Source organism: Ruditapes philippinarum, unplaced genomic scaffold (genome assembly GCF_026571515.1).
Source record: "Ruditapes philippinarum isolate M1 unplaced genomic scaffold, ASM2657151v2 ctg1040_1_1_1_1, whole genome shotgun sequence".
Classification (NCBI taxonomy): domain Eukaryota; kingdom Metazoa; phylum Mollusca; class Bivalvia; order Venerida; family Veneridae; genus Ruditapes; species Ruditapes philippinarum.
Window position 1 is genome coordinate 290115 of NW_026854359.1, and position 72089 is coordinate 362203.

Below are 72089 nucleotides of genomic sequence, written 5' to 3' on the forward strand. Positions count from 1 at the left end.
CTTATGCCAAACACATAAAATCCATTATTTCTGTTCTAACATTTGACCGAATAAATCAAAGCACATTTACAAAAAGGGAAACCTAATATCATACTTTAATTCATCATACTTTAATTCATCACTTACTTTATAACCATCCTTTTAATATGCCCGTTAAGAAGAGAAACCACGTCAGCAACATTGAATCCCTTTTCTTCACTTTGTTATATCCCCATGCAATGCCTTAGACGAAACTTGTCGAGTAAGGAATTATCTGTGTATTTGTCATACTGAAATGAGCAACAAAATAAACAAATTAATATATTTCACAAATACTTGTACACGTCACTAATGCCAGTGGCACCAATTTGGTGTTTTTGTCAAACTTTATCTAAACTAAGAACTTTTACACACGGATTTTCATTGATCAATAATCGTTGACAACAAGGTTAGGGTTTGTGTTCATCAAGAAATAACTATAAAGCTTTTTATTCTGTATTTCTACGGTGTTCCGTTCGGGCCAGTGCGGTTTTGCGCTGTCGTCCTAAGGGCGAAATCGCGAAAACACGATACCTTGACGCGAAAACAAGATACGATAAAGTGAAAACACGATAAGAGATCGCAAACACACGATGCAAAAAATATCGCGTTATCGCTCTATTAATATCGTGTTTCCGCTTTTTCGTACTCGATATCCCATCGTGTTTTCACGTTTTCGCCTTCGCAGTCAGTAGGGCAAAAACGAGAAAACGCGATATCAATGGCACAAAGCGATATTTTTGGCATTGTGCTCTCGCGATCTCATATCGTGTTTTGCGTTTTCGTATTACTGACTAGAAATAGAGTAAGTACAAGTTTAAGCTGACAAGTGACATGAGATTATTCTTATAATAATAAATTTGGCAGTTATATGTATGTGCAGAAAACATATTCATTATGTGAATAATTATCATAAGGTTAACATTAGGTCAGTCTGGTGTAGCTTATTATCCGTGTGAAGTTGTGGTATAATGCATTTTGGAGGTAGCAGATGTGGTTAATTTGTCCAACATCACTCATTATTGAGTGTTCTGTATCGTTTACTTTCATTGCATGCAACGGCAGATCCTTATCCTTAAACCCAAGGGAAAAGCTTCTTTTACGAATTAAAGGCTACCTCTCACTTCGTGGCCAGTTGAGTTTTACGTGATCACACTCTATTCGTCATCCGTGGTCCTCGTCTCCGTCCGTAAACGTTTTAAAAATCTTCTCTGAAACGACAAGGTCCAGAGCCTTGAGATTCTGTACGAAGCATCATTTAGAGGACCTTTAAATGTTTTCTTCAAAAGTAATGATGACCCCCGGGTTCAAAATGGCCCTGCCCTTGGGGCTTATCAGTATATAGGAATGATACTGAAAAAACTTCAAAAATCTTCCTCTGAAACCACAAGGCCTAGAGCCTTATGCTTTGGTATTTAACATTACCTTGAACACTTCTACCAAGTTTGTTCAAATCATGACCCCCGATCGCGAAGGCGAAACACGAAAACACGATTTGATTTCGAGGGCGAAAACGCGAAACCACGGTATTAATAGCTTGAACTAGGTCTCCAAATCAAAGGTCAAAGTCATACTTAGAGGTCATTGAAAAACCCTATCTGGAGCAAATCCTCTACATGCATAAAGGGATTTGAATATAACTTGACACAAATGTTCATCATCTTCTTTATGCATATCTGCATATCTTTCAAAAGCTTTTGTGACGGGCGTATTTTGCGTCAATGTTGCCCTTGTTACTTTTGTTTACAATTACACTCTATTTTTACATTTTTTCATGTATAAGTTATCTGCCTCCTTAATGACCTCAAAATGTCAAAAAAGAAAATCAAATTCAAAATTTTAGATAAAACGCTAACTTACACTAGTTGTACAACTTTTGCTCCCACTTTCAGATCAACCTTATGTCCTTTAGATACAGATAGTATTGCATTAATGAAGACTTTCTTGCTCCAACTGGTCCAGCTAGTACGATAGTAGGTTTCAATTCTGGTTGTATTTGTTCTATTTGTGCACGCAGTGACAATTCAAACTGAAATACATAAAATCATTACCCTTAATATCATAAAATTACAATTGCCAATACATTTTATTGTATTGCAAAAAATATGTAACATTCAATAAACAAGTTAAATGTTAAGATTTGTTAAGCTTTTAATAAATACATGTAGCTTAAGCTTTTAATAAATACAAAATCAATGATATTCATAACGTCGTTTTTCAGATTGATCCTGGCTTCCGCTTGACGTGGAATTTTGAATTTTTTCAGGAAAATTGCGTTCGATATTTTGAATGATACCAAAGTATCCGACCTGCAGTGTTCCTATTTTAAATTGGTACAGGAATTCAAGAAGCGCCAAAGAAATGAATGACACTCTCAAAATTTACCGCAACTTGTAATATTTCACCGTAGTATGAACAATCAAAACATCTATTTGTGTGTTTAAATTGCGGGAATGTAAAACTGTCATTGAATGTCTTTGTGTTACAGACATTCAAGAAATCTCAATTATTTTTGACTACCCCTCGTACTGTATACCCTTTTATATATCATAAATCTAAGCAATGAAAAACAACATATGTTTAATGATAAAAATGATAATTAAAAAGTGTGTTTCCGGAAAATGTCTAATGTCATGTATATAGGCTTTACTTTAAATGTGTTTAGTATTTATTTCCTGAAAAGCTCAGTAGGGAGAGCGCAGGACTGATAATCTCGATGTCATGGGTTCGATTCCTACTCATGCCACTAACATATTTAATAATTTTGTTTATTTGATGTTTATATAATTTTTCATGTTTCAAAAAAGTTCTTTACATGTTTATTCTGGAATATTCTTTCTCTAAGTAGTTTATTATTCTAGATTGTCCATATATATATGGCGAATAATTGTACTTCGAGTGTGTGTGTGTGTGTGTTAATTTGTGATATTGTGTGATATTGATATATTGATTGTGTGCTATTGTACTGCTAACATAGTAATACGAGTATATAAGTTTGGATTCTGTAATTCTGTGTGGGAAGTATTTTGGACATGTTGTATTTATTCTGCTGTGACATTGGATATTGATTAAATTTATGTTATGGACAATATTTGAATTTCAAACTGTGAATTAAACTTTAAGACATTTGTTAGATTTTAATCGTGGACAATTGTGAATTAAACTTTACTTTAATGTTTTGTTGCATTATTATAAATAACTGTTTTTCTTTAATTAAAAACTGTAAAATTTGTTGCTGCGTTATCATCTCTGTTGCGTTTAGCTCGTAACACTATGCTGTTTATTGAATCTTTTCAGAGAAAACAAGAATCGTACATCTTCATTCCATGCCGGTGTTGTTCTCCATGGGTTACTTGTGAAAGGACAAGGAGGTGGGGAAGGCGGTTGAAGTGGTAGAGGCGTTGAACCTAGCAAATGAAATCATATATTACTATACCCAAAGAGAATTTCAAATCAATTGTTTTGTTAGAAAGGTTATTTAAAACTTAACCCTATTCATTTTAGCTCGATTGCGAAATAAGTTCTTTAAACTTATATTAATCATTTTCGAGTCCACTAACCGGAACCTACCATTACTAGTGTCATATAAAACCAAGTTGGCCTCGACGCCCCGCCCTTCTCTGAGTATTTACGAATTTCTGTTACGGACAGGTATAAAATCCGGCGCCTCTCATCTATTTCTAAATAAAACTGAAGGAAAACACGCAAAATTCTTCCTTACATATTTTTGTTGCATTTGTAACCAAAAGTTTATCACTAGCTACATCACTTGAAAATGGCTGATTTTACCATTTAGTTAGTACAAAATGATTAAGATAACTTAGACACTAACTTTATATTTTAACCTCGTGTTTTCCTGAGAAACATCGGCGATTGGAATTTTTTATGAGCCAACTTCAAGCGAGTAATTTTATTCAAAACCTAAACACCAGCAAATATTTGTATTGGTATCATTGAAAAAATGTATTAGCACACAAAATCTATGAGAGTATTTGACTAAAATAGAATTTTAAAGTGGCCACCGAGATTTCCTTTTCGAAATCCGTAACACATATGTGCAATCTCTAATAAGGTATTTTCAGTACAAATAAATACATGTTTAATACACTTGAAGCTTATGATTTTAACTTTCATTCTATATTCATTTTTTTGTCATTTTGAAAATTGATCAATTTATAAAACATCTAAAGGAAGTGAGGAAAAAAAACAACGATAACAAAAATTTTAATACGTAATTATTTTTTATTTTTAAGGCATCACTAGAAAGTTCATGAAGTATTATTTCATTTTACAACAAAATTATTAAGATTGATAAAGTCATAAAAAGTAAATAGGACGCCGTGATTTTCTTACTGAATTTTAGAGTGTGGTTTTCAGAAAGTAAAATGGAAAACTTTGAAACGAAAAGTTTAATAATTAACCTTAATTCTTTTTATTTTGAGGCATTTTATAATCATGGACTATAAAACTTATGAAGCACTCTTTTATTTCAATCCAAAATTAACAAAATTGATCAAGAAATTAAAAAAAACGTTTGGAGGAGACACCAGTGTTTTTTTCTAGCCGAATTTGAGAGTGTGATTTTCAGAGAAAAATGATAAAATTTGACGCAAAAATTTTAATACATCTATTTAATTCAATTTTATTTCTAATGCATTCTTAGAAAGCCAATGAAGTAATCTTTCATTTTATACCAAAATTACCTTTTTCAATTCAAAAAAGTTAGAGGGGACGCCGTGTTTCCCATCACTTTATTGAGAAATATGGTAGAGGTGTCGGATTTTATACCTGTCGGTACATTTCCGTCACAGAATTTCGTAAAAACTCAAAGTAGGGCGGGCGTCATGCATGACGTGAAATCGTTTAACTTTGTGAATCTACTTTTGTCATTTTAAACAAGCTACTGTGTAAACGTACTACTAGAAACACGTTTCCTTAAACTCTTCTTTTCTGTATTCAAGTTTTACCAATCTTGTACAGATAAATATCGCTCAGTGTGCAAACTTGCTTGTGTATTATATGCAATGGAAGATACGAGCTTGTAAATGTGTTGTTGTTTTCCATGTTTAGTCAGTTGTTAAGATCTACATGTAAACTTGCCACGAACGCCCTCCATATAGAACGAGTGACTTAATTCATCTCTGTTTAATCTGCTTTTAACAATAATTTATTATTTTGTTATGATCACTTAATTATCTGATATTTTTAAATATCTGGAAAAAGGTGATCACTCGAACGCATTAAACATCAAAATTACATGAAAATAGACTCAGTGTTGAGAGATAATGAAAAAGTGCAACAATCTTCACCCAATAGCACCGGCTAGAGCGGTTCTCAATTCTCAACACTTAAAAATGCTAGACTCAATGATCCCGAAGGACAAGAAAAAAGCAACAACACTGATTGAAGTTCGGGGCAACATTTTACGACCACCGCACAACACTTGACACCTGCTGTTGTGATGTATAAATATCTGGAAAAAGTGATTCTTCGGAAGCATTAAAAAGAGCAAAATTAGATGAAAATTGCAGTATCGGTTTTTTGAGTCACGGAAACTTCAGACCAAAGTCGATTTAATCAGCTTGGACAAACAAAACACTAACTGGACCGAATTGTTAAGAAAATGATGCTTGTATTTTTATATTATTATGGCGAAATATTTTACAAAATAAAATCTGATGATAGATTTTACAATAATAATTATTAAAAGTAAAAACGCGCCACAGATATATAAGCTGGATAGAAAATGCAGTATAGTTTGATTTCTTAAAATACCAACCACTTTTCGAAAGATTGTTTTCATGTTATAGGGCACGTACGGTGTCACAGAGGTGAAATGAGTGTGTGCGTTTTTTTTTTATCTCGGGCGCAAGTGATACTATGTCGTGGTCACGAGATAATATGTCTTGGTCACGAGATAATATGTCGTGGCCACGAGTTACTAAGTCGTGCGAACAAGATACTTTGTCGTGGCCAAGAGTAACTAAGTCGTGGCCACGAGATATTTAGGTCGTCCGCACGATATTCTATGTTGTGGCCACGAGTCACTTAGTCTGGTAGACTTTCTCCTCTACTAACATTACTATCAGCTCTGGTGTTACCACTTCCAGTCAAAACTAAAGAAAAAAAGATGTTGTACGGTACATTTTGTTAGAACTCAAATACATTAAAATTGCTTCTAATCATTAGTGCAAATTCAGTTCCCAGTGGATGCTTAGTAGGGTTAGTGCATCAAGGTCACCATAGTATATAGTAGAAACTCGCTTATCCATGATTTCAAAGGTTTATTTACACCCAATGTCTTCATACTTCATCGAATGTCTGCCGTCGACTTGATAATCTGTATTGCTTTTTTGGTCAATAGGTCAAGGTCACCTAACCCGTAGTCGTTTCCAACGATATCTTAAGTTCTTTTTTACTTCATCTCTTCAAACTTCATTTTATTATTTATCCTGATGAATAAATATTTCCTAATGCTTTTGACATCAGTATGTCAAAGGTCACCCTAGTGGAAAGTCCGTTTCATAGCACCCAGTCTTCAAATGCAAATAATATTTGTATTCATTGACTAATTTGAAGTTAAATAGGTCTAAAATAAAGGTCACTGTTCTCCTTTAACTCCCATTTCCAATGACCGCTTGGTGCGTTGGATACAAGTTTTTCTTCAAAAGCATCTTTTAGTTCATTTTCACCTACCACTCTGGTACATGCATTCAAAGTTTTCAATATCTCTTCCAGTACTTTCGGGACTTTGATTTAAGTAAAGCGAGATTTCTTTATAAATCGACAGCAGCCGTGTATAAAACAATATAAAGGTCACGATTATCCATACAAATGTGTAGTATTATAAAATTTAGGAGTGACCATTTACTTGCAGAAACTATAAACAAAGCTTAACACAGTGGTATGATATATTTGGTATTTGTATTTAAAATGCTGATATCACATATTACATGTATCACTCATTTCCGTCACTTCCGTCCCATACATGAACGTCATTACATATGATACATGTACACGGGTCCAATTAGATCAAATATTGCTTCCGTCATTCTACTAATCTTTAATCAAGCACGCTCTTTTCCTCGTATTTTAAGAGAAATTACAAGAGTGGTAACTTTATCAAAAACTTTAGACGTATTGGAAATATCTTTTGTCAAGAATAGATAATTTTAGAACATTATTACTTTAAAGAATAAACTCAAAATAAACATTCGAAATGATATCAGTAATCTACAAAAAACTGGTGGGGACATTTCAACTCCATGAATACATGAATTCCTGATTTCATCTTCGTGAAGTTTTACAATTTCAACTTCAAGAATTCATGATTTCAAATTCATAAAATCACGATTTAAACTTCACGAATTCAACTTCGTGAGTCCACAAATTTAACTTCATGAATTCACGATCTCAACTTCATGAATTCACGATTTCAACTTCAATTTGTGAATTATTGAAGTTGAAATCGAAAATTCATGAAATCGTGTATTCAATATGTTGAAAACGGGAATTCACGAAGTTAAAATTATGAATTCATGAAAATGAAATCGAGAATTCATGAAGTTGAAATGGCTCTACCGGTCTTTCGTAGATATCAAATATATCCGCCGTATGATGTTGATCTTATGAAAGTTTGTCATCACTACGTGCTTATTGTGATGCGACAAAACTATATCAATTCTCTTAAGCTTACGCACAGATCGTGGTTTTCTTTGCTGACAAGTTATTAAGGTAGTCACAATTATTTCCTAATTGAGAGTAAATTGAAGCAACAAACGGTAGAAACTAACATATAAACTAGATTAAAGTGATAGTTTTACCCGATGCTAGACTATTGCACATTTTTTTGTTTTAAATACTATCATACTGACTGTCGTTTTCATGTATTCACTTTGTATACATTTGTTGTATTAGACTTTACCGCTGGCATGCTTTCAATTATCGTCAATTTATTTCAAAATGTGCGTATAATCAGCGTATCAAATTTTGATAAACTTTTTGCAATGCTTATTGAAATTTGAATTCTGCAAATTATTCAACAAGAGCTACTAAGAATCCTGTAAATGTACTAAAATTTGGGCGCCGAAAACCGTCGCCATTGCGACATCCCACAAACACGTTGTCGTCTGTCTCTAAATAAAATGTTCCAACTATGGTCGCAGCGTAAGTGTTGTCAAAATAAACGTTGACAGGGGTTCCTATCGCCTCTTTGTTGTTTACATACAGAAAGCATTTTAAGTCTGAAAGGACTAACAAATCATCTTCAACGCTCAATGAGGATAGAAAAAAGTAAATGCCTGCAGATGGACACGTGAATTTGCCACTTGTTTCACTGTAAGCGTTGTCATAGTTCTGAATAGTTTCTTTGAAAATCATTGGATTTTTACCGGACGCACCTTTGGCAGTGAACGCAACATGACGATCTGAAATAATGATATGATAATCTTTAAAGCCTTTAGCATAGCTGAACTTTTAAATACCTCAACTATTGGTAAATAATATAACGCCAATTTGACATAGACACATAATATTCAAAAATATCAAAAACGAATGTGATACCAATATTTGACGTAAAATGTTACGAAAAATTTGCATTCAGGAAAATCATATATATTCAAAGCATACCCTTCTGATTTTATAATTTAGATCGTGTTGATAATCTAGATAATACGTCATTGACATTGTTGCAGTAGGAAGCTGATACTTTGATAACATTGTAAGTACCGGTATACATGTTCCAGCGACATATTTGTATAACCTAGGCAGATATTTTCTTGATAACGATATAATACTATGACAAATTAAATATATATCACAATTAATATATACCAATGTTTTGATTTTTGAGGTATTTTCCTTGTGAATCGTTAACTTCTGTATACAGCTTTGTAATCTCTCCTTTAAAGTGTCCTTCCATCGTATTTATGTGATCTAATTGACTTGACACTGAAATACAGATTCAATAACACAGTATTTCTCATGATCAGTAACTATGTAGACAAAACAAATAAAGTGATAACAGAAAATCCGACACTCCAAGTTCTTTTTATCAAGCATTTATCAACCAGTTTGCATCTGGTACAACGTTATTACTTTTGAAAATATTCCAACAAAATGTTTTATCCTTAAGACAGCATTGTAATCTGTATAATGGGCAAACACCTTAGGGACTGATGAGATTAGTTTTTGTTTACAGATGCGCCGAGTTAACATCAACTGTAAAAAAAAAACAAATGACAAGTATACGTTTCAGTTTATGGACTTTTCGAAATATGTTTGCGCAAAATTCATTCACTTAGATTAAGGTACTAGTAATCAGTATATCAAAATTTTGTATGAATTAAACGAAGTACTAAAGCCTATAGGAACGTTATAATACATACCCCTGTTCGACAAAGTGAAAACGAGAGCCAGGCATGTGACTGACATAGAAAATACGACGATGACCACTATAACAAGCATACATTCCTTTAATGATACTTTCCCAACTTTGGTACTTGAATCAACTTTTCCAGGTTGTAATGGCTTTAATGTATCGTATTCATCCGTTCGCGCATTCCGTTTGTCTAGGGTTTCATACAGTTCCTTTTTATCGGACGTATGCCCTCTCACGTTTTCGTGTGATTGTTTTAAATGGTAATCATCCGGTATATAACTGTATATTCTATTAGTGAGATCGGTCGTCTTCATCGTGAGAGATAAGTTAATATAAAATAAAAACAATGAAAACTGTTATGCTTGTAAAAACATTTACAGTAGCACAAAGTATTAAAACGCAGGTTTCAAGGCAGAATCTCAAAGGTTTGTGTGGCAATGTGGTGATTTTTAAATAAAAACCAGGAAGACAACTCTCCGGACGGAAACTAGTATTTCCTGACTACGTTCATTTCGGTTTAGCAAGAAACAAATTATCGCATTTGATACGTGCTTGATCATACATGATAACATTATTATTTAAACTTAAAAGTACAGCGACATTTGCAGAAAGAATGGATTTCTAAATAAAAAAGGAAGAAAAAGATTAAGAAAGAGAAGGAAAAAATCAAAACAAAACAACACAATAACTATAATAGATTTCTATAACGTATCATCGTATCTTTAGTTAATATCTTGTTCCATTAAGACTATTTTGATTTTTCTGTTTATTGTCTAAAAAGAAAACAACTTTTTGTCTTCCAAATTATGTGTAAGGTCATGTTTTTACATGGAAAAAATCTAGAAACAAAGTGATCCCTCGGAAGCATTAATCACAACAAAATTACAAGAGAACTGCAGACTCGGTTTGATTGAGTCTGTACATTCTCAAGAACTCGATTTTGGGTAATTCAAAGACGTTTCTTTATTTTCTGTTGACCTTTACCCTCATATAGACGTGTTTTGACGGCTTTTCATCCCCATTTTTGAGAGCTCATACAGTGAAAAAAGCCCTATTTAGATCCAAAACACTTGTTTTCGTTTCGGATGTGTTATAAAAAAGTGATCTCTTTTTGGGCGCCATCCCCTATCAAATAGATACATCAAGGGGTTGCCAGAGGGGGGAAGTGCCTCCTTCTGCTTTCAAAGGGGGTGGGGGGGGAGGCAGCAGACCCAATTATCTGCAAAAACATTTTGGACTTGTGAAAGGCTAAAAATGGACTTAGGTCGACCATAAGGTAACTTGTAACAAACACCGAACAGCCTTTTGACTTTAGCTCAATCCATTGAGAAGTTGCAACACTTTGAAATCAGTTTTAATAGCAAAAAAGCAGCGCAAAGCAGTAAATTTGGCAATTTTGAGATGTCCCCCTTTGCCATGGTAACAGGAAATTTAAGATTGAGCATGCTGTTACAATGGCTATGATCCAGTCAACATTCGTACCAAGTTGGATTTGTATTAAAACATTGTTTTATAGTGTCGTAGCAGTGTGAAATTGTGAAAGGAGGCTTTTCAGTGAAAACAGCTTTTTTCACAATATGCTCATGCAGTAAAATGTTAAGTAACAATTTGGTATTTCGACTCCAATACGAAATACTTATCACGACTGCATCTGTTACCAAATATAAAACTTGTAAACTTGTCTCAGTTATATGGTTAATGGGCAATTTTGTGTTAAAAATCTGTAATAGAGCACCAACAGTAATAAGCCTTTAAGAAATAAGAAAATAGCATTTACGGGCAAAATAAGACTGAAACAATTAATAGAAGTTTATTTTTGAACAAAACTATTTTTTAAATAGAAACATGCAGACTAAAATTTTATAAAGGGTATATAAGGAACTCCATTGAGATTGTGTTTGAAATGATAGTACTTATAATGCTTTTTTACAAAATGTGTGCCATTTCATGCAGCTCCGGATCAATGGTTCGCTTTCAAGATTTCAACTTTCTTATCAGAATAATCATTTTAATTATGCCAAATAACACAAAAATATAAAGTGTTTATTCGATTAATAACGCTTTAGAAATTGAATTTTCCATTTAAATTTGGACATAATTCCTTTTTTATTTTTCGAAAATTTTAGGATAAGTGTTAGTTCCATTTAGACCTCAATTCATTAACATATCATCCAAATTCCTCGAAATAAAACATTATCAAAACGATTTCACGTCTTGTTCAAGTGATAAGATTTGATCAAAATGCACCCAATTTCATTGTTTTCAGTTAAAATGGATTGGCTTGCAATGGACACATTTTCCATATTAAGTATTTCAAATATTGATAAACATATCCCATATAAATATTCTTATGAACTATTACTTGGAAAGAAAATATTGATAAAGTTATTTCACAATATTTAAAATACTTGTGGAAAATTTGCCCAGTGTATAACAATCCTCTTTAAAAAGAGTATACATGTTAGCTAGCGGTACTACATTGAAAACAATGTATTTACCATAAATTTAGTTGTTATCAGCTGTTACGTTTAATATGACACATGGAAACAACAACATATTCAATCAAAAGCATATTTAATAGGCTCACGTAGACCATATGTTGTTATTTATTAAAACATTGGGTCATCATTGATCTACACATCTACACATTCAACATATCTTCAATTAACGAAAAGCTAACTTTGTTTGTAGTTCAGAAATGTAACGATATCTATAATGACAACTCATAAAACATACAAATAAAAATTCAACTTTTTAAAATTAGATATGTATCTTATTTCATGATTTGAGTCGCGTCACGACAAAACCAACATAGTGTGTTTGCGACCAGCATGGATCCAGACCAGCCTGCGCATCCGCACAGTCTGATCAGGATCCATGCTGTTCGCTCACCAACTATATTACAAGTAGAGAGACTGTATGATTTACTATGTTATCAATGTAGTAGTTAACATAACAAAATAATGTACAATACATATTAAATGACCATTGAGAGTAAAAATGACTATGTATTATACAGATAAATGAAAGATTCTAACATTAACATTCAGCAAAGTAATTTAGTACCGTAGCAAAGAAATAAATTTGTTTAGTAATCCACTACTATATAAAGTTAAAGAAGGAAGTTCAAAAAGATACAAAAGTCATTCACGCCACGACTAATGTTTAGTCACTATCGCTATGCTCGAGGACATCCTCAATCATGTCATTTGCATACTGTGTAATTTGTCTTAAGGCGATGAGAAGTGGTATATTCCTTTTCCAACTGATTTCAATAGCATCTTCATCTTCATAATTCGTAACTGGATGAATGGAGGCTTCAGGAATGTTAAATATTTCGCCTGCATTTTTAACAGCTTCTCTTACCTTAACGCTTCGGAACATGTTTGTAATGTTATCATGAACCTCTTTGCAAAGAACGTCAGCTTTTGTCAAGATCAAAACACGTGGCACACCTATAACGTACATGACAAATGTAACTTGAAAGCACTTGAATTAATGAATTTGCTAATATCTTAAAATTTTTCATGCTTTTTATTTTAAAAATAAAAAAAACCCTCAAATGTGGTTATTGGCTATTTCACACCGGTTCGTAGAATTTTGAATGTCGGTATAGGTTGAAAAAGAATTTACTAGGTAACATGACTGTAAGATTCTTAATTTTATTTTTGTATTTAGAGAATTGCATTAGCGATTAAAGTGTAATCAAATCAAAATTGTGATAGGAAGTTTATAAATGAGATCGTTTTGTCGATATACAATCCACGGATTTGCAACACCGACGGAAATACCGAAAGACTCTTAAAATTCGAGAAAAAACAAAACGCGCCAGTAACCTTAAGTTATATAAAACAGTTACAATTGACATATCATTTAATCGTTGGTGGTTTAATTAATTCTTTATTAATATGCAAAAATGTATTAAAAATATAAACTTTATATCAACTAAAAACATCAATCATACATTTGACATAAAAATCTGAGAGTGCCGGATAAATTTGTTAATTTGTGTGTTTGATATTTTAATGAATAGTTTACTGGATTGTCAACGTTATTGTTGGTCTCATTATTTTGGACAAATTTATATTCCAAAATGAGATTTTAAAAGCAATGTAAAATAATTTGTAGGAAGAATCATAGTTGAACGGAACTTTAATATCTGAAAAACTTAACAAGAAAGTGAAAGAACTAAAAATCTAAGAAACTTCAGAAGAAAAGACGTTCCCAGAACTTATGCCAATTAATTCTAGAACCTATTCAGATTAATTCAAAACTAGATACGTAAACCATTTCAGGAAGATGCTTTATATTAATTTACTTATTTTAGAATGGCTAATGAGTTTTACAAGATCATGGAAAATTCTACTTATATTCATGTCTTCCCCGTAAATTTTACAAAAATTCAACTGATTTTAGACGGCCTTTGACCAAATAATTAGACACATTGCAGGAAAATATCAATGTGCATGTAGTCAGTAAACAGTTTTCATTTACAGTTTAGAACCGTTTATTCTTTTTCTTGGTGCATAGTGACAAAATTACGAGTCATGTTAGAATTTTGTACGAAGAAAGAAATATTTGTTCTAATGTCTTTATTTAAATGACTATGCAATAAGATAACGATAAAAACCGACTTCCACATTAACAAGTTGTGACTAATCTTATTTAGGTTATGTCACATATAAGAAAATATAAGACAGTATCAGTAATAACCATCGTATAACAACGGACGATACGTCTTTTTGGAAGATAAAAGCTCTGTTTACTTACGTAATCGCTTCACGGCATCTTGTAGTTCTCTTATTTTCCTGACATAGGCTTGAGGAATATTTATGTGCATGACATTAGCATCAACTACAAAAACGACACAATGGGTTTGATGCTCGAACTTTGGATTAGCACGCCAGTGGTTATGTTCTGGTGAAATTGGATTTCTTGGGTTAAACTGAAATTTGAAGATAATAAAGGACATTAGCAATATTGCAAATTACAATCAATAATAAAATCATGATATGAATAATAAAAAACAATTCATGCCGTTCTTGATTGTTGTACTTATCCATATAAAATTGTTTGTTTCTTTTCCCAACGCATCAAGTCCATTATTTCTTTTTAAACTTTTGACCCAATAACTCAAATCACATTTATAGAAGGGAACCTAAAAAACAGTATTCTCACTCGTGGCCACGCCACTCGTGAGAATACTGTTTTTAAAGCCCACGCAATGAAATAAAAATAATTCATCTTACAAACGAACAAACAAATATCCTCTATATAAATCATACTTTAATTAATCAATTACCGTATAACCATCCTTAACATGCCCTTTAAGAAGAGCAACCATGTCCGCGATATTAAATCCTTCCTCAGCACTTTGTTCTAACCCCATGCAATCCCTTAGACGAAATTTATCTAGTAAGGATTTATCTGTGTATTTGTCATACTGAAATGAGCAATACAAATAAAACATAGTATGTCTTTCAGACAGACATGTACACGTTACCAATGCCAGTTGTATCAATTGGCTCTTTGTGTCAACTTTTATCTAACCAAGAACCTTTATTAATTATTATTGTCACCAGTAATTGTATTCACCAGGAAGAAACGACAATGTTTTTTATTCTCTATAACACATTAAACTATTAACTATAGTCTTTAGTTTGTTGTAGCACAACAAAATAAAAAAAAAACTAAGATTCTTAACTTAAATTCTGAGTTTTTTTAATAAAAATAGACCAAATTAATGTGACAAGAAATAGGAAATGCACCTTCCGAAACATATATTCACTTATTATAAAGATCCTACATATTACATTTATACGCCAAATTATGTATTACATTTTGACGTCGTTGTCCTTGACGTCATATGACGTTGACGTCATTTCCTGTAAACAAAGTATACCTGATGAAGACTTTTGAGTCGAAACGTTGTACATTTTTCAAATAACATAATTACATTTTTAAATTGATACTGGAGTTGATTTCTATATCAAAACTTACATATTCAATTATTCGAATTGGACATACTCAAAATAATTTATTTGATTTTAATAAATTTCTACAAGAAAAGTATTTTAGAATTTTTTAAACATGAATTTCCAATTCTGCTGTTTTGAGCGTTCTTTAAGGATTTTATTTCGCTAATTTGATAAATTACGATAATACTTTATTACAACAACACTTACGGCAGTACAGGAATATTAATCATTTTCTTATAATTGTATGTATAAGATACTGTACCAACATAGTAAATTAGTCATTTGATTCATACTGTTGAACACAGATATCTTTACTTCTTTTTGTTATTGAACCCTATTATGACATTTGTGTATGTATAAAGTTATCTGCCCCTTAAATGACCTGAAATAAAAAAATATCAAATTCAAGGACAGTGTACTCGAAATTGAGATGACAATGAAAAGTCTGTATAATTATATTGATTAAAATGAAAAGCTAACTTACAGTAGTTGTACAACTTTTGCTCCCCCTTTCAGTTGCAGCACGATCAACCTTATGTCCTTTAGAAACAGATAGTATTGCATTAACAAATGAAGACTTTCCCGCTCCAACAGGTCCAACTAATATGAAAGTAGGTTTCCATTTCGGTTGTATTTTTTTTATTTGTTCACGAAGTGACGATTCACTCTGATAAAAATAAATAAATTGATACCCTTTATGTCATAAAATTTCAATTGACAATACATTTTCATTATATTTTTATTGTATTGCAATAAAATATATAACATTCACTTAATCAATAAAGTAAAGACATTTTTGTTACATAAAAAAAACCGATAATTAGAACAGCAGAAATGTCGATGCTTCTAGATAACTGAAGCATCAAGAGTTTATAATACGTTCAGTTTTTTTTGTAAAGTGGAACTCTGGCAGACTCTGTATATACGAAGATCAGTCAAAAATACCTGAGTATTGGTAATATCTGTTAAACCGATAGACATATTCAAACGAAATTTGATACACACGTACACATGTATAAACTTATGTGATGAAATACGTAACCAATATGTCGTTTTATGAACAATCATAGCTGACGGCGCATTCGTGTTGACGCGTGAATTTAAATATTTTCAGGAAAATTGCGTTCGATAATTTAATGCTACGAAAGAATTTGACCTGCAGTAAGCCTGTTTGAAATCGGTAAAGGAATCCAAGTAATTCCAAAAATGAACGACACACGCACAATTCACCGAAACTTGTTACATTTCGCCGAAGTATGAACAATCAAAAAATGCTATAATATGATAGTAACGGTATGACATATTTTTGATGAACAGTCTTTGTCCAGAATAACGCCACAAACGACCAAAACTGAATTATCTTATGCCACTTAGTTTGCACCACAACGCTACGTATTATCAGGCGAACTGTGTTTAGTGTAAGTAGGAATACTGGGGAAAACTGCATATTCTACGGAATTCAGCATCTATGATTATTATATGTTCCCTAAATTAAAAGATCCTTAAAGAGGAATTTGTTACTGTGATTAACATTAATGAGGTGGTGCGGTACATCATCACCTTGCATTGTCTTGTAACAGCCATTCTGTCTTTTCAACATAGATGGGAGTCTTCAATACGATATGGAGGGAACGTACCACAAACAAAATGTAAGTGAATGTGTATGTTTTACAATCAAGAATCTCAATTATCTTTACTATCTCTCGTTATGTATACATTTTATATACCAAAAACTAAAACTAAAGCAATGAAATATAACATATGCGAAATGATATAAACAATAAAAAGCGATAAAAAAGGTTATCCAGCATAATTTCTATGATTATAATTTAGAATTTTTGGAGAAAACAAAATTAAAATCTTACGTCTTCACTCCATGCCGGTGTTGTTCTCCATGGGTTACTTGTAAAAGGACAAGGAGGCGCAGGCGGAGGCGCAGGTGGTTCATACGATCTAACTGAACCTAAAAATAGAAATCACATATAACTTAACCACGCCAGCACGGGTATAAAGAAATTAAGGTACACAACGTCATTTCTCAGAACATGCATGTTTGTTATATAATGTATTAAAGCATTGAAATGCCCGTTCCCCATTGGTTAAGATGTATTTTCTTTCTTTAAAATATAATTGATAAATGTCTAAGTATATTCTCTTTTTGCTTACAAAAGATCCTCTGGAAATCGTCGCTGATGTCACATAATAATTCTAAAGAAGCTTTGGAGGAACGCATAAATATAACCTTAATATACTTCTGCCGTATATAGGTATTTGTAGAAGCTACTACAGCATGTAGCAATCTAGTACAATCAAACGGGTCGACTTTTGATTTTATGGTAACAGGTAAGGTAATCTCGAACACTCGACCAAATGATCGAAGTTCTAGACTGACAGTCTAATAGCTATGTTTTCGCAGCACGAAGTAGTTTATTAGGGATAAGTCCAGTCTCTTGTTATAATTTTGCTTTCTTTCTGATTCTTATCGTATATGCATTTACACGCAGTACATTCAGGTATGAACCGATTCTGACAATATCATTATATTTATGAACATTCTTTACTTCTGTCGCAAGATGTCTCGTTTTGAAGTAATATTTGTAACAGATGCTTGAGATTGAAGGAATTTCAACATGTTTATTTCTGTATTTCATCGTATCTAACATCTTCGTTCGCTTTTGCAACCCGTATTTGCAGAAAGCCCTTCTCTATGTTGGTAAAATTAACAAAAATGTAGGCATGGATGTAACGTATCTTGTGTTGTGATACATTCGTCAGACTTTAAATATAGCCTCTCTTTGCATTGACATTTTTTATTTCCCAAACGTTTGAATGATTTTAAGTCTTGACGTTATCGTCTGATTATAATTTTTGTGCATTTGATGGTGATGACATTATTCGTTAGTAATGTAACGTGATTTTCTTTTTAAGGTAGTGTGGCTGTATAACAACGCTTTTGTAGACGCTTGGGTCACGCTGGTAGTTCTCTAGATTCTAGATTCAGGGTTCCTATCTTCCTCTTGAGATATATTCTATAATCCAAAACATCTTAAAGTTAATAGTATTTTGGAATGACCTTAGAAAGTTTAATAAATATGTGGGCGTATCTTATGTGGGGACTGGAGGATGTTGGAGTTTTGTTTGTTTTGGTCTAAGGGGAACACTGACAGTTTAACGGTCACAACACGCCTAATACTATAATAAGAAGGTCTTAAATACGTTACTAGTAAGTTAAATCTTTACTTCCTTTAAGTAATCGAATTGGATGAAACTGAACAAAATGTTTTCTAAGTGAATTGACTCGATGAAATATATCACCACCATACACAAGATCATGGCATTCAAGAAGGAAATGTATGACAGTAAAATATTTATCGCACGCTATAGAAAATGGAAGTTTGCCTCCTGTTAAAATGTAATAATGTTCTATGTCTACGTTCAGAAAAAAAGATTATAATGGTCAAGGAGTGATAAGGAAAGATGCCGATATATTAAGACAAGGGTTGATATCACGAAGGTTGTAAATTACAGCTTAGATTTCCATGAAATAAGTTTACTTAGTTAGGGTTTATAAACAATGTTTGTTAACGACGAATCTACTGGTCCAGAATTTGTTAATATCTACTTTTTTATTTCCATGTATTCCTATGTGGCTTAGAATCAAACACAATAAAACTGACTAAGTTTTTAAAATATCATTAAAACGCAAAACAAGTTTCTTAATCATAATATTATCGGACGTTTGATTTTTATTTCAGAAAAACACGCAGAGTGTATTTGAAGAGAAAAAAAAAGAAAATATATACATTTTTCTGTGAAATGACAATACTAGATCAATGGCATTTGCTTCAGCAGTAAATATGGATTCATTATCAGGTAGTGTTATTACATATGTGAGATGATTTTCAACCATCCTTTCAGTAAATTTCGATTAAATCTTCATGTTCATCTATGAATTTCGAATTTCTTTTTGAAAGTTCATGAGAACTTGTTGACCTTTTTAAAATCTAAATTCTAATATATGCTACCGATTTCATTTTGTCATGCATTATTTGGGCAAATTCAATTAATATGCTCACGCGCTTTAAAAAATAAAACTATCTAAAATTGATACAATATTTAATAGCGTTAAAAGTGTTTCGTTTTCCATCTTTCCTATTTTTCGTACAAATGCATGCAATGCTTACGATCTGTCATGACAATCATTGCTTTTTCTTCAAAAATTGGTGAAACTTCTTTAATTTTATTTTATCAAGTATCACTTTTACCCCAATTGTTGATTCAAAATTCATGTTGGAGTAATACTTAATCACTTATGGAGTTGTTTGTTATACTGGTTATGAGTAAGCAATACAAGAAAATCTGTCTGAGAAAAGAAGAGAAATGTATGGCAACTATAGCACTCTACGATAGGGGTAAATGATAAAAAAGAGAATTCCTTCTACAGCTATACAAGACCTCCCAGTGGCCTCTACGATGAGGTCCTGCAAAGAATAAAAGAGTGGTCTGCCATTGCTGAGAAGTTTGAAAAGAGATGGCACTTTCTACACTGCTGTGGTGGCAAGCATGTGGCGGTTACATGTCCTTCGAATACTAGCTCTATGTACAGAAACTACAAGGGCTTCTCCTCCATTGTCAGAATGGCCGTAATCGATGATGTCGCCTATAAGTTTCTTCGGATTGATGTCGGCTCTGATGGTCCAAACAACGATGCCGGTTACAATAAGTCATAATTGAAAGAAGGCCTGGAGAGTCCGAACAACGTATTCAGTCGCACTGAAGAGAAGTCCTTACCTGTTGACGACGGTCCTGTCCCATACTTCAGAGTAGGGGACAATGCTGTTGGAATAAACAAGAGCCAGGCGTGTTTATTATGACGCCTTCCTGACCACGTTCGAACGCATTGTTATCACAATACGACGTCATGTAACCATTGCGTGGCATTTGCATGTCATGTAGGTGAACTACTTGGTAAGGTAAAAAGTACCTTCTTTGAGGTATCTTCGGGGGTAGTTGAAGTGTTTTCGTGTGTAGTTAGAATGCCATCGTAGGAATCGTGGATCGGATGCGATGGTGGCATGACATTATGTAAGAATCGTACTTGCTGCGGCTGTTGATCGGCTGTCGTCAAATTTCGGGGCCATCTTTGCGAAATTCAAAATTCCATATTCGTATGCCCATCTGGTGTCGATTTCGGGACAGTGTGACGCCTGCATGTGGGATTTTGTTTTTCCCTATTCTCCTTAGAGCTTTATGCTATTGTGTTGGCACTTTTTGTGTCCTTTCTTGTTTTTATCGTCAACGATAAGTACCATCCCTTTCTCTTAGTTTTTATCATTATTCCCCTTTCCACGTCTGGTTGCTTCCTCTCCATCATTATCCTTTTGTTGGTTTTCTTACTCAATTATCTACTTCAATATCATATCGATTGTTCATTATTTCCTATCTTAAATTATTTTTAAAAACAACCTGTCCGTGCTTTTATCTTGAACCCTCTTTTGTTTTCTTTGATGACAAGTTGGGCTACTTGCTGGTGGTTCCATGTTACACAGTTATGTCGGGAGATGGCACCTATCCTTATTGATTTGTTTTTTTAATTTCCTAAGACTATTATTGTAAAATCCAATGCTTGTACCACGGTACTATTGGGGCTGTTCATCTGACTAAAGTTAAGGTCTTCTTATGTTTACATTTAGATCTGACGTTGGATAGTAGAAGGCTTCTTGTGACCCTTCAATCTTCTTGTCAGTGTCGCTTTTGTATAAATGTGGATCATTTTATTTTATTGTTAAGTACTGAAAACCCGAAACGTGTACGCAGTTTCAACGTTAGTTAAAAGATAAAAAAATACTTGTCTTAATCAACAAGAGCTAAAGCTTAGTTTCCATACCAACCAGTGACTTCATAGCAGCGATTGACTTTTCGTAGCAAGCTGTACATGTTTGTAGCAACCAGTGACTGCCTTAGTAAACACTAACTTTCCAAATGTGAAATTTACAATTGAATTTCGCTGCAGGCACTGACTTCCAAAAGATATCATATATTTTGTATAGCAACCAGTGATTTTGTACTTTGCCTTTGCAAAAGCAACCAGTAATGTTTTTTACACATGTATATTAAAAGATCCTGTAACACATTTTTTCATGTTTTTATATAACAAATATGATGCTCAAATTAAGATTTATCAATAATGTAGGATCCAGAAAGCATTATTTATAAAGATATTACCGAATTTAATATTTCATGTAAATAAAGGGGGATAATTAGAAATTTGTTTTCTATAAATCCTAAGTCAAATTTTCCAATAAGAAGTGAATGCATGTGATTTAATGATTACAGTACAAATATTTGACGTACATATTTTATATATTCTTCGGGATTTGAAAATTGTTGTACTAGCATAATTATATACATATATAATGTCACGTATGAGTGGTATACAACCTCAATTACAAAACATACAGGATCTTTAAGATAAAAATATTTGCTTTTTTATCATTTAAGATTAAATGTTTTTGTCTGATTTCCATTCTAATATAGAAGATTACCTGTTCCTTCTCATGGAGTGTATTCATATCTAGGTGACAAATACTGGGGCAATCATGGCCCTCTTGTTACGCGATTTAAGTATCTTTGTCACGGATAACTTTGCTTTCATTTGATGAATATTTTAGATATGTATCCTAAAATATGTTATAGTTTGGATCATAATAAGATAAGATCGCTCAGCACAACATAATTGTTATTTGTGCATGTTTATGGTACTTTTGGCGTTCTTGAGGGATACTGTTTTTTCCTATTTGATCAGATTTGAATTGATTTCAAACGCTTTTGTTGATTTATCCTGAAAACTAGAGTTAGTTTCGGAAATTTCAAAGCCGCTATGGTTTCGCAGACAAACTTGTAAAAGTATCATTGTTTAAGAAATAAATGTTAAAGGCCTTATATGAATTTCTTTTATAGAATTTAATAGAATGCTCAACTTTACTTAGGCCTTTCTGTAACAGATAAGCTCAATTTTGGAGATAAATATATAAATAAAGGTGTCATTTTCGTTTGCAGTCTTGTTCATCTCGGCAATTATCTAATTAAACTGTCACAAGAAATTATATTCTTACAGAAAGTTAGATATGAACATATAAACATTTTAACACATTAAAAATAAACAAAAAAGCCCTCAAAGTCCAACACATTTTGATCTAAATCAACTTTACAACCTGCAATAATTTTACTTTTATGCTTCTTAGACCTTTTCTACTTTTCATGTATCTAGAAGTGTTGCTCGTCGTTATGTGATAATAGCCCAAAGAAGTCCATACTGGTTATTTTGGATTCGAAAGTCATCATCGCATTTAGAGAGCAGCATCACACAATTTTTTAAAATCTTTGCCTGGTCTGCGATGAAATGCGGCGTTGAGACACCGCTTCAAATCTTGGTAGTCACCCTTTTTAAAAAACGGAAAGTAAGCGTTTGTTAAACCGAAATACTCTATCAGCTCCGTGTAATAATACTATTGTGATCTAAATTATGGAAAGGGCTGAGAATTTGCAATCGCTAGTAATTAGGTTTTTAGAAAACGAGATAACACAAAGTCGGTCGAACCGGGTGATGCTCCCCGAATAGGGTTTGGACACAGACAAGTTGCTCGCCCATATGGTCTCTTTCCGGTGGCGAGGGTAAACAAACGCAAACACACACACACACGACACAGACAAGTATTTTTTTGTTGATATCCCTAAGGTTTTAATTTCAGAGTTATAGCCGGGACTAATTTCAACGTGTAAAAATGTAAAACGGGCAATAACTCCAAGATTGGCGATGCAGAATTACGGTTCTTAAGCACTGCACTTTTACTCAATGAGATATATCTACCTACAGAATACTTTGTTAATATATCTTCGAGTTTAAGAGTTATGTTCCCTGCCAAGCAAATGTGTACGGACAGACAAAGAGGCGACAATATATACCTGTTAATGATTTTTCGGATTTGGTTATACATGTATTTTTATATATACATTGAGCTTGGCCAATAGTTAACCATACACGAATAAGGAATGATTGCTGTAATATTAATTAAAATTTAATACTAATTATATTTTTTAAAATTCGGTTTCTGAATGCGGTTCTTTGAGTGCACGAGGTACATCTTTTATTTCAATGCCATATAAAGATAAAAGGGACTTGAAATATTTTTTTCGAAAGTAATGTTGCAAGTGAGGAAGGTTAAAACCAATAACTTTTGTGCAAAATTTAAGATCTTTCGCTTACTCCGTTTTTCCAGAATTAGTATTCAAATTGTTAAAATGACCAAAATTGGAAAAGCATTGTAACGCTTAGCACCAGCAATCAGCAATTGTATTATGCACTTTATCTCTTTAATTAAAATAAATTGAATCAAATATTTAAATGAATTAGTATTTCTAAAAACATTGTTTTCATCATCATTTTTGGCGGGGACCGTTGATATCACACTTTTGGGACAACCCAATAGTAACACACTTTTAATGTATTTACGTATTATTGTTCATAAAGATTTACATATGATTTAATGTCATAAAATTTATAAACTGAGTGAACATTTATCATATCAACGTAAGCAGATGTAGACAAACTCTATACTATAAGAAACTTACTGTAACTGTGACTGTCATGTTCACTTTCAGTGTCACTCGAAAACAAACCTCCCATGTTACGAAATATTTTACACAAGTTTCCTCCTTATAACTACCTTTCTAAACACGGATACTTTTAAAAAAATGATCTGATGCAGTTTTATAAAATATAAAATCTTACGCGTGACGCCGGTTTGCAAATGTCAATATTTAACATTGCTTTACAGAAACCACCTGGCAATTAAAATAAACACAGACAGACAACTGAATAAAGCTTACACAGTTGCTAGGGCGCTCAAAAACTCAAGGCTACATATAACTTTACTTGTTTACTGTCTTAACATGCTTTTCATTGAAATATATTTCCGTTGGTGTAGAAATTAGATGCGGACGTTAAAAGAATTAAAATGGCCAAATAGATTCCAAGATTTCAGTTACTCATTTCAAATGACCAATAAAAAATCTTCTCATATTCAGAGAGAGAGAGAGAGAGAGAGAGAGAGGGAGAGAGAGAGAGAGAGAAGAGAGAAGAGAGAGAGAGAGAGAGAGAGAGAGAGAGAGAGAGAGAGAGAGAGAGAGAGAGAGAGGAGAGAGAGAGATGTCCGGATTAAAGAAAAACGATGCAATCGTACATCGCTTTGCTTAAGTTATTGTGCAATTACTGTTAAAATGCGTGCATAGAATGCAAACTTGTATATGTCGCCTCGTTAACATGCGCGATGTTTATTGAATGAATTAAGGTCACCTGTTTTTATGAAAAAGATTTTATATAATGTATAAGTTACTGAAACAATAAATTATTTTTTACAGCCTTCAGAGCGGACACGAAACTTTGGCAGACATGCGCAGTCAGTGATATCGGAATCCGAAACATTAATTATTATTTATGCTTCAATTCGTAGGGGGATTTATTACACATTTAAAAAACAGAATATTTTGTTTTTAAAAAATCTGGATGAAGTCTGACTAAGGGGTTGTGGTAGTAGGTAAACTGGGATAAAGTTTCCTGTCGACATACAGAAAACGTAAGTAATTTTTGTTAATATTTAGTAAGTTTTGTGAAGCAAAAAAGATTTAAAGAAGTGATATGATATATGTAATTTGCCAACTGACAGAAGTTAAAAAAACCCAAACAGGTTTGTAATTTGGGAGAAATGGTTTTAATGTTTAATATTTAGGTACTGAAGTGCAAGTCTCTGTCACACGTGTCGAGATAATTCCCTTTACATTAAACTCCGCTTATAACGAACTAATTGGGACATTCAAAATATGTTCCTTATATCCGGAGTTCCTTGTAAGCATATAGCGAATTAGTTCCTTATATCAGGAGTTTTATAGCGAACAGATTTACATATAACGAACTGATTGTTTACCATCGTCCTCCATTTTGAAGAGCATTTGATTTAGAATATTAGTCATATATTCAATACACGAGAGCGTACTTTTTTGGAATTTAAATTAATTGCTATTCCAGTTTAGAATTTACTCCTATGTCAATTTCTCATAAAATATAATATTTGTTTCTAAAATCTTTTCGTTTTCTTTTCTATGATTGAGAATAAACAAGATCTTCTTTTTATAATTTAATGGTGACTTTTACTTATGGAAGATAAAGATTTCTTTTCATTTAAATCAAGCGTACATTGCAGATTGCAAGCATGCGTGATTATGATGAATACCGATTATAAATTATTATAATTATTTTACTCGAGCACAACTATTGACGAAAAGAAATAAATACCCGTTTTATCTTGGTGAAAAGAGCAAATGCTAAAAATATCCTAAATAGAAAACTATACAAATTCATTTTGATAGATGTATTGAAGTACATACAATTCGGCCGAGTTTTAATCCGTGCCAATGAAAACGAAAGTCTATTTACGGATAGCCAATATATTGGAGTTCGTTATAAAAGTGTAATTTTCTGTACTTTTAACTAGATTTGGACTAAGATATGAGTTCCTTATAAGCGATAATTCCTTATAACCGTGTTCGCTATAATTTTTTTTATATTAAATAAAGAAGGGCAAAATTCGGGCCAAAATAAATTGTTCCCTATAACCGGAAGTTCGCTATAACCGTGTTCGCTATAAGTGAAGTTTACTGTAATTAAGTTTTTTTCTACTTGTTCATATTTGCAATTTCAAAGACCACGTTTCTTTCATTCTATTTATTAAGTTTGGAAACTCGAGATTCTTTTTCGCTACAATATTTCTGTTCTTCTTTTCCCTGGAGCGTGCAAACATTTAATCAAAATACTATGTATATGGCTTTTGATATGTGGTGTTTATATGTTAGAAAAGGGAATATTGTTTAAGGAAGATTTTGAATTTGGTTGAACCTTATTGTGGTGATATTAATTTATCTGGGTTCATTGGTTGTTGAATTGTAATTGGTTGATAAGTTATATTAAACATTTTGGTTGATAGAGGCCATGTTGTATTGCGGGACTTTGTCAGGTCAAGATTTTATCAGTTGATGATTTGGTTCTTTTTAAAAATATTTTGTAAACATAAGTTGCTATGGTTATTAGATGATGTGAAATTGATATTTTTTGTTGAATTTTTGTGGTTGATATTATATTGAGTTGTAAAATAATTCATTTTGTGTTCTTCATTTTGTAGCGATGTTTATTGTCTTGTTGGATAATAAATTGTTTAAAGCTTGGGGTCGCGAGGTGTTTACTATTGTTACATATAAAAGGCGTAGTCGGTCGTGAAAAGATATTTTGTATAAATGTTGTATGAATAGATTGTTTATTTTGGGTGAAAATAATGATCATAGATTTTTGTTGTAATGATGTTGTATATGGTTTGGAGATAAAAAAGGAATTGAGATAAAAAGATAAAAATACCTATAAGGATTATGTAAACAATTACTCGCTAGTTACCGAACTGAGAATACGTCAATTAAAAAAAGTCAGGCGGTGTTGCTCTGCTCCATATCATGGGAAGTGGTATAGTTGTTGTATTACCAAACCCTTCATAAAATTAAGTAAGGTCACCAGTCATTCTCCCGACATAATCCTTCAAACATAGTGGTAATACCTATATTATGTACAGGCAAAGTTTAATTTTAACCTCCACACATAGATTTTGAGATATTAAGAATGGTAATTTAAAAGTATTGTTTTGTATCACATTATTCACTTTTAGTTTTGTATAAATCATGGCTTTTTAAAGTATTTTCAAAAATGTTCTTATGGTTTACCTTGTGCTTTATATATTCAAACATAATATAATATTAAAATATCTCTTAAAGCTTATTATATTTTCACTAGTAAAACAACCATATAGAATTAAAACATTTCAATATTTCATCTACTTATTGTTGTTAAGATTTTTGATATAATTCTCAACGATGCTTAAAAATACAATAAAATTTTAATAATTCAGCGTGTGCCTTTAAGACGCCAAAATAGCCTTTGGTGTATAATGTTATGCATGTAGTCGTCCGTCCGTCCATCTGTTAGCTTATATTGAAATAAAGTGTTAACATATATATTTGCAGGAAGTCTGAGGTACAGATTAAGAACAACATGGCAGAGAATGTAAGGCAATTTCCTAACATTTATAAATTGATTACTGTTCCAACTACAACTAATGCTATTAAGAGATATTATTACACTTTTAATTGTCTCCTGTAAATTCAAGTAGGCTAAACTAATTGCAGTTTCAATTAATTGAATTTGCTGTCTCTAAGTAACAATTCAAAAGAAGGCAGCTGTTAATGTTTAAAAAAATCCGTTACTATGTAAAAAGCTTTACAAGCCTTAAATATGTATCATTCATACTGAAAAGAAATATCTGAAATAAATTTTTATTTATATTTTTATTTATAACGAAAGATGATAAAAAATTTACCGATAGATGATTCATTAACAAAAAACGATAGAAAATCTTGGAATTAATCAATATCGTGATTTTCCATGTTACAACTTGGCCTCACACATAATTTGAAGAAAAAAAATGTTGTTTTGTGGCATTTTTTATATTTTTTGGAAAATGATAAAAAAGCTTGGAATCAACAAAATCAAGTTTTTCCATGTCAAAACATGGCCTCACAGATAATGTTAAAGAAAAAATGTTTTGGGGCATTTTTTACAAATATTTTTTTCATTAATGCATTTACATAAAATACGCAGAACATAAATGAATCTATGCCCGCCACGCATGTACATGTAGAGCGATCGGGCGCTTGGTATAACCTTAAATATGACGTTAACGACGTCACAAGCGTATCTTTTTTTCTCATTCTCGAAGTATGCCATGCGTGTACCACAGATTGATGATGCCGGCGGGTCTGCTGGCTATATATATTTCGGTATAATAATGTCTTGTTAAAGCCTGGATGGTAATAAAGACGTCTTGTAATGATACAAACTTCCGTCCTTTTAACTGTCACTTGATTGCTGGAAATCTCGCACCTGCAATGAACTTTATATCTCGGTATATATTTTTGCTGAATGATAATGTATCATACATAGAGAAAATAATAAGATAATACAACCCAGAAGACAATTGTCATTATATCAAAATAAATGTATCGCATATACAATTTTGATTGTGAATGTTGTAGAGTTGACATAATTTTACGGGACATTTTAAAGACATTGATAATTTTGTTAAATCCGTAAAATAGTAAAATTCTTTAAACGATTTTAAAAGAAACAAATATATAACTGGAGAGGACTTTAGGTTTACCCTCAGTCTGTCCGTCCGTTACGCTTGTTGATTCATCCAGTATTTCTAGAGTAATTGCCATTGACTTAATAAAATCTATTCCATAATGTTGTGTTATTTGTTCCTTCAGTGCTGGAGATAAAATCTACAAACTTTACAGGAATAATGATCAGTTATGCACCTGAGGTTTTGCACGCAGCTTTGTAAGAGTTATTGCCCTCGGCTTATTATAAATTTTCAATTTTCAACTTGTTCGTGCATAGGTCTAAACGTATTTGACCCGTAGGCCTGAAAAGTTTACAAAAATGTTTGTCAGCATGTGTCCGTATGCACTTTGGAGTTTGCTTGTGGATTTATTAAGTGAATGTATAATTCTTGCCCTTTACTTAATAACTGATTTTTTGTTTACAATTTGTGGCATATGCCCAAAAATAGTTGACCTAGAGTCATAAGATTGACAAAACAGTGAAGTGTGGGGGCACCCGTGTCCTTTGGACACATTTTTAGTTTGTGTAAGTGATGAATGTTAAGTTAAGACAAGAATCTTCTCAACCTAAAACTAGTGACATAGTTTTAAGCTGGTATTATGTATTTTAATGGACAGACTTTAATTATTTTTATCTTTAATTATATTAGTTTATGCAATATTATGTTTTACTCAGGGGCGTAACTAGGCGTACTCCTGTACGCCCGTGCGTACAAATCAGTCCTGTATTCCGAAAACTCACATGCGCTAAAAGTTCTAAAAAAGTGATAAAAACAGAGGGGGTAGTGTGGTCGGGCAACATATATTCATATTGGCCTACTAAAATTTATTATCATTATATAAAAAATTCATAACATATACAGTATTTAACAAATAATGCATGGCCTTGAGGGCAATATGCAAGTTTACGGACGGATTGGTCAGACTGAGGAAGGTATATGGCCCGAAGCGCAGCTGAGGGACATATACCTTCCGAATCTAAATCCTGTCATCCCTTTTGTTGCTGACATTTTTACTATAATTTACTTTCAAATAATTTTTTATTTGTTCAGTGTGTGAAATATTTCAAACCCTAGTCGGAATAATTATTTTCAAGCGATACAGCAAAAAAAAAATCATGCTCTTTTGTTATTCAATTTTTGTTAATCAAATTAAACAGGCAAAAAAAACACGAACTTTAAGATTTAATATGACGTCATCCGGTCCATATAAAATTATGGACCGCCCCCGGTCTGTATGCGGTTTATGGACCGGATGACGTCATATTAAATATAGAAGGGCGTATGCAAATGAGGTATAATATTAATTAATATCTTTTAAAATGATCTATATAGCGATATCTTATACAGATTCAGCGGAGAAAAGTTACGAAAGGCTTAAAGTGCCTGGTTCAGCGACGACTCTTGGCCAAGATATTCCCCGAGCGTTGGCGGCATATGTTTTGCGCATCGTGCTTCTTATATTCGGCGAGCAGGTCGCCCGCAGTACTTTTTCCAAAACCCTTTACCCTTTATTTCCCATATTGGCCCTTTTGTGTTCTCTATTGGTTTTGGTAGGGTGCTTTCTGGGTACCCTTTTTGTGTGGCTATATTGTGTAGGGAGGTTGCGTTCTGCCAACGTCGCCTTGTATGTTTGATTTATTTCTCATCTTTTAATCAGAAAACATGTAACAAATTCTCAAAGTTAGGTGATTTTAAAATATCTTTGCGTGTACTTTTTGATATATTAGCGGCGATGTCTATACGCCGTATAAGAGGGGAAAATAGCCAATTTTTTGCTATAATATACGGTTAACGCACGTTTTTCCGTGTTATAACGTCTGCAGAGTCCCGAGGAACGGTAGTAGTATTTGGATAAATACTGTTCAAGCACAAGGATTAAATTTATGTGTTTTGTACTTAATATATATCATTAATCTGTTTTAATATTTTATGCTATAATAGCGTCAACGTAGGTTTATTTCGTGTTATAAAGTCTTCAGAATCCCTCGGAACGGTTGGACCAACGCACCAACCGTTCCCCGGGACTCTGCAGACGTTATAACACGTGCGTTTACCCTGTATTAAAAAGTAATAAAATATTTATCAGGCCACTGAACTTAGTCACAATTTCACAATATTATCATTCTTAATACAGTAAACTTCACTTATAGCGAACACGGTTATAGCGAACTTTCGGTTATAGGGAACAATTTATTTTGGCCCGAATTTTGCCCTTCTTTATTTAATATAAAAATATGGTTATAGCGAACACGGTTATAAGGAATTATCGCTTATAAGGAACTCATTTCTTAGTACCAATCTAGTTAAAAGTACAGAAAATTACACTTTTATAACGAACTCCAAAATATTGGCTTTTCGTTTTCATTGGCACGGATTAAAACTCGGCAGAATGTACCGTTTATCGTTGTATGAACTTCAATACATCTATTAAAATGAATTTGTATAGCTTTCTATTTAGGATATTTTTAGCATGAGCTCTTTTCACCAAGATAAAACGGTTATTTATTTATTTTCGTCAATAGTTTTACTCGCGTAAAATAATTATAATAATCTATAATCGGTTTTCAACATAATCACGCATGCTTGCAATCTGCAATGTACGCTTGATTTAAATGAAAAGAAATCTTTATCTTCCATAAGTAAAAGTCACCCTTAAATTATAATAGAAGATATTCAAAATCTTGTTTATTCTCAATCATGGAAAGAAAACGAAAAGACAGCCGTAGACAACTTTACATAACAACAAAACAGACGTCTAGTACGTGTTTGTTTTTGTTTGTTTATTTATTCATTTATTTTTAGTTTAAAATTTATTGAATACGGGAGATTTTTTGCTAAAACATCATTTTGAAGGTCGCAAAATAACAAATTTGTGCTGCAAAATATCAATTATAAATATAAGAAAAGTTTTATGGTACATTTACGTATTTTACATATTTTAAAATTTATGAAAAGAGTTTGAAATCATCACCAATATGTTGTCAATGTAGCCTCTAGATAGTCACGAAATGCCAGGATATCGCTCCTTTTTTTCAAAAATTTTCTCGGGGGAGCATGCCCCCAACCCCCCTAGTTAAGGAGTACATAGCAAAATAGCTCAGTTACGCCCCTGTTACTTGACTGTTAATAAATCAAAAGACAAAAATAGAGACATGTAGATAAGTATAAAAATTGATAATTTTGCAGTAAATATACACTTCGATTATATTTGCTGTGAAGTTATCAGCAAAGGGAAATTCAATCTCTTATTTTTAAAAAAGAAACAAAACGGCAAAATACTGTTTGTTTATGGTCTTAATATCAACGTTTTGTATGTATTTATAGATGAGACTATAACGAAATATAAAAGCAATCTTGATTTAATTCATTAAATTTAAAATGGTCGATTATGAATGAATGAAAAATGTATAACAATACATATTAACTTAGTATATTTTCTCATACACTTACCTCTAAATTTGCAGGATAATTTGATTGCAGAATTAAATCGGGCATGGAAATGTCTTGACGGAGCTATCAAAGAAAGTCTAGCCAGTGTAAGTGCATGTTTAACATTATTTGATATTAACTTATTTAAATGTCTTTGAAATTGTTTGCATTTGAAGTGATTATTCTTTTATATTTAAAATAGGATAAACAACATCGTAAGTTTATGGTAACGTAAATAAATAGACATTAATCATGACTTACTATTCAATGCTGAACTGACGTTTTGGCAAAGTATGAATAGAAAATTTAATAATTATTTATGTCTATAGATGCACAGTGATAATATATTCTTTTGAGAACATTTACTTTACAAATTTTAATGACATCTCTGAGTTGTTCAATTTAGTCATTTATTTGCTGTTTTGAATGAAATTACCGAGATAAACAGCGCATACGAATATTAATTATTATTATAATAGTTTTTATAGGCCATAGTTCTCTTGTTAAAGCCAATAACAAGTACCGTAGTGTTTTGCTAATTTTAAATGTAATGATCACATTTTTTCAGAAAAAGCTAGTTCTATAAAGAGGAAATAAAGCGATTAAAAACTGAATCTTTCATATATTGATAATTTTAGAAAAGAGACACTTTGATATTGCAAAGGGAAGACGGATCCAAAATCCTTCAGTGTATCGAGGTTAGAGTTTTTCTCTTTTTACTGTTTAATGTTATGACAACAGTATGTAGTGTCAATATGCCATTATATGAATGTTTGTTATGTCATTTGGCAAAAATCAATATTAGAAGAGAAAAAAGAAACAAAAAAAAAAAAAAAAAAAACAAAGAAAAAAAATAAATAAAAGAACAAGAGCAAATTAAACGTCCAATAACAAAACAACAATAAACATAAGTATTTTTGTCCAATGGCATCTCCAAGGCAGTGTTGTGGCAAAATTTTATTTATCTTCATATAATCTCTGTGGAAAATATAAAAAACGTCAACACTCTGAATTTGTCCTGCTTGATTGAGTCTTCGCCCGTTGCCCTTAATTTCGCCCTTTTGCATTTCTACATGTTTTTTGTTACATAAATCAACCATCATGTGTGTATTATATTTCTGCCTTTTGCCATAAATATCTATTGACTTGATTACGTAAGTCATTCAATATAATGTTATATTTTTCATTTTTATTCCGTTTACCAGTTATATTTTGTTTGGGGGGAATCGTAATGATTTAACACATTCCATGTAATGCATGCCTTCACTATGTTGCAAACATAAATTTGCAAGTGCTCATTAGATAATTAATACTTATTATTCACGTCAATCGTATATCATTTAGAAATCAAGAATGAGATTTGAAGAGGGACAGCCAAGCGGAACAAAGAAAAGTAAGTGACATGGTTGGATTTTTGCAAAGAATCAAGCTAAAAGGTTTTCGGCATCAGTTTTTCCTTTTAAAAGAGTACAGTACTTTACTGATATACACATTAGGACCATCACCAATTGGTAACAATTTCTTTCATTGATATTTAAAAGTAAAGCTTTTTTTGCACGGTTCCATGATTTCGTAAATTGTGTGAATCTGTGGACAGTAAATAAAGGTTTTTAAAGGAGTGTATAAGTATAATTTTTTTATTAATAAATGGTTAAATGTAAAAAATAAAAACATAAACAAAAGATATATGGTAAAAAGTACATAACAAAACACATTCATCAATCATTTAAATTATTTGAAGTTAAATATGTCAAAATTATACAACATAATTTGTCATGCGGTTTTGCCGGAACAATAAAACAAATATTTTGTTCGGCAAGATATAACTAAGAAAATAAAATATCTAAACAATAATTTTCTGATTTATTTCAGGAATGACCAGTTCTCACGGGAAGAGGAAATCTGTTTACGTCTATATGTCTGGTACTCGAAACAATCTTACTCAAATAATTGAAGAAGAATTCTCCAAACTTTTGTCGAAAATGTCCATAACTTGTGTATCTCTTACGGGCAAAGAGGAGCTTAAAGACAAACTGATTGTTCTTTGTCCAATTTACTCTAGATTACAATCAGACATCCAGTTTGTCCTTAAAGAGTTGCAACAATTTCCATGTAAGTTTTATTTGATTAACCTTTCAATGATTAAAAAATTAATACAATTTTGTTTTTAATTTAATAGAAATCATAGAAACACATAAATGTATGAAAGGCTTTTACTCATCTTTATATCAAAACCTTTTGTATAACCTTTTTCAAGTGAGATGTAATATACACACATAAATATTAGTTTAGACATAGTTATCTAAAAGAATGAATACAACATGTCAAACAATGAACACGAAAGTATTAATCCTGTTAGCTAAAATTACTACCAAAGTAGTTCAAATGTTGTAAATCAATCGATAACATTTGAAATAAATCTTGGCGCAAATCATTTGTATCTCAAGTTCTATAACTTATTCTGTGAGATTTTTTTAAAATCAGGACCAATTACAGTATAGTGTTTAAGATGGACATACTCATTAGTTACACAAGTTTTTCTACGAATAGTTCCAATAAACACAACCTTAGTTCATTTGAAGTAACATTTTTGAGATATGTCAGTTAAGTATGGGAAAATGTGTCTTTAAGTTATTAAGTGTGTAGATCTATTAATTTGTTCCTTCTTAAAAAACGTAAATTTTAAAGGTAAATTATGAAATATTACACCATGTCAGCCGCTCCCTTAAAGAAGTATAACATTACATCCTGTTTGTTGTAAACATACCGTATCTAGAATGATATTTAGTTGATTTTAAAATCCATTTTCGTGTCATGACAAAGTCATAGCAATAAGTAACATGTTTTTTACGGATTATACTGTAAGGATTCAGGTAATTTTTGATCATGTTCCATAACTTAGGACCAAATAAAAATGTAACTGTATCCATTGTTGATTTAGGTTTGGTCAGTAACTTAAAGCAAATACCCCGTGACTTATCTGAATTTTTCATGTATGTAGAAATTGCACGGAAAACATTGACCAGTATTTTCACTAGTTCACAAAGGACTAAAATATTCTAAATTGTATACTAGACTTATTTGTCTTGGATAGTGATCTACCGTTTAATCCCTGACGCCTTTATGAATTTAATCCCTAACTATGTAGTTTATTAAGTATAAAGTATTGTCCTTAAACGTTACCTTAATAGTACGCAAAGGGGTAAGTTTTACAAAACATCGCCATCTTCATGATTGTGTCAGAATATAAAAAGTTAATCAGTTTTTGATCAAAGAAATTTCATAAGAGATAGTCGTTAAGTTGTCAGATTCACTTGAAACATGGCAACATTAAATTTTGCCTATTGTCGTTGTTGAGTAAGAGGGCAGTTATCAATTATACTTTTTAAAATGTCACAATTGTTTATATTTCAGTACCTGGTAGATTTGCAATTGCTGTTATCAACATGACAAGGGAAGATTCTCTGCCTCGATTGCCAATTGAAACCAGGCTTGACCAACCAACGGATGATTATAACAACATACATTTTATTGATATGGCTTTCACGAAGGACAATCTTATGTATGATTGCAACATGAACAAGACAGCAAGAGAGAAAATCAAATCTTTCGTAAACAATATGTACCAACAAGAGCGATCAGAGGGCACATGTGTCGCCTCATAATAGCCAATTGCATGTTGCAGCTATTGTGTAACGGGAGACACAAAAATCATTAAAAAGCCAAGACGCGTTTTTGTGTTGCCTCTATAGAGTAGTGGCAACATATAGAGATCACTTCCCTGCCTGTATGTTCGTCTGTCTGTCTTTCCGTCCGTAACTAAATTTGTCCGGACTTCAACTAAAAAACTACTCGTGCAATTTCATCCAAACTTTACAGGAATGACTAGTACCAAGTCCAGTTGTGCATATCATCAGCATTTTACGGTTAAAAGATTTTTGTCAGAGTGATGACACTTTTAAGTTTTTATTTCAAAATTTGTGCGGACAACTTCTCTTATACCACTGTCCACTAATGCAATTCAATATCAATGAAGCTTTACATGATCTTTACCTCAAAGACTTGCACATATTACACGGGTTTTTCGGTTAAAATATTTTGGCTATGGGTTATGGTCCTTATATAAAAGAACTTAAAGGTGTTTTTGTGTTATCAACTACATAGAAGCTTGCCCAGACAACTTTTCAGAAATTACTGGTGCAATTTCATCCAAACTTTACAGGACTAATCAGTTCTAAGTCTAGTTGTGTGTAATATCGATCGGCATTTTACGGTGCAATGCTTTTTGTCAGAGTAAAGATCCTTTTATTACTTTTTCTATTAGAATTTGTCTGCACGACTCCTCTTATACCACTTATTCAATTTTCATGAAACTAAACAGGAATGATCAAGTAGCGCATGTACTATCACACATTACACGAGTTGTTCGGTTGAATAATTTTTGGCCGAGTTATTGCGTTTGAATAAAAGGGTATTCTTTCGTGCGGTTAGCTACACAGATCCTTTTCTTGCCTTCTCATTAGAAACTACTGTGCAATTTAATCAACACTATACAGAAATGATAAATACCAAGTCAAGTTGTGCATATCGTCGGTATTTTTAGTTCGATGATTTTTGTCAGAGTTCATTGACTTTAAAAATAAACGTGTCCGGACTTTCTTATACCACTTATATGCAATTACAATTAAACTTTACAGGATTGATCGGTAGCTCAAGTACTTGTACATATAATAAGGGTTTTCTGATTGAGTAACATTTGGCCCTTGAATAAAATACGATAAATAAGATCAACAAGGAAAGGCGGCGTTCAATCAACGCAACCCCCACACGACCCAGCAACATGAACCAGCGGCAATGAGCCCAGGGGGACCCCAAACAAAAGGAAGAGCACGGACAGGCCCATCACCAAAATGATACATAACAACTAACAGTAACCGACAAGGAAATCAAAATAAAAGAAAAGAAATAAAGATTAGCAGGCCCACTAAGCAAAAATGCACAGGGGAAGTGGGACAGGAAATTCGGGGAAAAATAGGGGAAAAAAACAACAAGAAAAACGCGTTTTGCCCTGTTAATAATTTTTCTCCTGCTTCAAAGTAGCAAAGAAAATGCGTTTTGCCCTGTAAATAATTTTCGAGCCTCCTGCTTCAAAGTAGCGAAAAAAATGCGTTTTGCCCTGTTAATAATTTTCGAGCCTCCCGCTTCAAAGTAGCAAAAAAAATGCGTTTTGCCCTGTTAATAATTTTCGAGTCTCCTGCTTCACAGTAGCTGCAACACGCAATTGGCTTTCATAAGGCTCTTTATTATTCAAACCATAATTGAAGAGGCGACAACAAAATGAAACATTCCAGCGACATGAAATAATCAATTACAAGACTGTATGTAAAAAATGAAGTACACATTAAGTACTTGCTTTTTTAAAATGTGAATGGCCGTGAGATAATATCAAATCAATGACATCATCAATCTCGTTATAAAAATTTTAGTTATATGATCTGGTCATTAATTTCATTTCATAAATATTTTGTCGTTTGGTTTTTGGATAATACATAAATAAACGCTTAGCTAATAAAATATAGAAAAGACATCTCTGTAATCATATGGAAACCTTGATTATGTAAACGTTATTGTCTTGTTGAATATCGATTAAACTTACTGATAAAGTCCATGAATAGTCCATGAATCAAACCAGGCAAGATCTCGACACAAATAATGCATAATTTACGTTCCGTTACTGCTCACTATTGTAAAGAGATTATAATTAAATTGCAATTTAATATTTAACTATCTTATCTTAAAAATTTATCAGTTTTATTATTGTAAAAAAATACTTTAGCCGAATTGCCAAGTTAATTTGGTTTTTGATAACTCTGCAGGAGAGTATGGGATTGAGTTCATATTTTTGAAATACACGACATCATTCAATAGCCTGTCAGGTGTGGTTTGCAAAACAAGCATAATTTTTACATTTGCTTTAAACATGCCAATCAATATCCACTGTAACATGATTTCTTTTCTTTTGTATCCAAATAATTGAAATGCTTACTTAGGCGTCAAAAGCAAATTAAAGTCTAACAAAAATTATATATTTGTAACGGTTTAAGAACCTTAATATGGTTTTGTTACTGAATGATTTATTAATACATAAAACAGATTGCGACTTAAAGTAATACAAATGAAACAGAATTACTTATGTTTTGTGTGCTTGTGTTTAAACTGAGTGCATTAAATCTTATAAGTGTACACTAATTATCTTTGCTGAAATATATACACCTATTTACATCGTCGATTTCGTCGTTATCCATAATGCATTTTTTTCGTACCATATAGTACTTTACAATAATCCTCAGAGAATCAACTTGCATAATCATACTAGACAATACTTATTCTAGACAATACTTATTCTAGACAATACTTATTCTAGACAATACTTATTCTAGACAATACTTATTCTAGACAATACTTATTCTAGACAATACTTATTCTCGACAATACTTATTCTAGACAATACTTATTCTAGCCGATACTTATTCTAGACAATACTTATTCTAGACAATACTTATTCTAGACAATACTTATTCTAGACAATACTTATTCTAGACAATACTTATTCTAGACAATACTTATTCTAGACAATACTTATACTAGACAATACTTATTCTAGACAATACTTATTCTAGACAATACTTATTCTAGACAATACTTATTCTAGACAATACTTATTCTAGACAATACTTATTCTAGACAATACTTATTCTAGACAATACTTATTCTAGACAATACTTATTCTAGACAAAAATGTTAAATATACAAACAGCTAAATACTAATCAAATCAAAACTTGTTTATTATGTTACTATTTGGGGCCAAGAAATCGGTTTAAATATTAATATGTAACAATGGTTTGTCCATTAAAAATTGTGATTGCTTGATGTAGCTTAGGTCTAATAATTTTCAGTCTTTGTTAATGTAAACTAAATTATTAAATATGATTTTATATGATCTAAAAATATCTGCAATCTCATTTGTCTAAGCATCCTTATTATCATATGCTAACCATTGTGTCGTTAAAGAAGTGAAAGGGAGATAAATAAATAAAGAAAATTAGTCTGCTGGAGAACTAAATTACTAAATAATGTAAAACTACCTATAACAGTAATCATGCTTAAAACACACAGTTGCACTGTGAAAATGCATTGCCATTTAATGTTGAACTTTATATTGAAATCTCTACCGGTTTCTGCATGCGACATGCCAATTAATTATAAAGTTATAGCCAGTTACATAAATAAATGTACCAAAATCAATAAATTTAACTTGAAATAAAGGTCATTTATGACACAAAATCAATGTACGTTATCAAGTCCAATGTAAATATCATCAACTTCACAGATATATGCCCAGAGACTGTTGTATCCATAAATGAGATACCAAAGTAAAAATTGTCGTACGCAGCCAGTTAATCAACATCATCTTCATAATTTCGTTACCAGGTACATGGAAGCTTCAGGAATACTGAATAGACCATAAGCTCTTTTGAAAGCTTTACTTACACGCACGCTACGAAACATTTATATATTTTCATCAACCTCTTCACAAAACAAACATGTTAGTACAGTCAAAAGCAATATACGTGTTATATTTATGAACAATTTGCATTATTTAATGTAAAATAACTTAATAAATTAATTTATCTTTATCTTACATAAAATAAAGAAATATTTTGTACAGTAACAATTTATTATAAGAATTGTAAGTGTATAGTTTTATTTTTAAGCAATTGATTTTATTTCAATGGTGAATTAATAACATCGACAGATATGTTCGTACGGCGGTGGTGATGAAACATTTAATTTGACATTTAAAACAGTAAAGTGGTACCTTCAAGTCTTTACTCGATTGCTGATTGCTGTTTCAGGTTTGAACCCTATTAGAAACAATGACTTAATTTCTTTTAATGCAACAGCACGGCCCGGCGACGCAAGACCACCGGCAAACCACAACAAATATACTACTTAATCTAAACCGTGTTACAATTTGTCAATCTTGCCGTAGATTTAACCAGTAAACATTCCAATAATTCACAAGAGGAACAATTCTGCAGTCCCCCTTTAAATGTTTGTACGAGTTGTCTCCCTAAGATTGGAACAATGGATCAAGTTATCACTTTTCATTATTTCGTATCTTTGATGATATTTGCGTGTATTTATATTATAATTGTTTATCATAATTATATAATTTCTATATGCTCATTTTTTAAAAAAAATAAAATTAATTTTATCGTCTGCTTATATTGAATTATCCATGATATTGTAAACTGGCCTCAGATAGAAGTGGTTAAAATTCCGCGCATCCATATTGGACGTATTTAATCTAAAACAACGATTGTAAACACGGAAGTGAAACTTTAGATAAAGACTATTCAAACGGTATTATTTAACAAATATTTACAATCAGAGACTGTTACTTCTGTTGTTAGTGAAAGGCAAGTTATTAACTGACCGACAACAACTCATCAAAGAAATCGACGTTATCAAGCGTTTACTCGGCAATTCAGATTTAATTGTCACCAAACAGTGCAATGGAAAATGACGGTACCCATAAATCAAAACGACAATTCTCCATATTTAACAATCAAAAATGGTTAAAACTGTAGATTAATTTATGTGACATTAAAATATTGTTTTGAGGAGCCATAAACTTGCATTTTATTGGTTTGACGTCATACATCATAACGGTACTGTACTAAATGTTTGAAACATTATCTTCTTAAATTGACAAAATTGTTTCTTCTGAATTTTTTCTTTTTGCTTTTGGTAAATCTTTAAAACCTTAACATATTCATGTAAAGAAATAATGATAAAATGTTCTTTCATTTATAATAATGGCTGATATCTTAATGCTGTATTCATATCTAATTATTGTACTTTTAAACCGAAAATATTTTGTTAGCCTTAAGTTAATGGAATATGACAATTGGTTTATTTAATTGGATTTTAAGGTTTGTTTTTAAACAAATATGTCATTTGACATCATGTTCAAGTAAAAAGGTTTCAAGTTGATATAAAATATGATAAACAAGATCAACAAGGAAAGGCGGTGTTCAATTGAAATTCGCCCTTATTATATTGTTAATAAAGAAAACGTCATTATTGTGACACAAATAAGTTAAAGAAGGTATTGATTCAATGTAAAGGTGTCAATGAAAAAATATGTCACAAGCGAAAAAAATAAAAAACATCAGAGGACAGGAGATTGATCTTGAATTAATTCAATCTTGAATCAAATTGAAAAAAAAAGTATTTTTAAGGGAATCAGTTCTAATATATAAGTGATTTGATAGGGTTATTTGAAGTTGAAACGATCTTACAAAACATTGCAGTTGTAATAAAATGTTTTGCGATATAACATTAAAAAAAACAACAACAACATAAACATTTAATCGGTCAAACAAAATCCTATATTAATCCGTATGTTAACCTCATTAAATAAAAAAGAGAATTAGTTCCATTGATGTTAAATGAATTGGTTTTTATTTGGTTTTGCAATAAAAAAAAACCCCAAAAAAACCAAAAAAAAAAACCAAAAAAAAATCCCAAAAATGAAATAAAAACTTAGGAGTTGTTGAAAGTGATGAACATGATGTAATTGTGTCATGATTGATAAAAAATATATATTTTGAATGTTATTAATTAACAGTTTCCTAATACTAAAGGGGTGAAGTTTTATCTATTGAACTTTTTTTATATTAACAGTAAAACTATATTGTTTTCATTCAGTTATGGTCGATTCTAAGAGGAAATGAAACAATGCATCTCTTATTTCAGACGCATAAAAAGTGTACGTCATCAAAATAAAAACTTTTGGAAAAGACCATTTTGTTGCTATTTTCAGTAGGGTTTTACATAAATAATATATTTTCGATCTTTGAAGGTCGTTTTGTGTGGTCTTATTTTTGTTCCATTCGAAGATTTTTTAACTGAGTAGTTCCTGCATACCAGGTTAAATACACTATAACTACCCTTTCCTGCCTTTTAAATTTCATTTTATTTTGGATGTACTTGAAACGCCCACTTCATGCCAATTGCATCCCGATAAATGTCTGTGCATCTGAACGGCAACTGTGCAGAATTTAAAGTTAATATATAGGACGGTATTCACAGGGTTTCAACAGCAACCATAACTTCCAAAAGGGCGTTCTAGCTAAGAAAACATTATAACGCCAAATGTCGGTGATTGCTTCTTACGTGCTCAAATGAATCCCGAGGACCGCATCAGGCACTCAAGGCCACGTTAGAAGTCCCCAAACTTGACCCTACGTAGTCCATGATGTTTTCACTGCGTCTTAGATCGCCCTTTAGACATATTAAGGACAGCAGTGATGAGGATATTACATAGACTAAAATACATCCTTTGTCACATTTGCGAAATTATTCGTTAAATAGCTGTTGCTTAAAGGGATATAAAACTGTATAAAAATAGATAAGGTATTTCAAAAATGATAAAATCAAACTGAGTTTTTATATATGTAAATGTATTTTCTCTCGGATTTCAAAATACGATACCTACCACGATTGGAAATATGTTATCAAAGGGAAATCAAAGTATGTAATAGTATTTCTAGGCAATGCATCAAAACAAATCTTTATCAATTTTTTTTTCTATATTAACAAGACCGATAGCCATGGTTAATTAGCATTTGGAACTGGTTCTGAAAGAAAGTTGAACGTACAGACATCTTTTTATAAAATTGGAATAATGTCTATCGAAGGAATACCGAAAAAAAAATATTTCTCAAATTCTGCAGACGATGTTGTCCTTAGTAAAGGAAACATGTTAATAATGCTTAAAGGAACTCCACTGAGGTTTATAAGCCTAAAAACATTAAATATTATTTTTTTCACATAGATAAACATGAGCACTTAAAACATAAATATTAATAAAATATAACCAAGAAATATAGAAGAAATACATTGAAAATCATATGTTTGTGCTATTCTCAGTTCGATTTGAGTGAAAAGCGTTTAAACGCTTTTCAATTTTGGGTCATTTTTCACTATTATAATAATTATTCTGGAAAAACGGAGCAAGCTAATGATCTGAAATTTTGCACATAAGTTATTAGTATAGATCTACAACAAATGGAGTAATAATCTCAAAATATTATTACCAGTCCCGTCATGTCAAAAACCCTCAGTGGAGTCCCTTTAAGATGTGACGCAAATTCAAAGAGCGACATTATTATTTACGCTGTATTAACTTTTATTGCAGTCTTCAGAAGAAATAATTCCACGTAAATTGATTTTACAAAGAAGGCAATCTACGACTTTGACATTACACAATTGAACATATTTCAGTTTTAACTAACTTTCCTATTTTCTAACATACTTTTAAAAATGTTTAACATGAATTTTGGAAATTAAATCTATAGTAAATTCGTAACTACAATGCTTGCTAATTTTTGTACATTTATCACCAAGTTGTTTCCTTTTGTCGTAGATTTACATTATACTTTCCCGAGCTACTTTGTACGTAAATGGTGCTTGTGATACGTTGACGTATGTGACGTCATTATTGTTTATTATTGTTGTTGTTATTGTATGACGTACATACTTGTAGTAAACTGAGAAAAGAAGACACAACGCAGTTGTACTTTATCAACCAATATACGATAGCTTTTGAACTATTTCACAAAAGACGACGGAAACAATCTATGCGTTACAACATGTGAACGTCTCTGTATAATAACTTCAATAGTTACCGGTTATATTACTCTAATCTACGTCAAGTTATGTATTCGACACGGCATTGTTTTTCCACGCATATAATTGGGACCTCCTTGATCTGATAATAAAGAGTTGTAGGTGAAGATACTGACCGGTATAAAAAGCATACATTCCTTCAATGGTACTTTCCAAACCTTCGAAACTTGGATAAATTAGTAATGTCTAGAATGCCACCGACTGCTCATCTGTCTTATTTCATGTTGATAAAATAATGCCAAGTTTCTGTATTGACTCAAATGAAATTACTGGAATAGATTGCACTCGAAAATTAAAAATGTTTATAATGTATGTTATTTGAAAAAAAAGGTTTAACGATACTAATTGCTTTCAAATTGTGTTACATTTATGGCGACGGTTGTTTTCAACAAATAATTGTAGAACATGAGACCAGTTATAAGACCTCTATTTGTAATAATCAATGTGTAGGGTTATAAATTAAAACTTTTCGAGCTATTTGAGATGATTTTCAAAGAAATGGACCATTTTAATTTACAGAATAATATCATTACTAGCCCAGTAAGAAATGAAATAATGACAAAAAATCAAAGTACAACACCATTGACATGTTTTTAAAGCAATTATTTACATATATTGAACATTTTAAGTTTCTAGAAGGTACTGTTTTAAAAGTGTCCTACGATAGATGGAAAGTTTGGCAAATTTGCTATCGTTTGTATCCTCCGCTGAAATAAATATTGTAAGTTTATTGAAACAAATGAATCGAGATCATCATTCTCTGCCTAATGTTTATTACAACATTTGCTTCGTATGTTCAATGATCACGAATATTCTGTTTTATGTCGTCTGTTTCTAGTTATTTTATCCACATCTAAACTCAAAGATAACTTTTTAAAAATCATTAAGATGGCGGCGTCTATATATTCTGAATGTTTTGAACGTATATCCTATATATTGCATCATCCAAGTTTTCAAACACATATATGTTACACATCCAACCATTTATCCCCCGTGCGAGTAGCATATAAGTTAAATCTGTTTATACTTTTATTAATTTTATTAATTTGTACTGTTATACAGCTGTATTATCATTTGCCCATGCTTTTAGATTAACCTTAAAATATTCTTACAAAAGCATCACGGCGATGTTGATTCTTTGCAATTTAAATTAGTCTTATATAAGTCTGGATTTTTCCCAATTCATTTCTAAATCTCAAATAAGACTCCTGTAGAAACTTTATCTTTTTATGAACAGCTTAACTCAATATCAACTGAAAAATTCAAATTTCTATTACATAAACACATTATTTCATCTGCCTAGTTTAACAATATTTTACAATCTTGACCATTTCTTTATGGCAATTGTTAGGTTTGTGCTGAATTGAGTCATATCAAAGTTTTTATCAATATTGCTCTTCAGTTTCAATGATTTTAAAGTGTGGCAATCATTACAATGGCCCCGACATCACCTTTTATGCAGACTCTACATTTGTAGGTAGCTTCAAGAAATTTGAAACCTATCTTGATGAACCGGTTCTATCAAACCAAGCCTGCGCAGTTTAAATTCTGCTTGTGTACAGTAAGTTTATCCTTATTTGTGGTAATGAAAATGCAGCTGAGTAAAATAAAGATAAATGCAATGCTAATATTTCATTAATGTGAAAGCAACACAAACAGCACTAAATGCACAAAAACATTCAGAACAAAATCAAAACAAACTTGTTTAATAGTAATTATGTTTTATAAATTGTTAAAAAATACAAGTATATTGAAACCTGATAATTCAGTTAGAGTCAATTATGCAGAATGCCTATTTTTAACATATACATTTGATGTCGTTTTTTTCGAAATGAAATAAATTATTATCAAAGAACTTTCTTTTATAAAGTGAGATGGTCCAAAACGGAAGGTCCCTGAAAAAACATAAATACATGTCCATTGTTGACCAATCCACTTTAAACAAAAAGTGTACGATGTTTTTGTTAGTTTGCGGTACTTATCGCACTGAAACAATAAATTAACAATACACATAATTGTCACCAGGAAACAAGGAAAAACAACATATTCAATCAAAAGCAGATTTAATAGGCTAACATAGACCATATGTCGGTTATTTTTTTTAACCATTGCGTCAACATTGACCATCTTCACATTCAACCAATCTTAAATTAGCGAAAAGAAAAGCTAACTTTCTTTTAAGCTCAGAAATATAATTATATTGATATTTACGATCTACAATGACAACTAGTAATAAATAAGAATTAAAATTCAACTTTTTATGAATTAGTTATATATATCTTCTTTCATGACTAGTTTTGTCAGCAATGTACATTTTCAGCATTATAAATACTTAACTAGTTATGGTAAGATACTTGTAGGTTATACGTTAAAAAGAACACGAAAATAACATTAAGGGGACTTGCAAAAGTGTATACTTATTTGAAGATGGACAGTATAATTAACGGTGTAGTTAACCTGAACAAAATAGAGTACAACACTTATTAAACGACACTTGATAGTAAAATGACTATGTATTATTTTCAACATGTAATTAAGAATCATGGTAAAAAAATAAGATTGTAAAGTAATGCACTACCATAAAAAAAAGAAATGAAGAGTTTCAAAAGGTATAAAAGTCACTCCTGCCATAACATATGTTTGTAACGATAGCTTGTTCGTTGAAAGCATCAATCTTCTCATTTGCATACTGTGTAATTTGCCTAAAGGCGAGCAGAAGTGGTATGTTCCTTTTCCAACTGATTTCAAAAGAATCTTCATAATTCCAAACTGGATGAATGGAGGCTAACGGAATATTAAACTCTTCGCTTGCTTTTATAACAGCTTCTCTAACCTTAACGCTTCGGAACATGTTTGTAATGTCCTTTTGAACCTCTTGGCAAAGAACGTCAGCTTTTGACAAGATCAAAACACTTGGTATACCTATATTGTAAATGAAAAATGTTTCTTGAAAGCACTTTAATTAAAAATATGCTAATATCTTAATATTAAACATATTTTATTTTTTATAAATAATAAAAAAATAACCTTAGCGATTTCACACCGATTCGGGGTTTGGATGAGAAGGATTTTGAAATTCGGTTTAGATTAAAACAGAATTCTCTAAGCATTGTGACTGTATGATTCTGATCGTGAATTTAGATTTAAGAGAATTGTGTTAGACATTACAGTTTATTCAAATAATAAGATTATGCATGAGACAATTTTGTCGATACTATATCCACGAATTTGCAACACCGACGGAAGTACCGAAAACACTTAAAATCCGAAAAACGCAAGTAACCTAAAATAATCAAAAAATACTTTTGTAAACAGCAGTTACAATTGACATGCAATTTTATCGTTGGCAGTTATATACATATTACATTAATATGCAAAAATATAAATATATGAAATCAATTGAAAAGATCAGATCAATCGCTAATTTGTCATTAAAAGCTGACGGTGCCGGATAAATTCTTTTTTGCGTGTTTTCGATATTTTTAAGCAGATAAGTTTACATTATTGCTGGTCTCGTTATTTTGCACATATTTATAATTCAAAAATGATATTTCAAAATCAATGTTAAATAATTTGTAGGAGGAAACATGGTTGAACAGAACTTTAAATACTTCATGTAACAATTTGGTATTTTGACTTTAATATGAAATACATAGCACGAATGTATCTCTCATATCTATGCCAACATAAATGTTAAAGATTACTAAGCTATATTGCTAACTGGCAAATATGTTTAAAATTATCTGTCATAAAGCACCAAAAGTAATAAGCTTTTGAAAAATAAGAACATAGCACTTACGGACAAATGGGTCTGATACAATTAAAGGTTTTTTATGTGTGAAAAAGTTAATCTTTTTATAACAACAACATGAAAACTCAACTTTGTAGGATATTCTACGGAATCCTTTTATGACCATACACATATATACACACCGAGAAAATTATTCAAAGAAGTGGGGGTATATTGCTCTGTCAGCCGGCAGTCGGCCGGTTGGTCCGCAGACCAAATGGTTTCCGATCAATAACTAAAGAACACTTGCGCATAGGAACATCAAACTTGATGACTGTGCATGACCAGTAAATGAACTTTATTGATTTTGGAGTTAAAGAGTCAAAGGCCAATGTCACATTGACCTTGTAGGAAAAAACTGTTTCCGATCATTATTAAAACAAAGCTAAGGCCTTGGAACTTCAAGCTTGATATGATGAATGACCATGACCAGTAAATGATCCCTATTGGCTTTGGGGTCATAAGGTCAAAGCCCAAGGTCACATTGACATTGAAGGTAAAAACGGCTTCCGATCAATAAAGAAGATAAGTAAAGAACGCTAGGGCCAAGGAACTTCAAACTTGGTAAGGTGATTAGTCCTGACCAGCACATGTATCCTATTAATTTTGGAGTTAAGAGGTCAAAAGTCAAATTAACCTTGTAGGTAAAAACGGTTTCCGATAAATAACTAAAGAACTCTATAGCCTACGAACTTCAAACTTGGTAAATGATTGTGCATGAACAGTCGTTGACCCCTTTTGGGGTCAAAGGTCAAGGTCACAATGACTTTATAGGTAAAAACGTTTTCCGATCAATAACTAGAGAACAATTAGACCTAGGAACTTTAAACTTGGTATGACGATGGTTCATCACCTGTAGATGAACCCTGTAAATGAACCCTTTTGATTTTGGGGTCAAAGGTCAAGGTCATATTGACCTTGTAGGTTAAAACGGTTTCCAATCAATGACTTGACAAGCAATGAGCTGTTGGCCTTCAAACTTTGTAGGTACATTGGCCCTGGATATTGATTTTGGGGTCAAAGTGTAAATGGTTAAGTTCATATTGACCTTAAAGGTAAAATGATTTTCGATCAATCTGGACAAGCTGTTGCCAGGTGCATTGGTCTTGGCAAGTAGATGACCCCTTTAACTTTTGGGTCAAGGTGTAGAAGGTTGATGTCACATTGTCCTTGTAAGTCAAAACAGTTTCCTATCAATAACCGGACAACACTTGAACCATTGGCCTTCAAACTTTACAAATGCATTGCTCTTGGGCAGAAGATGACCTCAATGGATATTTGGGGTCAAGGGTTCAGAGTTCAAGTCAAATTAATCTGATAGGTAAAAAGCTTTCTGATCAACATATCAACAACTCATGGGCATTTACCTTCAAACTTCATTGGTGCATTGGTCTTCGTCTGTAGATAACCCATTTTGATTTATAGGTCAAAGGTCATAATCACATTGACTTTGCACATAAAGACCTAGTGACAAGTCATTACCAGTAGATAACCCCTATTGATACTTTGGTCACTTGGTTAAAAGTCAGTCATAAAAACATGACCACATGACTAACTGGCTGCCGATAAGGGGCATACATGTTTTTTTTAAACGTAACTTGTTAAAAATATAAGTTTTTGTATTAGATTCTATTAAAAATTTGACATCACTGTTAACAAATGTTCAATCACTATCGCTAAAACTGTTCGATATCAGTTTCAATCTTGTAAATTGCATACTGTGTAATTTGCCTCAATGCGAAGAGAAGAGTTATGATCCTTTTTCCAATTGATTTCAGTAACGTCTTCATAATTTGTAACAGGATGAATGCGGGCTACGGAAATGTTATAAACTTCGATTGCCGTTTTAACAGCTTCTCTTATCTTAATGCTTCAGAACATGTTTGCTATTTTCTTTTGAACCTCTAGGCAAAGAACATCAGATTTTGTCAAGATCAAAATACGTGGTACACCTATGTTGTACATGAAAAATGGTACTTAAAGATATTTTATGCTTATTCTTGAGTAAAATATTTTAATCACGGAAATTCGTTGATATATTTATATACAATTCTTACTGAATATGTTAATGTTAATAAAAGAAGCTATGAACTATGTATGGGAAGCTGCACGTCAAGCAAAGTTAGCCTTTCCTTAAAAAATGCCAGTTTTTTTAATGGCACTATATATTTATATTGTGACCACCTATAGTGTTTAGAAATTTAAACATAACATATCTACTTTGTGAGAAGTCATAACATGTTGATAATATATTTATAAAGAGACTTTGTAGCAATTATCAATATTTTCTAATATCAAATTTGATCATAGTATATCTTTAAGGCAAATGTTTTTTTTTCTTCTTCATGTTTTCGTTAAGAAATATTATATGCCTAAGCGGTGTTAATCGGCTTTTTTCACACCGGTTTGGGGTTTTGAAGCAAAGGATTTGACTATTAAAACCAAAGGCCTGAGTGGTATTTTTCGGCCTAATGTTATTGTTTGCTTTGCAAAAAATTCTGGAAACAAAGTGATCCCTCGGAAGCATTAATCACAAATCAAAAGTTCTTTCTAGCATTAACGTTATCTCAAAGGACTTATGTTAACAGAAAATAAGTGCGGTAATCGAGAATTGTTTCTACAATATGACCAAAAGGTTATTAAATTAGAGTGCAAACGCATCAATTAGTCCTATAACACATTTATTACTTTATACAATGGTTCTTAGACACCACATTATCTCTTACTGGTCATTGCAGTTTACTCTTGTACAATGTATGTGCATTCTAATTAGCACAATAATGAATCTAACTTAGAATAATTTTACGTTAAAAGACATGAACAGATAAACAAGAGGACCATGATGGCCCTAGATCGCTCACCTGACTTATCAAACTCATCCAAACAATTACCTAGACAAGCATTCTGACCAAGTCTCATGACAGGTGAGTCAAAAATGTGACCACTACAGTGTTAACAAGGATTATCCATATTTGAGCAGTGCGACCTAGTTTTTTACCCAGGTGACACATGTTCAAACTTGAAATCATCAAAACAAACTATCAGACCAATTTCTAGGATACTTGGATCAACACAGTAGCAACTAGAGTGTTAACAAGATTTTTCTATTTTTAGCTCCGGTGACCTAGTTTCACATGCGATTTCGAACTCATCCAAGCAATTACCTAGACAAGCATCCTGACCAAGTTTGATGATAATTGAGTCAAAAATGTGACAACAAGGTTTTTCAATATTTGGGCGGTGTGACCTAGTTTTTCATCCAAGATGACCCATGTTCGATCTTGACTTAGAAATCACCAAAACAAACTTTCAGACCAATTAACAGAATATTTGGATCACAACAGTAGCCACTAGAGTGTTAACTATATTTTTCTATTTTTAGCTCCTGTGACCTAGTTTTTCATCCGAGATGTCCCATGTTCGATTTATTCCTAGGAATGACATAGACAAGTTTCCTGACCAAGTTTGATGACAATTGAGTCAAAATTGTGACTACTAGAGTGTTCCTGTGACCTACTTTTTCATCCTACTTTTTCATCCGAGATGACCCATGTTCATACTCATCCGAGCTATCACCTAGACCAACATCTTGACCAAGTTTGATGATGACTGATGTAAAAATGTGACCGCTAGAGTGTTAATAAGGTTTTTCTATTTTTAGCTCCGGTGACCTACTTTTTCATCCGAGATGACCCATGTTCAAACTCATCCTAGCTATCACTAAGACAAGCATCTTGACCAAGTTTGATGATGACTGATGTAAAAATGTGACCGCTAGAGTGTTAAGAAGGTTTTTTTCTATTTTTAGCTCCGGTGACCTACTTTTTCATTCGAGATGATCCATGTTCGAACTCATCTGAGCTATTATCTAAACAAGCATCCTGACCAAGTTTGATGATGATTGGGACAAAAATATGACCACTAGAGTGTTTACAAGTTTTTTTTTATTTTTAGCTCCCATGACCTAGTTTTTCATCAGAGATGACCCATGTTCGAACTCATCCAAGCAATTGACTAGACAAGCATTCTGAATAAATTTGATGATGATTGGTTAAAAAATGTGACCACTAAAGTGTTCACAAGGTTTATCTACTATTTATAGCTCCTGTGACCTACTTTTTCATTCGAGATGACCCATGTTCGAACTCATCTAAGCTATTGCCTAGACAAACATCCTGACCAAGTTTGATGATGATTGGGTCAAAAATGTGACCTCTAGAGTGTTCACAAGGTTTTTCTATTTTTAGCTCTTGTGACCTAGTTTTTCATCCGAGATGAGCCATGTTTGATCTCATCCGAGCTTTCAACTAGATAAGCATCCTGACCAAGTTTGATGATGATTGAGGCAAAAAGTGTTCACAATCAATTGTGGACGTACGACGGACGACGGACGACGGACATTCACCGATCCTAAAAGCTCACCCTAAAAATACAAGCATCGGATAACAGAATTAAAATCCAAAACAAATACAAGCTTAAATAACAGTTTTTTCATTTTTTGGACAAATCGGTCGTGTATAAATGTACTCATGTGGTTGTTAGAAAAGTTTGAGTTGATAAACGGTATGTTCTTTTCTATTCCTTATTAGCTGCTTATGAGTTGTTTTTCCGTTTCTTAGTTCATCTCCCGTGTGACTGATGAACAATTAACTGCATCCGTATCAAATTGGATCATGTATCTCACAATTGCCTACAACTTCCATGTTCAATTCTTTCGTGGTTTATTGTTTTACCTAATACTAAAAATTCTGGTAAAAGTGTGGTCCCTCCGAAGTATTGATCAATGCAAAATTAAATGCAGAGATTGCAGACTTGGTTTGATTGAGTCTGTACATGAGGGATAAAGACGTAATTATTCATTTTATTACAGACCTTCCATTATAACCAATTCATTTTATTGTATAAGCTTCTATTATATTATCATACAGTTCATATCTTGAATCATTGCATTGGGGTTTTTTAGGAATTGTTTTCTTTTCTTAAAATTTAGATTTGATCAGCTACCATTTAAGTTAAGACACTGCTTTTTGCGCTTTATTGTTTGTGTACTGCTTATCATTCTTTTTAAAATCGTACGCACACACAGAGAAAAATTTAAACAAAATTCATTAATGTTTGTTTTGTGATAGATTTCATCAGTTGACTTTATAAACGAGTAACTTCCGTTTTTACCCAGATTATAATTTTACTGACAAAAAGTACAAAGAAACAAGTATAAGGTTCAATCCTGTATTCATTTTCATTAAATAGTAATATGTTGATCTTTAATAACAGGTAATTAACTACTCACATCTTAAAACTAAATAAAAGCAATCAGAATATATTAGTCTACCTAATTAACAAGCCCCAGTATTGACGTAAATAGTGAATGAATTCTACAAAAATTAAAACCCCAGCAAAAAGATTTAAAATATTGCCTTAATTCCAAAAAAAGTTCCAACAAGAGATACGATCTACCTTTCGAGTGTCGGTGACTTAGCAGCTAAATGAGAATTTAAGTTCAATTAACACCGCTTTCATGCCGAAATGCATGCAAATTTCATGTTCCAGTTAACTCACATTGAGGGGAATTACAAAAGTATATAATTATTTGAAGCAAGACAGTATCATTTACTGTGTAAACCATTTAGTTAATGCAAACAAAATAAAGCACAGCACTTAAAGTAAAATATGAAGAGTTTCAAAAAGATATAAAAGTCACTCCTGCCATAACAATGATAAGTCGCTATAAGTTCGTTCTAGTCTTTTGCATACTATGTGATTTGTCTCAAGGCGAGGAGAAGTGGTATCTTCCTTTTCAACTGATTTCAATAGCAACTTCACAATTTGAAACTGGTTGAATAGAGGCTTCGTGAATGTTAAACACTTCGATTCCCGTTTTAACAGATTTTCTAACCCTAATGATTCAAAACATGTTTGCTATGTCCTTTTGAACCTCTGCGCAAAGAACGTCAACTTTTGTCAAGATCAAAACACGTTGTACACCTATGTCGTACATGAAGAATGATGCTTGAATGCACTTTAATTAAGGAATATGCTAACATCTTAATATTTAACATGTTTTCATGTTTTATATTTCAAAAATAAAAAAATAAAACATACTTTAGCGGTGTAAGTCGGCTATTTCACACCGGTTCGGGGTTTTGATGCGTAGGATTTTGAATGTCGGTTTAGATTGAAACAAAATTTACTAAGCATTATTAAGCATTATGACTGTATGATTCTGGTTATTTTAGATTTAAGAGAATGCGTTAATCATTAAAGGTTTTTTTCAACTAACAACATAATGAATTAGATCGTTTCGTTGATAATAAATCCATGGATTTGCAACATCGACGGAAATACCGATAGGCACTTTAATCCCCACCCCCCAAAAAACTGCAAGTAACCTAAAGCAATATAAAAATATTTTTTCGAACAGCAGTCACAACTGACATACAATTTTATCGTTGGCACTTGTACATATTTCTTTTATCATGCAAAAATATATGCCATCCATTGAAAAGATCAATCGCTCATTTGACATAAATAACCGACGGTGCATGGTGCAACCTTTTTGTGTGTTTTTCGATATTTTTTAGCATATTAGTTTATACGGAATCGTCAACGTTATTGGGGGTCTCGTTATTTTTGACAAATCTATATTCCAATAATGAGAATAAAATAGCAATGTGAAATAATTAGTAGGAGGAAACATTGTTGAACAGAATTAAATATCTGCAAAACTTAACAACAAAGTGAAAGAAATAAAACTCTTAGTAACTTAAGAAGAAAGTTCATTTCCGGAACTTATTTAGATTAATGAAAAACAAGATAAGTAAAGCATTTCAGAATAATGCTTTACGCTCCTATATAACTTTACTTATTCTAGAATGGCCAATGATATTCCCAGGCTTCAGTTTGTAAATTTAAAAGATTATAAAAAATTCTTCTTTTATTTTGTCTTCCCCGTAAATTTTACCGGAAGTAAAACTATTTTAGACGGCTTTTGACCGGCAAGAAGATAGAAAAATATTAATGTATTGCGTTATTATCTTATCGAAAGGAGGACAGAGTATAAATATGGCAGTCGCATTAACATAAAATCAGTAACAGTGTCCATTTTGATGGCTGATTTGTGTCATTCGTGTTTTCGCCCCGCGACCTCGCCAAGCGAAAAGTCGATAATTAACAGGTTAAAATGGCAGGGACGGGGAGCAAAACACGCTTATTAGTGTTGTTATATTTTTCTGGTCCTTCGGGATAATTGATGCGAGCACTATTAAGTGTTGAGAATTGAGTAGCGCTCAAGTCGGCGCTAGGGGGCGTGAGGGATTTTGCACGTAGTCATAACCCGTCATGTATAGACTCAATCAAACCGAGTCTGCAATTCTCTTGTAATGTTGTTGTGATTAATGCTTTGGCGAGCTCCTCCATTTTAATATGTAAATTATCGACTTTTCGCTTGGCGGGGTCGAGGGACGAAAACACGCTTATTAGCGGGATCGCAGGGCGAAGTTTTATTCATTAAACTTTGCCCCGCTACCCCGCTAATCAATATGCTTTCGTCCCGCGACCCCACTGTTTCCTTCTTAAAGCTCGCTCTGCGACCCCGCAGGGCGAAGTTTTATTTATTAAACTTGTCTCGCGCTCTCGCTAATTAGCGTGTTTTACTGCACGCCCCCCGCCATTTTAACTTGTTATTTTTTAACTTTTCGCTTGGAGGGGTCGCGAGGCGAAAACACGAATAACACAAATCAGCCACCATAGTCGATTGATAGTTTAACATCGTTTTTTTCACTGTGTATAGTGACACAATCACAACTCATGTTGGAATATTGTATGAAGAAAGTAATATTTGTTTTGATGTCCTTATTTAAATGACTTTCTGATTATATGCTATAAAATAACGATAAAATCAATTATTTACTGAATATAAATAAGGTAATGTCACATGTAAGAAAATATAAGACAATATCAGTAATAACAATCGTACTACACAATATCAGTAATAACCATCGTACTACGATGGATGATACGTCTTTTCGGAACAAATGCTCTCTTTACTTACGTAATTGCTTCACTGCATCTTGTATTTGTTTAATTTTCCTGACATAGGCCTGAGGAACGCCAGAATGCATGACATTTGCATCAGCTACAAAAACAACACAATGGGTCTGATGTTCGAACCTGGGACATTCACGCCAGTAATTTCCGTTTAGCCGTGAAATTGGGCGTCTTGGGTCGAACTGAAATTTAGAAGTAATAAGGGGCATTAGCAATATTGCAATTTACAATCAACAGTAAAATCATGATAAAAGTAATACAATAAAAATGTTATCTGTTTATGCCGTTCATGATTAGTGTACTCATCCATACAAAATTGTGTGTTTTTTTTGCCAAAAGCATGAAGTCCAATTGCCTTTTTTTTAACTTTTGGACATATAAAACAAAGAGCATTTACAAAAAGGGAACTTTAAATAATACTTAAATTTACCAATTACCATATAACCATCCTTAACATGCCCTTTAAGAAGAGAAACCATGTCAGCAACATTTAATCCTTCCTCAGCACTTTGTTCTATCCCCATGCAGTCCCTTAGACGAAAATTTTGTAGTAAGCATTTATCTGAATATTTATCATACTGAAATGAGAAATTCAAAAAAAAAAAAAAAAAACCAACGTAGATCTTTCACAAAGACTTGTATTTATCTATTGTACACTTTACCATCAATAGGGATTTGTGTTGCCGACTTTTATTCAAACTAAGAATATTTATGCACGGATTTTTATTTATTAACTATCAATGTCACGAAAATGTGTGTTTATCAAGAAATAAGTACAATTGTTTTAATTCTTTTTAATACATTAAGGTATCAACTAGTTTGTTGTTGAACAACAAAATGAAAAACTAAGATTCACTGATTTAAGGTGTGATTTTTAATAATTATCAATTTTGATTCATGTTAAGTGAATTAAAATAGGTTTGATTAAATTGTACTGTACACTTTCATGAGATCTAATATTGGTGTTCGAGGACTGCTTTACTCGGGATTAAAATAGCACTTGTTTATTAAATTCAAGACAGAACTGTATGTTAAGTTAATAATGTAAGTAGAATAGATAAAAAATAAGAACCCCTAAAGAAAGTCCAAAAACACAATTGAAAATGTTGCAGGAGCAGTTTGAATGAGCCTGCTCATGGACGGTACTGTCAAGTGCAAACTACCATCCACGCCCCCTATCACCGGCTTTAGCAGAATTCAACATTTAAACAATTTGGAATTTAGAAACATCTGCAGATGTGTTCATACGGCGGTTATCATGGAACCTACATTGCGACACTTTCGTGCCATTCCATGAAAAGCGGTGTATTATCCCCAAGTAATAGAAAGCATGTGCACTAAACGAGAAAACAATGTGCGGAACGAAACAAAATGGAAACCATTTCTGTTTATTATTTCCCAGAATAAAAATATCCATAATTATGCTAAAACTTTGTCATTTTATTATGCTTAAACTTTGTCATTTGAAATATGTGTTAAAAAATTGTCCAATATCTACAAGCATGATAAATATGGACATATTCTGACATATCAAAGATAAGTTATGGTCAAATTTGATATTTTAAAAAACTGATAATTACTATACAGTGTCTTTTGAAATGTAAAATAAACATATTTTAAACACTCACAGAGATTTATGTAATGTTTTAAACTATACACACAACAGGTAATCACAGTATGATTAAAAAAGAAGACAAGTAATAGGGAATGCAGCTTCCAAAAAAAAAGTTAATACATTTACTAATTCACATAAGACAAATTCAGATTAGATTTGTTTATAGATTTCTTGAATAGATGTACACCTAGATATTTAAAGGATTTGACAACTTCGATTTTTGTGTTAAATAAGTAAAAATCATAATTTGTGTGACGACCGTTTTCAAAAATCATTATTTTTGTTTTATTAACATTAAGTTTCAAATTGTAATTATTACAGTATAATTCTTTATCGTTTAATAATGATTGTAATGTTTTAGGGTTTTTAGAAAAAATCGCAGCGTCATCTGCAACAATAATAGAAATATTTGCATATCACCAAGATTAATTATTCCATCTAAATTATTCCGTGTACTTTCCAAAATATCATTAAGGAAAAATAGACACAATAAACTGCTTGACGAGTCTCCCTGTTTAACTCCAACTTGACTTGACATTATTATAACGCACGGAAGATTTAACAGAGGTATACATAGACCTTAAGGCAACAATAAATTTAGAACATAAGCATTCAAAAGTTTTTGCCATAGTAGTACACGGTCAATTCTATCAAAGATCTTTTCCCAGTCGAGAAAAGCAACGAACATTTTTTCTTTATTTGATATAGTTTTTGCAATAAGTGAATAGAGTACAAAAATACAATCGATAGTGGATTTATTCTGTTGAAACCCGTATTGATTGTCTATTAATTTTTCATGCTTTTTGGCCCATTTAGTTAACCTACTTACTAAGAGTTTTGAGTAAATTTTCGACAAAATGTTATTAAGTGTGATGCCCGTAAAATTTTTGACTTCTTGACTTCCGCCTTTAAATATGGGTATAATTAGCCCTTCAGTCCAGTTTTCTGGAAAATATCCGTGTTGGAATATTTTATTGTAAAGTTTTAATAAAAAAGGTGAAATAAGTTCGAATGATGTTTTAAATATTTCTGCTATAAGGTTGTCCATTCCTGAACTTTTGGAATTATTCTGGGCAAAAACTGCGTTTCTTACTTCCGATTCTGTGAATTCAATATCCAAATCTTCATCTTGGATATAGTTTTCCTGACTTTCATTTTCATTAAAATTATTTTCATTTGATTCGGGTGGTTCACCATATTGTTTGTTGAAATGTTCAAATAAATCTTGAAACTGTACATTTACGGGATCAGATGACATCTTTTTATATTGCAAATTAACGTTTCTCCAAAAAGATTTTGGATTACTTTTAGAGAGCTCTGCAATACAATTGCCCTCTAAACGTTTATTTTTTATTTTTTGTTTACGTTTTATTTGTATATATAATCGTTTTTTATCTAAAAACTCTAATTTATTTTCAGAGTTCCTGTTTCGTAAATATTTATTTTTTGATTTATTAAATTCTCTTCGCGCTTGAAGACATTCGGTATTAAACCATTTATTTTTATTTGAATTAACTTTCCGTTTGTTTTTAGGTAACTTATATTTACCAAATATACTAAACGCATTGTCCCATAATAGTGAAGTAAATAATTGTAGTGACTCTTCAACTGATTCAATATTGTCGCTTAAGTTTAAAATAATACGATTTTATTCGGTTGAATGACTCAACATATTGTCATAGAACTCATTTGCGCGCAAATAATCCCATGAAATGACTGGTTCGCCTTGCGTCGATATTTGGTCACGTGCTTCGAATGAATATTTACAATTTAAGCAAAAGTGTATAGCGCAGTGATCAGAAAATTCATTCGGTGACTGAATTTCAAAATTTGAGATATGCTCGAAATCATTGTAGTTCGCTAGAACATAATCTTTTACCGTTGCTGCAGTATTATTAATAAAAGTAAATTCCCCAATACCGTTATCATGTTTTAACCTGCCGTTTGCTATAACGATATTTGTAGATTTACAAAGGTTTTTAAGTCGTTTTCCATGAATATCAAGAACTTTATCTTTGTTTTTTCTTTCTGGTATATTTACATTACTTTCTAAGTCATAATTTGAATCTAAAAACCTATCGTAAATGATAAAATCGCGCTCGTTTGCAGTTCTAGAGTTAAGATCTCCATTTATAAATACTTTTCCTAATAATTTGTATTTCTCAATACCTGATTCTATTAAATCAAAAATATTTACATAATTATGCCTAATAACATTTGAAAACAAAAACAATAACAACTTATTTGTGATACATGAAAGAAAAAAACCCTTTTTTATTCCTATATTCTAATACCAAGTGGCCGTAACTCTATGGAGCTCTAAAGACACGCTTTTGAATAACCACTATGTCGAGTTCTGTAACAACACAGGCCACTTTGCTACTCGGACACTCCAAATTATTAAAATCTTGCAAAATAACGACCATTTTGTCGCAAACGAAAGTGCAAAACCTGCAATGTATGGTTCCGATTAAACTTTTTAATATAGGGTTAACGCACGTTTTTCCGTGTTATAACGTCTGCAGAGTCCCAAGAAACGGTTGGTGCCTGAGCCCGGTAGGGCGAGGGGACCAACAGTCCCGAGTGACTCTGCAGACTTTATAACAAGAAATTAACGTGCGTTGATGCTATTATAGCATAAACTTTTAAAACAGATTGATGATTTTTTATTTAATACAAAACACATAAATTAAATCCTTGTGGTTGGACGGTATTTAACCAATTCTACATGTTTTACGTATGTATTTATTTTTCTGGGGCCAACAACTTGGGAAATACAAATGCTCAGAACCGAACGAAATTTAATTGACATAAAAAAGCTTAACATCGGAGATTTACTTACTCAAGAAAAAACATTAAAATTACTCTACCCAATGCAAAACATGACCCTCAAAAATTCCAAAAATGATTTCAGATTGATAGTAAAAAAAGATCAGTGAACATCAGAATCGTTTATTTCTTTCAAGCTCACAAGTTTATTAAAAAATCAGGCAGTAAACATTATTATCTCAAAGAAATATAAAGAGCATTTATCAATATAAACATCAATAAAATATGATAAACAAGGTCAACAAGGAAAGGCGGCGTTCAATGAACGCAACCCCCACCCGACCCAGTAACAAGAGCCAATGGCGAGGAGCCCAGGAGGACCCCAAACAAAAACAGGACAGGGCATAAGGCGGAGCATGGGCAGGTTAACAACTAAAATCATACATAAGAATAAAAAATTATTAACTGATAAGGAACTAAAAGAAAATAAATATATGATTGAATAATAGCAAATAAATTCAAAGGTCACAGGGGAAGGGGACAAGGGACACAAAAGTGTCACCAAAACAGTATGAAACAACATAGACATACATCTGAGGAACACAGAGGGGCGCCGCCTGGGAACGATCAGCAGCATAAATACTACTGGGGAGTTTAAACCGGTTAATGGTGCACCAAACCTCACTCTAAGCCCCACCATGTTCCTATAAACGAGACAGTGTAAATAAAGTGAATCTCCGCCAAGTGAAATTTTAACAGTTGCCATGGTTACAAAAGGTGAAATAAGTAAAACATTGAAATGCTCATGTAGAAACATTACACAACATTTTCTCATATTTATTTGTGCTATCTTGTTTTGTAAGTTAATTGGAGGGTTAAAGTGAATGACATATATTTGTTTGCATTGACAACTGTCCGTTTCTTAGAAAGGGCGACAATCAAGATAAGCGGTGATGTCCATAAGCAGTATTTCCGGCATAGTTAATTGAATGTTGTTCACCCTAATGCGATTGAGGCCCTCGAATCAATATAACAAGAGCGCATGATTCTTTGGCAAACATGCCAAATCGTCATTTTTTGTTTGTTTACTGGGCCCTGTATGTATTGCGCATAGGTAAAACCGGGCTATAACAAGAGCGCGTGACTATGCTCACACATGGTTTTTGTCCCGTTATAACATGTGCAAAAAGAGGGAAAAATAGCCGATTTTATGCTATAATGTAAGTTATCTAAGATTGTATATGTAGAAGAAGAATGCTAACAATTTTCTAAATGCACAATGTGTATCTTTGATCTGAAATAAAAAAATTCAAATACAAGGACAGTGTACTCGAAAAGGAGGCTACAATGTAAAGCCCGTTTAATTATTTTTATACAAATAAAATAAAAAACTAACTTACACATGTTGTACAACTTTTGTACCCACTTGCAGTCACAGCAATATCAAACTTACGTCCATTAGAAACAGATAATATTGCATTAACAAATGAAGACTTTCCTGCTCCAACAGGTCCAACAAGTACGATAGTAGGTTTCAATGCCGGTTTTATTTCTTTTATTTGCTCACGAAGTAACAATTCAAACTGATAAAGAAATACAATAAATCGACATTCCTTCATATCATAAAATTACAATTAACAGTACATTTTATCATATTGCAATAAACTATGAAACCTTCACTAAAACAATAAAGTAAAGATTCTAACATTTTTGTACATAAAGAAACGCTCAAATTACAGTAGAAATGTCGAAGTTTTTAGATAACTGAAGCATCAAGAGTCATGATATGCCATACGTTTGGTTTTTATGAAGTGGACCTCACTGGAAGACTGTATACATGGGGGTCAGTCAAAAATACCTGTGTATTGGTTAATATCTCTTAAATGGATACACATTTGTAAATGAAATTTGATAAACACGAACATTACGATTCCCGCATTGACACACGTATAAACTAGTCATTACAAATTATGAGAACAATGATAACTGAAGGTGCGTTCGCGTTGACGCTAGAATTTGAATATTTTCGGGAAGATTGCGCTTTTTAATGCTACCAAAAAATGACCTGCAGTGTGCCTCTCAGAAATGGGTTAGTGATTCAAGAAGCGCCAAAAAGAATGACAAACGAAAATTCACCAATGTTTGTAATAATTCGCCGTATGTTGTATGTATATGTTTCAAGCAATATAAAAGCCATCAAGGAAGTTCCTGAAGGGTGCTTATGAAGGCTATAACGAAATCTTTTTGAAGTACATTCTATTTCCAGAATTACCACAAACGACCAAAACTGAATTATATTACGCCACTAAGTTTGCACGACAAAGCTGCGTATCATTAGGCGAACCTAATTTGGACGTTTTTTCGAGAGTATGAGTTTGAATACTGGAAACCCCCTGCCTATTCTCCGGATTTCAGCCTATATGATTATTATTTCTTCCCAAAACTAAAAGACACCTAAAATCTTAATTCGTTTAAGTGATTAACATAAATGAGGTTGTGCGGATCGTCATCACCTTGTAACCGCCATTTTTGTTTGTTTCCACAGAAACGTGAGTCTTCCATACGATCTGGAGGAAATTAAAGTGTTGTATTGTAATTTCGTAATTTTAGTGAATGTATTTGTGTTACAGACACTCCAGAAATTTTATTATTTTTGACTGTCCATTGTACTGTATAAATTCTTACATGCCAAGCGCTTAGCAATGAAAAACAACAAATGTTTAATAATAATAACCATAAAGAACAAGATGGCCATGATGGCCCAGAGTCGCTCACCAGAAAAAACTGCTTCTCAGTGTTGGAAATTATTTTTCAAAAGAACTTGCTGAAAGGCAAGTTCAGCTCTTTCGCCAAGTTCAGCTCAACTTTAACTTGCCCCTCTAGTAATATACTTTTACAACACTGATTATTTTAGGTTTTTTTCTTCAGCCGCTAAAATGGCCCTAGATCACTAATGTAACAAAAGCTCAAACATTGTGAAAAATATGAAAAGTCGGACAGTTGATTCAAAATTCAATTCAGCATTACAAATTACAACCCTAGTCCAAATTTCCAGTTTGTATGACAAAAAAACACAAGAATAATGGTCAAATTATATCAAAAATATTAAAAGTAGGTCAGTTGAATACTACAGACAAAGTTTGGTGAACATCCATCTTTTTGTTCTGTAATAGAAGATGTTTAAAGGTTTTTCTATTTTTAGCTCTGTTGACACCTTAAAGGGGTCAATTGAATTGACATGAGCAAATTTAAGTGTGACTGTCACAAGGATGCTACATTTTAGGTAAATCTGCCCAGCGATTTCAGAGAAGAAGACGATTGTTGACGACGAACGCCGGAGTATCCCCCTTTGATACTAATAGCTCATCCTGAGCCTTCGGCTCTGGTGAGCTAAAAAGCAATAAAAAGAGTGTTTATGATCATAATGTCTATGATTTTAACTAAATCTTTTCAGACAAAACAAGAGTCTTACTTGTTCATTCCATGTAGGTGTTTTTCTCCATGGCAGTTTTGTAAAAGGACTTGGCGGCGGTGTACCTGGGAAAAGAAAATCACATGTCATTACACAGAACTATAGATAATCTTTGGAGCCAAAATGTATTTTGATCCTTGTTTTGTTTATTAAAGGGTGTCATATGGGGAAACATGGTCTTGATCAAAGTAAAGCTTGAACCAAGGATACGTGGGTTGAGAGGCAGACACCTTAACCATAAGCCCACCGCTGTTCTCAACAAATAAGCCTTTGTGCATCAAGAGCAGAGAGTGTCGCCTTCATCAGTTCATCAATTAGAATAAAGTGACTTCAGTCATCTCTGCTTAATATGCCACCAAAATTATATTTTTCTTGTTATGAAAACTTAATCATCAGACATTTTTGGGCCATCGTCAACGAAAACAACAGCCAAAAGCCGATTCAATCCGTGACGACAAAATGCCAGTTTTGGACAAAATTGTTAAACAAGAGGGCTATAATGGCCTTGAGTAGCTCACCAGAAACAACTGTTTTTCAGTGTTGGAATGTCAATATGTTCTAATATTAAATTTGAGTATAGAATATGTTTAAACAATAATTTGAAGAAATGCCATGACCTGGCGCATTTAAGCTTAAGCTTTAAATGGGCTTATCAAATTAATATGAGCAAACTTGATAAAAGACTATCTAAGAATGCTACAGCCAAGTATGGTGATCATCAATTATTTCAGTAGGAAATGATGTTCGAAGGTTTTCTCTTTTTTTAGCTTTAGTGGCCCCTAAAAGGGGCTAAACAAATTTATGTTAGCAAACTTGATAAATGATTACACAAAAATGCTACCGACAAAGTTTAGTGATCATCCATCAATTAGTTCTGTAGGAGAAGATGTTTAAACGTATTTCTATTTTTAATATAAGCGGCCCCTAAAAGGGGCCAATCAAATTAATATGACCAAACGTGATAAATGACTACCCAATAATGCTACAGCCAAGTTTGGTGATCATCCATCAATTAGTTCTGTAGTAGAAGATGTTTAAATGTTTTTCTATTTGTAGTTTAAGCGGCCCCTAAAACGGGCCAATCAAATTAATATGAGCAAACTCGATAAAAAACTACCCGAGAATGCTACAGACAAAGTTTGGTGATCATCCATTAATTAGTTCTGTAGCAATAGACGTTTAAACATATTTCTATTTTCAATTTAAGCGGCCCCTAAAAGGGGCCAATCAAAATAATATGTCGAGCAAACTTGATAAAAGACTACCAAAGAATGCTACAGACAAAGTTTGGTGATCATCCATAAAATTAGTTCTGTGGCAATAGACGTTTAAACATATTTCTGTTTTAAATTTAAGCGGCCCCTAAAAGGGGCCAATCAAAATAATATGTCGAGCAAACTTCATAAAAGACTACCCAAGATTGCTTCAGACAAAGTTTAATGATCATCCATCCATTAGTTTGGTAGAAATAGACATTTAAAGGTATTTCTATTTTTAGTTTAAGCGGCCCCTAAAAGGTGCCAATCAAATTCATATGAGCAAACTTGATAAAAGACTACCCAAGAATGCTACAGACAAAGATTGGTGATCATCCATCAATTAGTTCTCTAGAAATAGACATTTAACGGTATTTCTTTTTTCAGCTATAGAGACCCCTCAAAGGGGCAAATCAAATGAATATGAGCACACTTGATAAAAGACTATCCAAGAATGCTGCAGACAAAGTTTGGTGATCTTCCATCAATTAGTTCTGTAGAAATAGATATTTAAAGGTATTTCTATTTTTAGCTTTTGCGGCCCCTAAATGGGGCCAATCAAACTAATATAAGCAAACTTGTTAAAAAGGATACGTAAAAATGCTACAGACAAAGTGTAGTGATCATCCATCAATTAATTCTGTAGGAGAAGATGTTTAAAGGTTTTTCTATTTTTAGCCCTAGAGACCCCTAAAAGGGGCCAATCAAAATAATATAAGCAAACTTGTTGCTGGGTAATATGGGGGTTGCGTTCATTGAACGCCGCCTTTCCTTGTTGATCTTGTTTATCATATTTGATAAAAGACTACCTAAGAATGCTACAGACAAAGTTTGGTGATCATCCATTAATTAGTTCTCAAGAAATAGACTTTTAAGGGTTTTTCTATATTTAGCTTTAGTGGCCCCTAAAAGGGCCAATCATATTAATATGAGCAAACTTGATAAAACACTACCCATGAAAGCTACAGACAAAGTTTGGTGATCATCCATCAATTAGTTCTGTAGGAGAAGATGTTTAAAGGTTTTTCTATTTTTAGTCGTATGGACCCCTAAAAGAGGGCAATCATAATAATATTAGAAAACTTGATAAAAGACAACCTAAGAATGCTACAGTCAAAGTTTGATGATCATCCATACATTAGTTCTGTAGAAAAAGATGTTTAAAGGTTTTTCTATTTTTAGCCCTAGAGACCCCCAAAAGGGGCCAATCAAATTCATATGAGCAAACTTGATAAAAGACTACACAAGAATGCTACAGACAAAGTTTGGTGATCATCCATCCATTAGTTCTGTAGAAGAAAATGCTTAAATTGTTTTTCTATTTTTAGCTCTGCTGACCCCTAAAAGGGGCCAATTGGAATGACATGACCAAATTCAAGTGTGACTGTCACAAGGTTGCTACAGACCAAATTTGAAGTAAATCTGTCCAGCTGTTTCAGAGAAGAAGACGATTGTTGACGCATGACGACGGACGCCAGAGCACCCCCCTTTGATACTAATAGCTCACTCTGAGCCTTCGGCTCTGGTGAGCTAAAAAAGTTATGATCCAGGTACAAGTTTGCGCACGGCAACTGCAACGCCGCCGCGACTATAACAATACCTGTACTTTTTTCAAAAAAAAAAGTCGAACTAAAAACTAATGGCAGAGGGGAAGATACTTAACGTAGACATGAAAAGAACAAGGGACACAAACAAAAGTGTCACCAAAACAGTATGAAACAACATAGACATACATCTGAGGAACACAGATGGGCGCCCTCTTGGAACGGTCAGCAGCACAAGTACTGCTGGGGATGAACTCTACTGAACGCAAGACTCTTATTTTGGTAATGGGATTTAGAGACCGAACCTTCTGAGGGATCAAGAGAACGAACAACCTCTACCAGCTTTAAACTACAAAGAATTAATTCGGGTAGATAACCACTGGTTTTGTTGACAAGTTGCAAATCCTAACCACAGTTATATAAGAAATACTTAACCTGGGCGAACACTGACAACTCTTGGGCATATATTCAAGAGGCTAGAGGAAGAATAAAATGTATCAGTAACAGCAACTTTCATGTCATCAAAATCTCTAACCTTCCCAGTGACGGTATGTGTCTGATATGGCTTATTTTTGATTATAAGCTTTAACTGGTACAATAGATATCAGAGAAAGCTTGTTGCCAATAAGTAGATTCTTTACACCTGAACTAATATTCTGGAAGTGTCTGATTATATAAATCCCAACAATAATCGGAATTGTAGAAGAATAATCCGTATCGTATAAAATTGATACAGGCACTGTAATAGTACTGCAATACAAAAAGGGACAGAGTTATAGATAGATGAGCGAGCCTTAAAATCTTTCTCAATCGAACAAATATCTTTCGTCTGAATATTGAAATTAAAAATAAACTCGAACTTTTAGCGTATTGCATACCCAGAGCCGGTTCCTAAGCATATAATCGTTCGTGTTCCGAACAATACTCAGAAAACTATACTCAGCTACATACTCGTTAGCGCAATAAAATGCTTTCTTCAACCGCTCTGACGTAGCGACATTACCATATATGGCTTCCAGCTCTGAATATCATCTGAAATGGAGGCCCGTACACCCAAGTGTAATAACACAGTGTGTGATCTGCCTTTCAAGCTATCACAAATTAGAATCTTGAAGGATATGGGTTTGGGCGTGGACGGTAACTTGCACTTTCCAGTGCCGTCCATGAACAGGCTCAATCAAACCGAGCCTGCAACATTTTCAATTTTGCCGTGTTGGGCTTTCTTTAGGGATTCTGTTTTTATCTATTTGATAAATACCTCCACGTAGTAAACAGTTAAAGTCATATGTCCAAAATAGAGAAAATAAGAATCCCTAAAATAAAGCCCAACACGGCAAAATTGAAATGTTGCAGTCTTGGTTTGATTGAGCCTGTTCATGGACGGAACTGTCAAGTTCAAACTACCGTCCACGCCCCCTAGCACCGGCATAAGCATAATTCAACATTTAACATGAACTGGTACAATTTGGAATTTAGAAACATCGCAGATGTGTTCATATGGCAGTTATCATGGAACCTTCAATGTGACACGTAAGTCAGGCCTCGACACTAACTTTTTTAGCAGGTGGTAAGCCGGACCACTAGATTTGAAATTAAGGTGGTCCTTCCAGGAATCAGGTGGTCAATTATTATTATTATTTTATCATTTTACTGCAAATTTAGAAGAAAAAAAATATGCTTAAAATTGATAACAAAGATGTATTATTAACCTTCAGAAAACAGATATTTTAGATATGTTTTTTTTTCTTATCAGAAATTAAGGAGAGCAAGTTAGTAGGTATTCTATCGGGCAGATATTTTTTGTCTCATTCAGAAATATACAAAAGGGCTCTTATTTATGTTTACTAACTTAACTTTTATATTGAAGTGATTTCTCCCTCAACTCAAATAAGGGAATAGTGAAACCATTTTCTTACTGTTATTCAAATATTCATTGCTGATACCTGGTACGACTTATAATTATGATAACTACATGTATCTTTTATAGATTAACATTTTTAATAAAACTAATAAATTATCTTAAAACAAGGAAATATCCAAAGGATAAGAAATAATAACAACGTTTTATATATCTACAATTTAGCTTATTTTTCTCACTCATTTGTTATGAATACAGAATTTTTACCTCCCTGTTGCTTGTGGGTTGATATTTATTTTTGACATTAAGTATCTTTAACCCTTTAAAGTAATTTCTGGAGGAAAGGATCTTTATCGTTAAACAGATAAAATTAAGATAAGTTGCAAAGAATAACTAGATATATTTTTCCAGTTCCTTTTGTTTGCTGCCATTATTTAAGTATATGAAATTTTAAGATGATCTGATATCCCATACGAAATCATAATTACCATCGTCGGATACCCACGGTTGATCAATATGTAACATAACATAACTGTTAATGGTTCCGCCGTAGGTATCCGACCATGCATAATTACTAGCATCATTTGAATGGATTTTGTTCCTTAATTGATATTACAAATTCTCAACTATTTTAACTTGCATAAGCAAACTTTTAGCGACATAAAATGGAATTGAACTTCTTTAACTAATAAGAGATTAATGAACCATATACATGTGCATGGGACAAATGATTTTAAACTTTAAATGTTTATAACATGTTTTTGACCAAATCAACATTCTCCCAAATGAGCCTTGCATCAAAGAGAAAATTCAAGTGGTCAGACGGACCAGTGGCTTTTAAAATTAGGTGGTCCTTGCCAAAATCAGGTGGTCTCGGACCAACGGACCACCGCTAATGTCGAGGCCTGACTTACCGTAAGTGTCATTCCGTGAAAAGCGGCATATGGTGCGTGTGCCTTAAACGAGAAAACAATGGACAGAATCAAATAAAATTGAATTTCGAAAGGGGATCAGAGGTTATGGAGGCTGCATATCACAGATAAGACGTCAACATAAACTTAAACTCATATTCTCCTGAATACCCTTCGTCAGACAACAAAGGTAATTTAGGAAATATAATATATCATAAAAAAGATCAACAAGGAAAAGCGGCGTTAAATGAACGCAACCCCCACCCGACCCAGTAACAAGAGCCAGTGGCAACGGGCCCAGGGGGACCCCAAACAAAAACAGGACAGGGCACAAGGCATAGCACGGGCAGGCTAACACTAAAATTATACATAAGAATAAATGATAAGGAGCATGTGTAACAGATGAGTCAAGATAAGATGGATAAGTAGAAATATCTGCAATATTGTAGTTAAATCACTGTATAATAAAATTTTCTTATTCAAAAAATATGTCTCTAATACTGATGTATTTGATTATTATGAATGAATTATGGCAGACAGCTATGTAAAAACAGAAACAATAATACGTGTATATAATGTATGAAAGTACAGTAGAAGTAGAACTTCGGTAAGTCGAAGTTGGAGGGACTTGCGTAAAAACTTTGACACATCGGGACTTCGACTCATGAATCGGTCTGAATTTCATGACAAACCCGTGACTAGCCATAATTATAAGATCTATAACGTAACCTATTTCATGTTTTCTTTCAATCATTAATCTGATATTTTATATTATACAATGATAAATATGACATGTTAAGTAACTTTTCACTCTTAATGATTTGGACTCCCTGTTGACGTATACAATGAAGTTACAAAAGGCGTAACAATACGAAAGGGCATAACTCAACCGCTTATAGTTAATATCGCCGCGGTGATTATCACGCGACACCCGGCTCACTGAAGAACTCAAATGATAGTTCTTACGGTTTACATGTACTTTCAAATATCGTTACGGCATTTAAAATAGTAATGATTAAAGCATTTTTTCACACATTTAAACGCATACAAATGCTGTTTGAACACTCGGCTGTGTAATTTACAGCTGTCACTAAAGTTGATCGGAAATCGTCTTTGCGGCCAGAAAAGATGTATAAATGTCTCGAGATCGAAGGTGCCAAAATAACAGAAGAACCTCGACTTATTTGTGGTAAATTGTACTATATTTATTCTATACGGACCACGAAAAAAACTTCGACATCGAAAAACTCGACACATAAAATATTGACTTATAAAAAGGTTTTTATAAGGAATATAATTATAAGGGAAAAATCGGGACTTTCATTTTACTTCGACACACGTGAAAATCGACTAATCGAAGTTCGACTCATAGAAGTTCTACTGGTATATTGGTACAAAAATGATACACCCTTGTGTTTCGGATTTACGTGTTCATAAATATAACCTGGCTTATAATAGACAAATTTAATATATATATTCAAACATAATGAATTATAATTCAGCACTTATGTTCACCTCAAACATAATGAATTATAATTCAGCACTTATGTTCACCTCCATGGAAATTTAACACAAAGTTAAGGGAGATAATCATATAATACCTCGGTGACTTCAACAAAACGAAGACAGGTTATACTAAGGAATGTTCTACAGTTTCGCTGTTCATACTATTGAGCAATAGGACACTTGTATTTACTTTGTTATTACAGCTGAAGGAAGAGCTATTGATAATTACCTCAGTGTTCATCAATTTTAATCTGGTGACTGATGACAGAGTTTGGACTTATAATGGACCAGGTGACACTTAAATTAATAGGGACATGTTTAAATTAATATTGACAACTAGACAGGACTTATAGGATATAAGGATGTATGTTAATTAAGTGTTTGTATAAAGTCTCAACAACCACCTTCAAAATTTCAACAGGAGATCATCTGTCAACCATGCATGCGTGAGACTATCCAACACCTGTAGTCACAACACCTAGTGCATCAGCGGGTGGGCACTTGTTATATAAAAGACTGAACATTACAATAACAAGTAAGAAATATGGTTCAAATTATTACTTTTATTACAAGTACAAAACAAAACAAATATTAATGTAAACAATGTCAAAATTCTACATGTATTACATTTAGAAAACAACAACAACAATGCTTATTATATAGAGTAAAAAACATCACTGTTACCGAACTTATTAAATTTGAAAGTCTATTATTTGAATATCAAATATCAATAGTCACAAACCACTGAATAACACATTTAACTGTTCCATTCACTTTTCACATTTCATTCCGTTGAAAACGAAAGAAGAACATTCCAACCATGGATATCTATAATTTTCGATGAACCATGTTTTACAATGACAAATGGCGATCTAGATCCAAATAATATTAATATAACAAGTCTAGGCCTAATTTATACTCCAAAATTTGTAAAATACACTTAACAAATCTTATAAGTGTGCATGTATAAATGGTTTCATAGGTGTATCAATATTTGCCCAATCATGAAATACATAAAAGAGAAATGTTATCATTTTTATTTAGTATTTTTAGCTCGACTTTTTGTTTGAAAATTGCTATAGTCGCGGCGGCGTTGCCGTTCCCGCTGCCGTTCCCGTCCGCAAACTTGTACCTGGATCATAACTTTTATATTTCTTGGTGTATTGTCTTCATACTTGGCCACAACAACCCTTGGGACAAGACCTTTCAGTAGACTACACTAACATTGACCTTCACCCATAAAGGACTTTGACATTCAAGGTTAAAAGTCCAAATTTTGCTTGTTCATGCTGTTATTGGCTGTAACTTTGTTATTTTTGAATGGATTGTCTTCAAACTTGAACATAATCTTCAAGGATATCCCTTAAAAATAACCAGACAGACATTGACCTTCACTTATAAATGACCTTGACTTTGAAGGTCAAATTATTAAAATTTTCATTTTTTTGGCTATTATTGGCTGTAACTTTATTATTTT

General features: G+C 32.6%; 4 protein-coding genes across 5 annotated transcripts in view; 1 reads left to right on the plus strand and 3 right to left on the minus strand.

Moving 5' to 3' along the window:
* Positions 1-7443: 7443 nt before the first annotated feature.
* On the minus strand, positions 7444-9942 carry LOC132739922 (uncharacterized). Its single transcript, XM_060727753.1, has 3 exons — positions 9405-9942; positions 8851-8967; positions 7444-8444 (listed from the first exon to the last, which is right to left on the minus strand). Exons 1-3 carry the CDS (start codon positions 9709-9711, stop codon positions 8053-8055), a joined length of 816 nt encoding a protein of 271 aa, XP_060583736.1. The 5' UTR covers positions 9712-9942; the 3' UTR covers positions 7444-8052.
* A 1253-nt stretch (positions 9943-11195) lies between these two features.
* Positions 11196-24226, minus strand: LOC132739923 (interferon-induced protein 44-like). Its single transcript, XM_060727754.1, has 6 exons — positions 24007-24226; positions 17241-17338; positions 15860-16042; positions 14700-14840; positions 14168-14342; positions 11196-12852 (listed from the first exon to the last, which is right to left on the minus strand). Exons 1-6 carry the CDS (start codon positions 24059-24061, stop codon positions 12563-12565), a joined length of 942 nt encoding a protein of 313 aa, XP_060583737.1. The 5' UTR covers positions 24062-24226; the 3' UTR covers positions 11196-12562.
* Positions 24227-24865: 639 nt separating this feature from the next.
* LOC132739934 (uncharacterized) lies at positions 24866-37669 on the plus strand. 2 transcript variants are annotated; one of them, XM_060727776.1, is made up of 7 exons: positions 24866-25010; positions 27496-27535; positions 32120-32191; positions 32723-32782; positions 33429-33477; positions 33957-34007; positions 35499-37669. In XM_060727776.1, the coding sequence occupies exons 2-7, from the start codon at positions 27524-27526 to the stop codon at positions 35747-35749; spliced, it is 495 nt and encodes a 164-aa protein (XP_060583759.1). In that variant the 5' UTR covers positions 24866-25010; positions 27496-27523; the 3' UTR covers positions 35750-37669. The 2 variants fall into 2 exon arrangements, with proteins under 2 accessions (XP_060583759.1, XP_060583758.1); XM_060727775.1 differs by having other exon boundaries at positions 24874-25010; positions 33957-34196.
* An 8778-nt stretch (positions 37670-46447) lies between these two features.
* LOC132739924 (interferon-induced protein 44-like) overlaps positions 46448-72089 on the minus strand; it is a 27767-nt gene continuing 2125 nt past the window's right edge. The window contains exons 2-5 of the mRNA XM_060727755.1: positions 61466-61648; positions 56119-56259; positions 55686-55863; positions 46448-46767 (exon numbers count right to left, since the gene is read on the minus strand). Of these exons, the coding sequence (XP_060583738.1) occupies positions 46448-46767; positions 55686-55863; positions 56119-56259; positions 61466-61648 (822 nt within the window). The remainder of the gene's footprint in view (positions 46768-55685; positions 55864-56118; positions 56260-61465; positions 61649-72089) is intronic.

Excerpts from the sequence above, each read along its gene's own strand:
- LOC132739923 (XM_060727754.1), bottom strand. The coding sequence starts at position 24,061 with ATGGGAGGTTTGTTTTCGAGTGACACTGAAAGTGAACATGACAGTCAC. Across the intron at positions 17,339-24,006 it reads ACATGACAGTCACAGTTACA|GTTCAGTTAGATCGTATGAA; the intron begins GTAAGTTTCTTA and ends TTCTATTTTTAG. Across the intron at positions 16,043-17,240 it reads CACCGGCATGGAGTGAAGAC|AGTGAATCGTCACTTCGTGA; the intron begins GTAAGATTTTAA and ends TATTTTTATCAG.
- LOC132739922 (XM_060727753.1), bottom strand. The coding sequence starts at position 9,711 with ATGAAGACGACCGATCTCACTAATAGAATATACAGTTATATACCGGAT. Across the intron at positions 8,968-9,404 it reads TTTCACTTTGTCGAACAGGG|TGTCAAGTCAATTAGATCAC; the intron begins GTATGTATTATA and ends TCTGTATTTCAG. Across the intron at positions 8,445-8,850 it reads CCTCAAAAATCAAAACATTG|ATCGTCATGTTGCGTTCACT; the intron begins GTATATATTAAT and ends TCATTATTTCAG.
- LOC132739934 (XM_060727775.1), top strand. Across the intron at positions 33,478-33,956 it reads GCCAAGCGGAACAAAGAAAA|GAATGACCAGTTCTCACGGG; the intron begins GTAAGTGACATG and ends GATTTATTTCAG. Across the intron at positions 34,197-35,498 it reads AGAGTTGCAACAATTTCCAT|TACCTGGTAGATTTGCAATT; the intron begins GTAAGTTTTATT and ends TTTATATTTCAG.